The sequence below is a fragment of the Sciurus vulgaris genome (assembly GCF_902686455.1).
Source record: "Sciurus vulgaris genome assembly, chromosome: 3".
Classification (NCBI taxonomy): domain Eukaryota; kingdom Metazoa; phylum Chordata; class Mammalia; order Rodentia; family Sciuridae; genus Sciurus; species Sciurus vulgaris.
The window spans coordinates 22,807,763-22,863,418 of NC_136463.1; the positions used below are offsets into that span (position 1 = coordinate 22,807,763).

The 55,656-nt window shown below is 40.2% G+C and overlaps 1 protein-coding gene across 1 annotated transcript; it reads left to right on the forward strand.

Moving 5' to 3' along the window:
• Positions 1-29,128: 29,128 nt before the first annotated feature.
• Positions 29,129-52,100, forward strand: KRT20 (keratin 20). Its single transcript, XM_079130335.1, has 14 exons — positions 29,129-29,645; positions 31,486-31,568; positions 33,110-33,266; positions 33,622-33,783; positions 33,955-34,080; positions 35,004-35,224; positions 35,936-35,973; positions 36,420-36,509; positions 42,433-42,506; positions 47,479-48,153; positions 48,618-48,700; positions 49,641-49,804; positions 50,521-50,810; positions 50,896-52,100. Exons 1-14 carry the CDS (start codon positions 29,235-29,237, stop codon positions 51,424-51,426), a joined length of 3,105 nt encoding a protein of 1,034 aa, XP_078986461.1. The 5' UTR covers positions 29,129-29,234; the 3' UTR covers positions 51,427-52,100.
• Positions 52,101-55,656: the final 3,556 nt, after the last annotated feature.

Genomic DNA, 55,656 nt, shown 5'->3' on the forward strand with positions numbered 1-55,656 from the left:
ATAAGTAATATAATTGTATCATGTACATTTCATTAGGTATTATAAGTAAACTAGCAATGATTTAAAGTGTGCAGGTTATATGGAAAGACTACGCCATTTTACCATTCACAGATTTTGGCATTCACCCTGGAACTAATCCCCTGCAAATACCATGGATGGCTTCACATACTCTTCTCCAGGTGAAGTGTGAACATGACTAAAAAAATCCCTTGGAGAATATTCAAAAAGAATATGACAAACTAAAGAGAGAGTTGTAATTCCAGACCCAGAATGCAATCAATAAGCTTTCATTTATAATCACATTTTATGTATTACTTGTCAATAGTAAATCATAACATGAATAATTTTCATTCAATGACCAAAATCTCCTTAAGGTCTTACTATTAAGTTTCATTGTATCAATTAAAGTGGACAGTTCATCACAGTTTTCCCAGGAAATTCATCAGTCCCAGCAAGTTGGAGTGGTGGTCACCCTATAGGTAAAGTCTGTCCCCTATTTCACTAAGGAGAGGAAAGCAGAGAGAAATTGAACTACATAAATAAAGAAACAATTGTGTGAGCTTTGGCTCTAGGTAACCTAGAATAAACTCTTTCCCATGTTTACATCAGCCTCTAAAAAATCTTTCAAAATACCCATTACAAATTGATTAAAGCTTGTATGTTCGGGTGAGCTATCAACCAAAGAAATTTCTGTTTATATTTGGTTTTAACAAACATGCACCTAACCCACATACATAAAGGAGATGGTAATAAATTCTATTGTTTTCATTCCAGATATACTTTGAATAAATAGCAATTATCCTTCTATGACCCAAACCCAATTAAACAAAGAGTGGGCTAATCTAAAGAAGTATAAAGTATTATTACTTTGGAATTTAATGTTTATGTCAACATATTCACCTACAATGTCCGGGATCCATCTGATATTGCTCAATCCAATCAAATGTATGTCTTTATGGATTAATTCCTGAAATATTATTTTTATACCTACCCTGTGAATGACATGTGAAACTGGGAACTAAACTTCATAAAAATTGATTATTAAGGGATATAACAATGGTTTGCTGGGGGAGAGCTCATAAAACCAAAAAGGCAGCAAGGCCTCAAAGGTAGATAACTGGAAGGAGCCCAGGGGTGTTTCTTCAACTCAGGCATCCTCACACTTGGCTCACCTAAGGATCACCTGGGGAGATGAAAAACCTAATGCCCAGGTCATAGTCTATGACAATAAAATCAATAATTTTTTTAATGGTTGGGGCCCAGGCATCAATATAGTTCAATATAGATTCCCAGGACCTGGATTTGATCCCCAGTTTTAAAAAAATTTTTTTCACAAGTAATTATAACATATAACCAAGTTTGAAGTTTAGAAACCTACTGCTTTACTAGCTTCAGGTAAGTGCTTTTTCTTTTTTCTTTGTTATACTCCTCACATCCCTAACTTTTTAATGCTTCCCGTAAGAATTAATACAACTAATAGAAAAGTAAGAATCTCTGTCATGTCACTCTCAAGTGCTTGAGTTTCATTTTACAAATTTATAGAGAATTGATTCCAGGAAATACAGCTGAATAAAAATCTAGAAGTAAGACAAATAGAGCTAGGCGTGGTGACACACCCTTGTAATCCCAGCTACCTGAAAGGCTGAGGCAGGAGAATTACAAGTTCAAGGCCAGTTTGGGCAACATAGGGAGACCCTGTCTCAAAATAAAAGGAAAAAAATATTAAAGCTCAAAGAAGCAGGACAAATACTTTACTTTCAAAAACTTAACAAAACTCTGCAAACATATTTCGATCTCATTTTAGCAAGACTCTTCCAGGTGCATAATCAAATATTTGGTCAAGGTGCTGCTTTCCTATAATCAGTTTCTATAATGAAAATTTTCTGTGTTGTTTTAACCTCCTCAATTCCTTTACCTCTTAGATTTTTTTCCATGGGAAAGTAAAATAATAACATTTGCAAATAACAAACTATTAAGGAAAACATTTCTAACCCAGGTGACTAAAAAAAATTAATTTAGGGGATTATATAATAAGCGATTATTTTCTTAAAGAAATATCAGGTTGTTTTATTATTTTCCAAATGTGTATTTTATATTTCTCTAATAGTTAATCTAGGCTTCACATGTAAGTTCAAATTTTTCTATATGTTAACCTTAGAAGAAAATGTAGACATCAACTGACTGAACCTTCTTGTTTGAGAGATGAGAAGCCTAAAGTTTAGAAAGATTAACTAAATCCTACTCCACACCAGCATCTTCAGCATATGAAAACATCAGAATTGGGGGGGGGGAAAGCATCATGTATTTTTTAAAACTCATAGCAAATTAAAAATAACAACTCTAAATGTATGAACTCTAAATGTATGTAAAGCCAAAACAAAGTATGTACTCCAGCTGAAACCAAAAACTGCAAGAATAAAATAAGCCTAGGGTAAGTACTAAAGATTAAATTATTTTTGTTTTCTTTACAGATGGTCTTAAAATACTTAACACAGCCTAAATTTAACATACAGTCTTTAAAAGTTTATGTGAAACAGTATAGCACACCATTTCTTTAAGATAAAAATAACATAAATCTAATACTATCTTATGGACATTAAGCAATATTATACCATAGTTACACATATACCTATTTAATCCTTAACAATAGAAAATGGCACTAAATAATGGCATTATCTTCTGAGTATACTATAGATATTGGTGGCCCCAATGAATTCATACCACCCGTACTTATGCTCTTCTGTGTAGTCCCTCCCAAATTTTCTCTGGGTTTGAACATGTGACCTGATTAAACGAATGAAAATCAGAAAGCATGACACAAGCAGAGTCCTAATAAATGCTTGCATACTGGGATTTCTCCTCATAGAATGCTCCCTCTACAAAGCCGAGTGCCATGCATGAAGTTCAATTACCCTGGGACTACCGTACCGTGAGAAAGTCCAAGCTAGTCTTGTGAAGGGGCGACATAAAAAAAAAAGCTGAGGAACCAGCCAATAGCCATAACTGAGCCTACAGACACAGGACTCAGGTCCTGCCATTCCAACTAGTTCTCAGTCATGCAAACCAAAAAGCTGAGGCCCCAAACATCATGGAGAAAATATAAGCCATCCCCATGATCCTGAATCTGAAATTCTGATCCTCGGAAATGTGAACAAAAGATTGTTTTTAGCCAGTAAGTTTGGGGATAGTTTATTATGTAATAGGGAATAAGTGAAGCAGAGTGAAGAGTCTATTATTTGTCCAGTGACCATAGCTGACTTAAGGCTAAAATGTTGATTGGCGTCGAACTGAGCAGTATTTTCAGTTATTTTAATATTGAGATGGACTAGTCCAATAACCATAAATGAAGCATCAAAAAGTCTACCCTCCTCAAAGATGGCAGAGAGTAAAGTTATCAGGTGTGTTCACCACTCTTTCCTCTGCCTCTTCACAGAGGCTACCAACCAGTGTAGCCCCAACCCAGAGCTCACGGGGATACCCAGGTACATTCGTTTTATCTTTGAGTTTCAATTCCTTTTGGCCCCGTATATAAGTTCCTCATTCCAGAGACATTAACAATTTCCTTTTAAATATTTATGCTTACAGTATCACACAGAGTTTCACTGAAAGATGATCAGGTTTCAACACAGGTAAGCAATGTTCTCCTTCCCCAAGATGATAAGTCCTTTCCAGGTTAAGATGATCATGATTATCAGGTAGCTCCCAGTTGTAATGTTTAGGAAGATGTTAAGACCCTGGACTATAACTTATGCATCGTAGGCATGTTTCTTCACAAAGCTCTACTTCAAATGCTGTACTCTTATATTGTCTTTAATCCACACATGCTTTTAGGATTGGAGGTATCAACACATCCCCTGGAGTGTTTATCACAACAATGTTGGTTTTCCGACTTAACTACATGCCGCAGTTCATCCCCACGTGTGACTCATCCCCATCTCATTTATTCTATTACAACATCCACATGTCACCATCTTTCTGATGAGGTTTAGAGAATTTCTAAAATACATTTGCATTGAGGTCATGCAAAAAGTAAAAGACAGTGCCTCTGATATACTTAACCATCTGATGACCTAACTATACTTGGAAGTTTTACTAAAGAACTCGTGCATGCCTGTGTGTGTGTGTGTGTGTGTGTGTGTACACACTAATCATTGTGGTACCTGAACTGTCCTACTCACCAAAACTTCTCTTTGAAATTTAAATGAGAATCCATTTAATAGAATTATGAGTCATCTCCTAAAAACTACACATCTACTTATGCTAATTTCAAGGTATGCATACACAACATAGCCCTCATGCATGTGACATATGTACACACATACTAGAAGAAATTCGAAAATAACAACTATCCTTGACTGAGCTTTATATCATGATCTCATTTAACATTTGTCACAACCCTGCAGAGCGTTATTATCTTCACTTTATGACTAAGGAAACTGAGGCTCAGGTGGAGTACATTAACCTGCCTCTGATCATTCATCTGTAAAGTGATGGAACCAGGATCCGTAGCCAACATATTTGTGCTTCATGTCACACAAGTCAAAAATAGCTGCTAAAGAGTTGCATCACAGACCAGACATTCTCAGGAATACTTGCTGATGGATTTGTCTAAAGTGTGAATCCAGGGATGAGAAATTTGAGTTCTCTATTTTGAAACCATAACTCATATTTTTCAGAGGCAATTGGTTGTGTGATCTCATTTACATGGTACTAGAGCAAAATACATGAGCCAGAAATAGTCACTCAGGATCACCAAGGCACAAGCTTTTACAACCAAGAACTTCCTCGTCATTAACCAAACCTGGAAGTATTCAATGTTCTGTGCACAGAGGTGATCTCTTAACTTGCAATCATCCTAAAGCTATACCAATCAGCACCAGGGGTGCTGATGGCACATTTCAAACTCAGAGGATCTCACACCTTAAATGTCTGCCCAGCTGGACTTTACACTCCCTCCTAGTTCTACCAAAATTCTCTCTCCCACGCACTCAGAGAACATGAAAGGATGAAATGGATGAAGAGAAGGTAGTAATAATTGACAGGCCACCATTACACCAAATATTTTCAACAGTCATTAGCTAGAAATATTTTTTCCAGAGTCTTATCACAAAAACATATTGTGAAAGTTTCCATTCATCATTTCCAACGACCTGGGATGCAGTAGTTTCGAGTCACCACCCTGACCCAGGTCTTAGCTACAGTCCTTCTCCAATCTTCATATGCACATGTATAACCTGGAGATATTATAAAAATTCAGATTATGATCTTTTAGCTCTGGGTTGGGGTGCACAATCTGCATTTCTAACAAGCTCTGAGATGACACTGAAGATGCCAATCCATGGACCATAGTTAGAGTAACAAAGTGATGATTACAGATGTTCTCCCTCCATCAGTCATGTGGCAGAGCCCCTCAATTGAATGTCGTTTCTATAAGCCAGTCTCAACAGATCCAATACAGAGAGAGCTGGCTGAACAACATAGCAGGACAGGTGGCATCACTGGAATGCCATTAGCACAGTCTTGCTCAAAGCAAGCTAAACCTGCAGGAGCACTGATTGAGACCTAGAAGGAGGGTGTTTCTTCCATTCTCACCAACAGAAAACACAATGTACTTTGAAAATTAAGGAGATTTATCACTCCATTCAAAATTATTCCTAGACTCCGTGCACAGCACAAGCCATCAGAAGCACACCAGAAATTGGTTCCCTTAGAGAGAATGAAAAACAGTCTAAGGTCATCTATTGTGTTAGTAGCACAGCACCAAAAAAAAAAAAAAAAAAAAAGTGTGTTTCTGTTTCCCATCTGAAGGAGGATTCACTTATAACAATCATCCCAAATTATCTTTGAGAACAATTTCTTTATTCAGTGAGCCAAACAAAGGCCGAAGTTTTAAGAAAAAAACAAGCCCAAAAAAATAAGTGGAGAATGATATATAATGGGGATGGGAGGGGTGGGGAGTGAGAGAAGAATGGGGGAACCTTAGATTATATAGAAGGAAATGGTACGAACAATGGTGGAATGAGACAGACCTCATTACCCTATGTACACGTAGGATTACAAGAATGGTGTGAATCTACATTGTGTACAACCATAGAAACAAAACGATGTACCCCATTTGTGTACAATGAATCAAAATGCAGTCTGTAAAAAATTAAAAATAAATAATAAATAAATAAAGCTGTGAAATGGTGTCTTGTTCCACACTAAACTAAATCAGCTCGGACTGGATTGCACTGATGATTGTTATTGATATCATTTTTCTTTGTTTTCCAGAAATCCACATGGGAATGGATGGAGTTGGAGTAAAGAAGCAGTGAAGGGGTAGTTATTAAACACCTACCTGTGCCTACTATGGAGCCAGTCACCACTAGAGAGACAAAAATAGGGAAGGTGGAAGTCAGAGAGCTTCAGAGAAGGAAACTAAGGTATGCAAAATAGTCCCTTTGCCCAGCCACAATTGCTGTCACCTGCGATCATGACATGCCATCTTGATAATTACGACCTTCGCTTGTTATGATAAGGAAACTGATTTGAGTTGGGAGGCAGAAAGAAAACACTTCTCTTCAGCAAAGCTCTTTCCATCCGCTGGAGGCTTTCTCCCACCCTCGACAAAAACTGCACAAAGCTATTCGTGACCCCATGCCCAGTTCCACCTCGTCAGTGCCTGTGACTGGCCTGCTTCTCCAGCATCCAGGCATCGCCACCTGGCCTTCCCCTCACGAGGATCAGCTTGTTTTTCCAGAGAACAGCAGTCATTACCTGAATGGCAGGTTTGCCAAGCAAGATGCCTTAATGTGGGGCTTTGTAGACATCACATCCGGGTTGTCATTAGTGTCCTCTGAAAACAGTAATCAGCTGACAGACCAAAGAAGACATTCCAAGAAAATGCATTATTACAAATGTTAGGGGAGGCCATGGAAAATCTTTTTTTTTTTTTTTTTTTTTTTTTTTTTTTTGGCTAAAGAAAAGGCTAATTTGTACACAGTGCATGAGAATGATAGTCATCAGAACGGTCTTGGACTGCATGGGGCTACAGTGCTGAGAATGGGGGAGGGGCACACTTACAGGTTGGCAGCCCTGCAGCAGGAAGGGGTCTCTCTCCACCCCTGCACCACAGGAGGCTGAGCCAAGGGCAAGAGATGCTTTTGTGGGTACAAAAATTATTACCTTTCTCACTCAGTCTCCCACTCTTCTCCCTACAGTGTTAGGTGGTTAGAAGGTTTCAGAAGAAGCCCTGCTCCAAGAGGCAAAGCATTTTCTGGGTCCCTCCTCTGTCCCCACATCAAGTGTAAATACAACAAAATCAACACAGCCCAAGGGAGAAGATGCTGGCACTCAAGTGCTCCCTCTTTCACCCCACCGCCATGATCTCTCAGTCACCAAGAGGCCAACGTGACCAAGACCCAGTGTGTCTCAGTTCACACTGGGGCTGCCTTAGGATAGCAGACATGCAGAGTCAGTTTCTTTCTCTGTCTCAGCATTGGCCTACTAACTATTTCTTCAATGCAAAGGGTTAAAGCCACACCTTCCAGAAAGGCTCTGTTGAGTCTTCAGGAAACTGGACAAGGGATGCTGGGGACACACAGCTCTGGGCAAGCTAGAGATCCATCCCAGGGTCCAAAGACTAGGCAGACTGGGCAGTCTGAACAGGAGGGACCCAGTCACCTGAAGTGGGGGAGTTGTGCCAATGGAGTCTGGGGCTAGGAGTCCAGGGCTTTGGTCCATTTCCAGTGTCTTCCTGGTAGGGTCTGGAATCTGATCCTCCCTCCTTTGCCCCACCATAAGTGTGTAAAGGGAAGAATTCAGAGCCGACTCAATGATCCTATAGAAATAAACCTTTTTGGAGGCTGGGATTGTGGCTCAATGGTAGAGCATTTGCCTTGCACGTGTGAGGCACTGGGTTTGATTCTCAGCACCACATATAAATAAACAAAAATAAAGGTCCAATTTCATCCATTTACCTGCAAATGCCATAATTTTATATCATGCTGAGATAAGCCAATCCTAGAAAATCAAAGGACAAATGATCTCACTGATAAGCGGATGATGATACATAATGGCAGTGGGAGGGGGGCAAGAATGGAGAAAGGAGGGACTGTATAGAGGGAAAAGAGGGGTGGGAGGGGTGGGGGGGAAGGTAAAAAATAACAGAATGAGTCAAAAACTATTACCCTTTGTAAATGTATGATTACACAAATGGTATGCCTCTACTTCATGTACAGAGAAACAAGATGTATCCCATTTGTTTACAATTTAAAAAAGTAAAAAAAATAAATAAATGAATAAACGTCCATCAACAACTAAAAAAAATTTTATAAAAAAGAAATAAAACTTTTTATGTGGTCTCTGCTACTCTTAAACAATCCAGTGATATCTGGAAGGGGCCTATTGCTCATTTGGGTCCCCCAACAGAAAAGGGAAGACACTCACTTCCTCACCAACCCCCAGCATTTTTCTGGTGCCTCCAGTAACTTCTGACATGTACATAAAACCATATCACCCTAAAAGGGAGAAAGATGTATCTCCTTTACCTCCAGGATTTTCCTTTTCTTGGTCACTTGTCATTTTTTCTCCTCCATGTTCAGCCCCAGAACAATGTCCCTAATAAGGGAGGAAAAGGGCTATCTAAACTGCTACCATCAACGAGGGAAGTTGCAATGAAACTCAGCCATCTGGATCCCCGCCTCCCACTCAAACTCGAAGGAAACAATCCATCTCAAGGTCAAGCGGTGGACAAAATGTCCCAGTTTCTACCCTAACAATCATCCCTTCCCTAACTTCCCTAAGTGCTTTCCAGGACAACTTGTCAGGATTTATTTCCATCTTGGTATTTGTGTCTCCAAGGCATTTGAGAAACACACCTTGTGGATCACCCAACAGAACAAAAGAAAGAAAGAAAATTGTTCTTGGATCAACTCCTAGAAAAATCTTCAACCAGATTCTCCTGGGATATTTCAGGTCAGTCATGCCTGTTACTTTATACTGGCCTCTTTCTTCAAAACTTTGGAGTAAATCATGTGTCGAATGAAAAGATTAAAAGTCTACAATGTCAGCAGCCCTGGTTTCTCAACTGCTGTGCTGCTCGTCCGTGCCTCTGCCTTCTTTACAGAGTTAGACAGAAATATGAGATTTCCAAGCAGAGGGCAAAGGTGCTTGTCAGGGATGTTGTAAGAGAAGCAGGCCATGGTAAAAGGAGTTGAACCAGAAGGATTTTCTGATTGGATTATTTTCTTTTTCATTAGAAAAGAGTTTGCGTTTACAACGAGTCTCTAATACTAGGTAGATGGAAGATATTCACTGTGCTTTCAATCTCCATGGACATCTATGGGTCAAGAGGTAGCCAGATTACACAGAGTGTTTCAATAGGACACAGCCACACCCTCTGGTCTTCACATTCCTATGGCTGGGCTTAGCTAACAGTGTCTCTCTGACACACAGAACCCGTACATATTTATCATCTGGCCTTTACAGAAAAAAAGATTTCCAACCTCTGCTACAGATGACAGAGCAGGAGAAAAATGAAAATTACAGCCAAGCACCAGGGTGCATGCCTGTAATCCTGTAATCCCAACAACTCAGGAGGCTGAGGCAGGAGGATCAAGAGTGCAAGACCAGCCTCAGCAATTTAGCAAGACCCTGTCTTAAAATAAAACAATAAAAAGAGCTGGGGGTGTGGCTCAGTGGTAAAGCACTCCCAGGTTAAATCCCAGTAGTAGAAAGAAAGAAAGAAAATGAAAATTACAGTAGAAACTATCCATCAATATCTGCCTCAAAAAAGTGGACAGACCATTAAATCTTCAGTAGAGGGAGAGGGTCTTGATTCCTTCACTTGCCTCTAAACTTGAACATGGATAATTTGAACTGAATAGTTTAGGATCAGTGTAATCATTTAAATGATTGAAAACTGTTTCCCCTCGGGTAATTCATATTTATGGCAAATATTAAAATTAAGACAAAAGAAATATTTTGCTTTTTACTTTAAACACTGAATTGTTTCTCAAATAGTTTTTCAGATAATGATCAATTGTTGTTCACTAAGAAATATGTCATGCTGTCCTTTGCAAAATCGCCAATTTGAACTGAGTTAAAACAAGCACACACACACACACACACACACACACACACACACACACACACACACACACACACCCTGATGAATCACAAACCTGAATTCCATCAAAAGCCTGGGAGGGTTGCTTGGGCCCTTATTAGATATAAAGAGCAAGAGCACCCCCTGCTGGCTCCAGAGACAACCTAGGCCTGTCTACATTTTCTGATCCAGGAGCATGTTGGACAAAGATCAACATCCACAGTTTCATGAGGAATAGAGGAGTAGCAGACATTCACAATTCATTCACAAAGGATGCTAGCAATTTGAAATTTGTATTACATGAATCATATCAAGAATTACCACCTAAACAGGGGTCACTGGGTTTTCACTTACCTCTGTTAATCTCCCTGCTCAATTAAAAAAAAAAATCTTAACTACAACCTTTAATGCCACCTTATGACACATGAAATCTTCTAACAATGAACAAAGAACTTTATTTCTCATTTGAAATAGAATGCTGGCCAAGGGCTTTTGTTCAAAATAAATTGACTCAAATGAAGTTACCAATATTCCACTTTTGAACCATGAAGATGGAAATTGTCTATGGCTCAACCTGAACATAATTAGTTCATCAACAAGGGACAAAGACACCCAGGAGAATCCAGAGGTATGTAGTTGTGGCAGGCTTCAGTGTTTGGAAGCTGGGGATACAGGACATAAACCCTCCAGCCTCTCGAGTCTCCCCAGTGCCTCCTCTGAGCTCCTCTGTCTGATGAAAGTGGACACTGGGAGTTTATGGTATCTATTTTGTCATTTGGGCCACTCTGCTCCAGGTGACACATAAACTTTGATATGTTCCTTAAAATGTCCATGATGGTTTGCTGCAATGGTCCCTAGGTTAAAAGCTTCAAAGAATCATGGCTTCTTATTTCTCAGATCTGCAAACAGTGTGACCAAATTCCATCCTCCAAGACAGAACCATTGCACAGAGTGAAAGCCATTATAACTTCCACCAATAACATCACACCAGCCAGCAGATCTCAACTGAAGTTGAGTGAGAATGATTGGCTGAAGGATTTCTCCTGAATCTAATTATAATTCAACATAATCTTGTGGATGAAGAGAAAGTGAGACTTCATAGCTGTATGGTATCAGTAACAAGAGCCAAAGCAGAAAGAAAATCATCCAGCAGAGGGAGCCAAAGAGAAATGCATACTTTTTTTTTTTTTAAGCATGACAGTATTTACAACTATAATCCTCCAATAAATAAATAAATAAAAAGAAAAGTAGGAGAAAAAAGCTCGAGAGCCCAAATGACTCATCTTATCTCATTGATACGACTTCCCCAAAGGTCACAGTTACCTTGTGCCTTTTGACCCCAGCCAGATCCTGTGATAAATTTTCCCCAGGACAAAGCTGATATGATTCTTTTATGTTCACTTTTACCTAGAAAAACATGAAAATTTCTTATTTAGATTAAGGAATGTGTCAAGATATATTTTGATTGATCACAGACATCATAAAAACAGAATTTTTAAGGAAAAAGGATTTTCTTCCCCTTGAAAACAGATAAATTGGAATCATTCCTTCCTGCTTTTTGCTTTTACTGACTTATTAACCACCAACTGTGTGCTCACTATGTAGGACTCTGGATTCAGACCTCCCCTAAGATCCTTTGCAGTCCTTTATTGAGGTTGGGGATATTTTAACCCATTCTTTGAGAGCCCATTCCACAGGAGGCACCATTGGATGCTGTGGCACTATGTTCATGCCATGGCTGCTGGTCTCTCACCTGTGCATAGGTAAGATGGACGGACTATTTCCGGATGAGCCTTCTGAGTCACTGCACTTCCTGTGCTTACTCACTCAACACACACTTATTGACAGTCCTTAATGTTATCATTATCCAGTGCACTTTTGTCTCAGGACAAACTGAATTAGATGTCAGAAAATCGGGCATCAAATAAGGCAGAAGGCTTGGAAGCCATTCTCCTAAGGGATATGAAAGCTACTTCCACACAATTTAAGAACAGTCCTATCACCACTGAGAAGTCCAAATTTGAGAGTCTTTATTAACCGGCCGGCTGACTGTCACACAACACCCAAAATGGCTATTGGGAGAACAGCCCCGAGCATGGTGGTGCAGGGGTTCATAAAGGCAAAACCACAAGAACAATTGAGGCACATGTAGGTCAGAAAAGACCTTGTTGAGACAGATATTTTGGTTACATGAAAAAATAGTTTTGATTATATATTTCTGAGTCATTTTTGTCATGCATCAGGGCCCTAGGGAGATGGGAAGGTCCTACTGTACTGTCAACATAGACACAGCTTCAGGAGGCTGAAAGGAAAGCATTACAAGCAAGCATAGTCAGGAGTCAGGTCTGAACAAAATGGCGTTACTTTGGTTCTTTTCCATTTCAAGCACCAAATAACAACCTCCTGTGATAACAATGTTATGTCTGCCAGATGGGATCTGTTCTTGCCTCCTCCTGTCTCTGCCTGGTCCCTCCTTTAGCCACATGTCCCATTTACATCCATGAGAGATTTATCCATTTATGTATCTGGATGATTCTAGGCTCTCATACTTTTTTTTATTGAAGTAAAATTCATATAACAAATAAAAACCATTTTTTTCTTTTAGCCTCCTTTTTACTAATTATTATTTGAATCATGCAAATTTATGGGCTACCATGAGATCTTTTAATACAGGCACACAACGTGTAATGATCAAATCAGGGTAGTTAACATTTCCATCTCCTTAAACTAATTTTTTTAAATTTTTGATTAACACATAATAACTGTGCATCTTTATGAGGCCCTAGGAATTTCTAATGACTGGGGACAGCTTATGGAAGGGGATCTGGGCAGGGTGGCACATGTAGGAAAGGAAATCGCAATCCTGCAGACTGTGTTACCAGAGCCCTAAGCAGACACCCCACTCAGGAGGTGTTAGGGTCGCACCCTGAATCATCACTAGTTTGTTCTTTAACTTTTAATTTTATTGCATTCAAATGTGTGTGTGTGTTGCCACTGATACTTTCTCTCTCAATGATTGAAAGGAAAAATATACATTTGAAAAAGTGTTACATTGCCTATATCATTATTTTAAACTCAGTGTTTATCATGGGTGGTCTATGTGGTTTTTTTGTTTTTGTTTTTGTTTTTTTAAAGATCAGAAAATTGCTCCAGTGGCTTCCCATGTCACACAGAGTACAGAGTCCTTGCAGGACATCAGCCATCTGCCGCCCGTGGCCATTTGCCTCTGCCCTCTTTTACCCCCCTGTCCCTCCCAACCCTGGGCAACAGCACAGGGCCCTGCGGCCCCACCCGCATTCACCGCCCCAGACCTTTGCTCCTGGAAGGTCCCCCACCCGACTTTTATATGACTCTTCCTCTTCAGTTTTTATTCAAATACCATTCCCAGAGAGGACCAGCTCTCACTCTAAATGTGAGGACACCCTCCACCTCCACCCTTTCTAGCTCTGGCCCATGAAGCCAGGTTCTGCCCAGGTGGAAACTTTTGTATTTTTTCACTGTTTTATCCCTGCAATCAGGGCCTGGCACACACTTATATTTATGCATATTTGTGAATGAATGAATGAATGAATGAAACATGAAATGCTTGACAAAGCTTGTCCTGAAAAATACAAGTCCCTGTTCTCCCACTCCTGAACCTTTCTCTCCAGACTATTTTAGCTCTTTCTTCTGGTATAAGTTTGCATATTTCTAAACAATATATGTATTCTGCTACTTCTCAATTCATAATATAAGACACAAAAGGCCTAAATGTGGGAGATGACGATACAGATTCTTACACCACCTCACCTCATATCAGTATGATTATATCACTTTATCCTCTGTGTGTGTGTGTGTATGTGTGTGTGTGTGTGTGTGTGTGTGTGTGTGTTGGGTCTACATCCCTCTGCTAGAATGAAGCCCATGAGCAGGAAGGTTTGTCTGTTTTGCTCATTGAACAACAGTGCCAGGCACACAGCAGACACTGAGTAAATATTTACGGGATGATTGAATGAATTCTCAGGTTTATGACATGACTTATGCACAAGGATGCATTACCCCCATGTTCCTCCTGCTGCCTGGTTAGTCACTCTTCCTTGAGCACTGCACGGACATACCGCCATCTTCTGGAAGACTTCCATGGCTCACTCTTACCCAGCTTTATTTGGGGATCCCATCTCTATATCCCCAAATCTTTTCACTAACACATACTAATTTCTAATCACTGATTTATTAATCAAGAGCTCCCATGAGGCTGCAGCCTTTTGGCATCATTGACTGTGCCTTGGAGATTTCTGGAGCCCCTTTGTCTATCACAGCATCAGACCTGTTATGGGTCAAGCCATATGCGCAATGACCAAACAGACTCCATTTTACCCTGAGACTCCAAATCATGCTTCTCCTGTGGGAACACCCCACCTCTGTACCCACCAACAGTTGCTTAGTATAATATGTCTGGCAATTCTTATATAATGGAAAATGGTTCTCTTTTTGGCTCCTATTTTTCTTGGACAATGTAACCTGTCAGAGAAAGATTGTCTAGATGTTAATAACCGTTCTTTAACTTGTACCCGACTAAGGTTGTTTTGACCCACTTTCCCTTCTGCTTATGATTTTAGATTTCATGATGTTAGTCTGTAGTTTTAAATCATAGCGACAGCCACTAACGATTAATGTACCAACATGCTTTACTTATGGTATAAAAACCCCTGCACCCCCATGCTCAGGACTGTTCTCCCAAGAGCCATTTTTGGCATTGTGTGAGACCGTCAGCAGCCAGCTAATAAAGACTCTCAAATTTGGACTTCTCAGTGGTGATTGGTCTGTTCTTAAGTTGTGCCCCACAACAGACCCATTGCAGTAGATACCCAAGCAGCCCAAATGAAGGACATGGAGTCCTGCATAACACTTTAAAGCAAGAGAGAAAGGATTCTTCCTGTCCTAGGTGAGCCCAAAAGCAAGTCACCACCACCACTTACAAAGTTGCTCCCTTGCTTTTTCTTTAACTCTTCACTTCCTCCAATTAATTAATCCTTGTCATCCCATGTACCTTATTTAATCAACTATTCGGCTTCTTTCTATCCTCTCAAAAATCAAAATAACAAATTTCAGATAAGAGTCATATCAGTCGGAGCATCATAACCTCTTTCAAAGCTTGGATTACAGCATTACCAAACCTGATTTCACAGTGCCTCCAACAAAATAAATGTACAACCTTTTGCAACCCCTTCCCACACCACCACCACTATCTGCTCCTGGCCAGGGTTCTCAAATCTTGCCATGCATCCTGGTCACCTGGGAATCTTGTTAGAACAGAGATGCAGGTCGCTGGGCCCTGCCCACACTCCAGAATTTCCAATTTAGAGGATTTGAGGTAAAGGTCTGCGAATCTGCATTTGTAACAAGCCACCACAGTGTTGGTGCTGTTGAGACCACACCCTGAGGTGGTCCCTTCCTCTCTCATAACCCTCCAAGAGGCTCAGGCACTAAAGCAGATGCACCTGCAAATGGGTTAAACGCCCCTTCCCTCACCAAGACAACCAGTGGTTAAACCACTTCTCAAACTTCATTGCACATGTAAACCACCTGGGGATCCTACTAAAATGCAGATGCTTATTGGCAGGTGGCGGGGAAGCCAGCTTCTAGGTAATGCCAATGCTGCTGGTCCCCGGACCAAACTCTGAATTGAAAGCTTTACAGATTGTACCCAGTAGATTGGCACTACAGCGAAGTGCCTTTCTTAGATCTGAAGCTTTGAGAAGGTTCAAAACATTTGATTTCAAGTCTAAGCACTAAAACTATGAATATACTTTTATACTTTGTTTAAATCGTTGACAAAATAGAAACAAGTTAACATGTTAACTTTCATCCACATAAAACTTTCATTATCAGTGGACCAGCTGACTCACTGGCACTGCCCAGAAGTACTGGAGCTCTATTCAAACAACACAGAATAGGACCCTAGGACGGCTGGGAGGGTGGGGCTGTTGATAGGTGTTGATTGAGGAACTCGCTCTTTGTCCTGTGATAAATGGTGTTTTATTACATAGATTCAGCATTTAGCCTTCCACTTACACTCTGCTTCTAATGCATTATTAAGCCCAGTTCTATCCCAGGCCTGTGTTCTGTTTTCTTTTTCTTTTCTTTTTTCTTTTCTTTTTTTTAACTATTTCTCAGGCTAGAGATTGTAGTGATGGAGAAATCAAAAAGAGCATAAACTCCTCCAAAAACCTACCTAATCCACTCACTCTCTCTTACACTGGTAGGGGAGGGCACCACCTACATAATTTGTGGGGCCCTGATGGAAATGCAGGACCCTTGTCCAAAGAAATTGCTAGGAACTTCAACCCTGTGACAGCAGAGAATCAAATGAAGAACCAGCCCCTCTAAGGTCAGATGTCCATAAGGCCAACCCTAGGTGAGGAGCTCAGACAGAGAAAACCCATGAATTTGCAAACTCTCCTCCTCCTCTCTTCTCTCTCCTTCTCCCTTTCCTATTTCCTTTGTGTCAGGAAAGAAGAGCTAGGATGAGAAGAGTCGTGTCATTCTTTTTACATGGTTGGAAAAAAAAAAAAAAAACTTGCTCCTGTCTCCTCTTGCTCTTGCCTTTCTTCATTTTTTGCTAAGTAGCTCAACCTTGTGATTAAGAAAAACCTCAGGAGAGGTCACTGATTCCAACGAGGGCTAAACTGAGGTCTACCTTTGGCCTGACTGTGATAAGATGGTTTATCTAACCTATGATAAGGAAACGGACCACACAAATATGATTAGAGGGGAGGGTGTGCAATCTCCTCCAACGACAAGCTTTTAAAGTTATCAGATGGCACGGAGGATGAGTCACCATGGATCCTGTTCAATCCTCTGGGTTTGGAAGGCACAGATGGGAGCCGGGCATATCCATTTTGAGAGGCCAAGGACCACACTTAGAAGTTGGAGACATGCTGTGAGTACAGAAGTCACATCCCATTTCGAAGATTTGGTCCAAAATTAAAAAAAAAAAAAAAAAAAATCTCATTAAGAATTTTATATTGACTATATGTTTGGGGTTAAAAAATAAATATATATATATATAAATAGTTAAAATATACACATTATTAAAATGAGATCCATCTGATTTTTTTTTTAACTTTTTTACATGTCATAGTAGGAGATTTAAATTTCCTATGGGGCTCACTGCTGTTGTTCTGGAAGGTGATCGAGCTCTGCTTTTCCATCTTCATTGGATTGTAAACTCCATGGGGTGGGAACACAGGACCACCCCTGGATGTCACCAAGGGAGGACAATTTGATAGCTGAGATCATCTTTCAAGGTCTCACTACACCAAGTTTCCTTCTCAGACTTTCTCCACCTGGCCACACTCACACACACTTTCATGCACACTCTCACACATTCACACACTCACACTCACACAGGAGCCAGTAAACTTTGGGACAGGAGCTTGTCTATGCATCTCTCTGTCCTCGATGCTCAGCACAGTCCATTGTCCAAGTGCTCCATAAATACCTGATGTTGCAGCTCTTATGTCAATCATTCATAGCTCCTCCCACTGGCAGTACTTCTGGGTCACTACATATATGTACTTCAAAGTAATCACATTTGCTCAATTACATTTGTCCCCAACAGGCTGTCCTCCAGCTTATCTAATACTAGCCACAAGAGTTCCACCAGCACAAATGACAGAGCTACCAGCCTGGTACAAAATGAATAGTGAATGTTAGTGGCCCTTTTCTTATGCCACCACCCTTACACAGCCATACTTCCCCTATGATCACAGCTGCCATGAGTGGCTGCAGCTCACTAGGTGCTTCCTACATATCAGGTGTCATGACATGCACTTCGAAGACGGCATTTCATTTCATCCTTACAACACTACTATGCTGGGTATTATCACCATCCTCCACCTTATATGTGGGAAAAGTGAGGCTCATAGAGGTGAAGATCCTTGCCCAAGTTCACACAGCAAAAATTGGCAGAGGTAGATTCAAATGCAGATCTCCAAGATCTGTGTTTCCACCTTCAATATCTACAATGTAGCACAGTGCTGAGGATCATCAGTGCCGCAGAGAGGCAAAAGGGAAGTGGAACCATTTTGAATAGTGAGTGAATATCCACACAAGACAGAGCTGTTCTTTCTTCTTCTTCTTCTATTTTTAAAAATGCATATATTTCTCAATAAATTAGAAAATCAAAGAGCACATAATCTGGCATATCCTTTCTGCCAGAACACTGAGGACACATGTATACACGTAGATGTGCACACTGCACACACTGTGCATGCACACTGCATTTTAATAAAATACGGGGCATGTCTGAGCAACACACTGGGAGAACACACTTATAAAGAAAGTGGAAGAGTCATTCAGAAGCAATTGCCAATGAATTTTTTTTTATGCTAAAGCTATTAAGTGTGAAATAATCTTTGAAAGACAGATTTAAAATTTTTTAATCAGGCTTAGGTTTGAAGCATTGTATTTCTAAATGACATTCCTCATCAAAAAAGCAGATTCATCCCAAACGGAAGATTTCATGGCAGCAGTTTTACTTTGGGAATTATCGCCTCTGTGTATAAATATTGAAGTGTGATTTTAAAACACCACGCTTTAAAATAATACCCAAACTACTTACTAATTCCATTTTGATAGAATTGCTGAAAGCAAATTCTTTGAAGGATTTATTGTAGTTCCACCAAAGAGGTTGCACGCACTATTCTGCATTAAAAATGTTGGATAAAATTTCTGGATGACTCAGATGCAACATGACAGACACATAATGGTCATAATCTTTACAACAAAATAGATGAAGAATTATCATTTTAATATAAGAGCCTGACAGACCAAAATAACTGGTTTCCATTTTTATTCTTAGATTAATTGACACTTGTATCTTAGGTCAAATTTGTCATATAGTTTTTCAGTTTTGACATTGCTAAAGAACTATGTCACTGTAATTAGGGAGAGGAAAAAAGGATCTGAATCCGACATTTAAAACCTCTGGTTGAGATTTAAAAAGCTCTGGTCCAATGTCAGACTAATGTTCAATAAACACAAATGGTGAGCGAACACATATGACAGTAAGTGCTGTGCTTTTAAAAGGCCACCCGGTAAATCTTTAATAAAGCTTCAGATGACTAAGGAACAAAATGAATCCTGCAGCAGGAAACAAACTAAGTTATTGGCATGGATCAAATTGCCCAGAAACATCATGTGTCAACATTAACTTCAGCTCCTCAGGACCCATATGTTATTCCTTATTTACTCCAGGCTTCCAAAGCCCGTGGTTCTCCTGACAGTTCATTTCACAGACCCCATTTGTTTGGAAAAAGGGTTCATGGCTACCAGCCTGTTCACTCTATCAACGGAAGACTTGGCCAAAAAATCCTGCTCCATTTTGCTCTGGGCTGTAATTATTTAATATCCCTCAACAACACACATCTAACACAGAAGAAACTGCCCTGGGCTTTCCCACCTTTTGGTTGCTTAGAAAGACTGGAAAACACCAAGCAATGAGGCATCAAAAATGTAAGTTACATCGAGAGAGATGAATAGAAGCAAGTCATTCTGGAAAACTGAAGTCATAAATCAAGCCCCCTCTGACACCTAGTGAGTCCCCGGGAAGGTGTAAAGTCCTTGGTTTAGAAAACTGGGAAGCACATCATGGAACAAAACCCCCAATCACAAAAATGTGTGTAATCTGCAAGGGCAGCTGTCTCGAGGGAACCCTGGGGTTTTGGTTCTCAGATTTCACTTTTCTAAATTTAATTCAGAGGCTCCTGACAACGGAGCTCTTCCTCCTTCCCCTCTGATGCAGGAGCTGGATCATCAAAGGATGCTGCATTCTAGGCTAGCTTTCACTGTGTGCAGTGAGTGCATAACTGGGCCGCAGAGCCGGTAGACTGTGGGACTCATCAATTCTTTATCTTCAGGGTGACTTGGTCTCAAAGTTCCATTCCCACATCCCACACTTCTTCATTGTTCTCAGCCACTCACACTAAAATGAGGTTGCTAGGCCAGGCACGATTGTGCACACCTGTAATCCCAGCGGCCTAGGAGGTTGAGGCAGGGGATCCCAAGTCCAAAGCCAGTCTCAGCAACTTAGCATGGCCCTGTCTCAAAATAAAAGTGAAAAAAAAAAAAAAAGGGGCTGGGGATGTGGATCAGTGGTTAAGCGCCCCTGGGTTCAATCCCTGTTACCTAATAATGATGATGATGATGATGATAATGTTAGGATATTAAGAGATTCATCAAGGTGACTTCTTAGCCTCATTTCATCCCTTTTCTACTCATCATTTCCTTTCCAGTCCACCTCGGCTTGTTTTCCTTTCCCCAGGCCCCTGCCCATGCTGGTCCTTCCCTTCTTGACAGTCGGTCATGGTCTGGGGTGGATAAGTGCCCTGCTCTTCCCCACACTCTCTGGGATTTCAAATCCTATTCATATTTCATGTCTTGCCCCCGATCCTAGCCCTCCACAAAGCCTTCTCTGATTCCTTCAGCTGAAAGTCCCTGCTTCCTCCTCTGAGTTTCTGCAGCACTTTCTCAGGACTCCTGCCTCCTCCTTTTGTATATGCCCACATCAGTATTTCCTCTGCTGGACCACAATCTCCTCCAGACATGGGCCACCCAGGAAGCACTCAGCAAATGCTTGTTGAAGGATAAATTCTTCTTCTATTTTTCTGTCTTTAAAAACCACTTGTCAGAAAGTCCTTTCATATTTTACCAACTGCATGGTCCAGAAGGTATTGATTGTCCTAGTCTGTTTTCTGTTACTTGTAATATAGCACCACAACCTGGATAGGTTATAAAGAAAGGAGATTTATATTGGTTCATGGATCTGGTCTAAGGTTGAGGGGCCACATCTGATGATGTCTTTCCTGCTGGCAGAGTCCCGAGGTGGACAGGATATCACAGAGTGAGAGACAGGGAGTGAGAGAGACCTAGCCAAACTAGCTTTTATAGCAGATCCCTCTGCAGATAGCTCATTAACCCATGAGTCCATAAATTGAATGAATGGATTAACCTACCATAAGGCAGAGTTCTAATTACCTCTTAAAGGTCTGCCTTGGCCCTGTCTCTTAAAATTTCATGATGGAGATTAAGTTTAACATGAGTGTCACAGAAGACAAATCACATTCAAACCATAGTATTGATTTTTGTGAGCAGTTTTCCTAAAACCTGTTTACAACTTCTAGGGATAGCTTATTTTTCTCTCTCCCTCCCTCCCTCTCGCCTTCCCTCTACCTCTCTCTCCTCCCTCTCCCTCTCCCTATCCCTATCTCTCTCTCCCTTCCTTTCTTTCTCATTTCAACCTCCATGCCATTCTTTGTAACAAATTTTACAATTTTGTAATAAACTTCTTCTACTCACTGTGGTGCTTTGTATAGCTTTTTTTTTTTTTACTTCCACATGTGCACATTAAAAAGTAATGACATGGCATCCCACCAAGCTGAAATATGAACACATCTGCCATTTGTGTTCTGAAAAACTAATTAATAATACATGTCTTCATCTCCTTTGATGTATTTGAATACATTGTACCTTGCCCTGGGAGGATTCTGGGACAATGATCACTGTGCACCTTAGAGCTTCCGTTTCAATTTTGTGCTATTAGGAACAAATCAAGGAAGATGTCCAAAGGGTAGGCCTCTAGAGGCAGGTGGAAATAGAATGCATAGAGCACATACCTTATATTAGCCTATTAAGCAGTAATTTAATTGATGAGAGTTTTGCTTCTATATCAGGGTGGTGTTTGCAAGAGAGTTTTCCTGAGTCAAGTAAACAGTGAAAATCAATTTAGAGAGCAAATATGTTGTTTAATCTCAACTTTCTATATTTGTTTTGTTGCCAAAGGCAAGTCATTAACCCATGAATGCCCTCAGCCTTCTCATTTACAAAATGAGAAGAATGACCTGTGAGATTTTCAAGGTCTTTTCCAGATATGAGAGCCAATAAAGTTCTTTGTATTTTAAAATGGGCACAATGAAAAATAAAAATACACAGTAATTGCTGCTTGCTTACTCTTTTTCAAAAAATAATCAGTTTGGGTTGTTCAAATAATATAGAAGTACATTATAAAACTGAATAGCTAATCATTTGCTCCCTTCACATACCATTCAAAAAAAGTTCAACCTTAATTGGTGGTTGTCACTTAACAGTAATATTCAGCAAGCAATCTTAAAACCCATAGGGAGGCAATGTCTTCTAGAGATTTCACAAACTGCATCCAAGCACCAAATGGACTACCTTTTCAGGTTATCGCAATGAATGAAATGATCAAGTATTTGATGATGGAGAAAAAGAGAAAAACTCCAGGCAGCGGTGAGGTTTATACCAGATGGCACCTGCTCCCAAGAAATTGTGGTCTGCCTGTGCAGAGATTCCACTGGACTTTTGGAAGACAAAAGTGAACTAAAATTATGGTGGCAATTAATATAGAAGGGAGAAATGTGAGAATCAATGAAGTTTGAGGAAACCTTCCCTATATAGCTTATCAGGTACCATCAGCCCCTCCAGAGCAGAATATCCAACAGTCTTCTTCACTTAGATCCAACTCAGGTGCTGCATTCTGGCCATGCCCACAAACCAAGTCATCATGTCCCCAGTTGCTGTGGCCCCTCCCAAACCCTCTCCCAGACCTGTAGCAATGATGCCCTTGGGGAGAGGCACCACCCTCCCCACTCATTCACCCAAGTCAGGACGCAAAGGGTCTTCCTGTCTCATCCTAGTCCTCAGGCCCCAAGCCCATTAGTTCAATAGAGGAACTGGGGCCAAAGTGTGTGCACATGTTGGATGGACCCCGAGAGAGGTGCATGGGAGAGATGGGCATGGTGACCAACTTGACCCTGTTTTGACACTGAACATCTTGCATCCTTGGAAAACCTCTCTGCCCTGATGAGGAAGCTGGGAGCACAGGAATGGCTTCCTGGAAGAGATGACAGCCAGAGAAGAAGGGAAGAGCGCATGCTCCAGCATGGAACGGAGAGTCACTAGTGGTTTGTTACTGGAGGGGTGAGCAGGCGAATGCAAAGGTAGGCGGGGGCAATCTTGGAGCACTGAGCATTGGACTTGACTGTGTAAATGTCAATGTTTCACAGAAGTGAAATAGATTTGCCCTCTTAGGCAGATACTTGAGACTAGACCTCGACATGTCAATTATTCATGGTTAGAAGCAGAAGCTAAGCTGTTGCTTTAAATTGTCGATCATTTCTTCACTGTCATTCTAAAGGTAGAAGTTAGAATTTGCCTTGGCAACAAATCATTCCTGCTTTGGGAAGAATCCCCTCATGCTCTGTCTTCATCCAGGTAACATAAAGTAAGTACTCACCGTCCTTGGCACATGTAGACTAGGTCATTCCTTGTCAATTATGTTTTGTAAATATCTGCTCCCTGTTTGGGGTTTTTTGTGTAATTATTATAGTATCTTTTCATGAATAAAATTGTTAAATCAGTATCGATTTTGTACATCAGAGTTTGTGCTTTTTGTATCTTGCTTATGAAACACTCCTTTGCTCTATTCCCACAGACATTATTCCATGTATTTCCTTCTGAACATCATAGTTTTTACCTTTCGCATTTACATCTTTTGTTTTTGTATATCAGATAAATAGGTGCCTAAGATAGAAATATAATTTCCATTTTTAAATATGGAAATATTCCACTGCTTTCCTATCTCATTGGTAACATCCAACCCGCTGGAAATTGAGTTTCTATATATTACCATATATAGTTTCTGAGCTCTTTGTGCTAACCCATTGCTTTATTTGCAGATCAATGCAGGAGCCATTGTTCTTTGTGTGAAGAGAAGAATTATACATTGAAGATGTAATATTCATTCTTAACTTGTCAATGTATAAAGCTAAATTGTATATTTTTACCCTTTTCCTGTACAGTCCAGGACCTTCAAACAACCTTACTTCATTCATCCCTTTCTGGTTCTCATCTATTTTAATTCTAGCTTGTTTTTTCTTCACAATATGTATAAAGTAGTAGCCCATTATCCACGGAGGAGACACATTCTAAGACCCTAGTGAATGACTGAACACCTTAGGTAGGATGGAGCCCTATACTGTAGAAACTTTTTTTCCCTGCATGCCCTGCAGCATAGCTACATAGTTCTAGAGTTATCTGTCCTTCCAAGTTTTATGCTCTGGCGCCTCCTTTGCATCACTATTCTTGCACTCTGGGGCTGTGATTAAGTAAAATAAGGATTCAATGAACACAAGTGCAGTGATACTGCACAGTAGATCTGATAAATGAGATGGTGCTAATAACTGTAGGGCAAGTAGCATATACAACAGGGATACTCTGGATAAAGGGATGATTCACATCCTGGGCAGGATGGAGAGGGACAGCAGGAACTTTCATCATGCTCCTCATTGTCAATTAAAACTTATGTGTCGTTAATGTCTAGGGTTCTCCATTTAACATTTCTGGCTGCAGGTAACAGAAACTACAGAAAGGAAGCTGGGGAAAGGGTGAAGGTCCATCTTATATTACTTTATATCCAGTGTTCACTTAGGCTTGATCACATACTTAGCACTCTGTTTGCTCACCACCCTTTTTTTTTGCATCTCCAAAGTTTCACCTGAAATCACCTTCCTTCTGCTTAAAATGTATACTTTCAGATTGTAGTTAGCGAAAATCTAGAAACTGATGGTAAAGTCAGTTTTTGTTATCCTGAAAGTGTCTGTTTTACCCTCCTTCAAAGACAATGTCACTGAGTGGGAAAATTTCAGAATGGCTGCTATTTTCTTCCCGCACATTGAAGATGTCGTTCACTTCCAGTGTCTGTGTTGCTCTTGAGGGGTCAGCCACCAGTCTAACCACCACACCTTTGTCAGTGATCTTTCTTCTTCCTTCCACCTATTTGTAAGTTTCCCTTAATGAATTGGTTTTCTTTTCTGAGTCATGATTTTTATTCATTTTCCTTGAAATTCATTAGGTCTCCTTAATCTAAGTGTCCATAGGCAACACTTTATGGCCTCTTTGTGCTTCTTCAAACAGCTCTGGAAAGTTCTTTTTATTTTGTCAAGTGCGCTCTGTCTTCTTCTGGAACTCTCTCTAAACACATTTGGACCATTTAGCTCTAGCCTACACACCTCATGACCCCCTTCATCACTTGGCTACATCCCATGGATTTCCCTCACAGCTATCTAGTTCAGTGATTCTGTTTAGCCTTGCTTAATATGTTCTTGGAGCCAGCCACTGAACTCTTAATTATATTACTCGCTTCTTCTGACTTATTTTTCATATCTGCTTGGCAGGTCTTATAATCTCTTAGGAATTGCTCCAACTTTTCAAGTTTATCTTTAGTTTTCTTAAACACTTTTTTATGGGCATAGTCATCTACCACATATTAACCAACAGTCTGGTCAACAAAGTGATGGTGAGCACATAAGATTATAATGTAGATTAAAAAAAAAAAACTCATAGTGCCTGGTGACATTATCGCTATCACAGCCACAGTGACATCATAACATATACATTGCTCATGTGTCTCTGGTGATGCTGGTGTAAACAAATATCCTGCACCAACAATTGTAAGAAAGTCTCCAGAAAGGTTAATTGTATAAGAAAGCACATATAATTGTAAGCACAGCACATACAATTACATACTACTTCACGATGATAATGAATGACTATGCTACCAGTTTATGTATGTGTGTACACACATGCACACACACACACACACACACACACACACACACACACATTTACCATGTAGCCTAGATGTGTGGTAGGCTATACCATCCAGGATTGTGTAACTATACTCTCTGATGTTTGAACAAAAAGAGGAAATCACCTAATACCATATTTCTCAGAACACATCCCTGCCATTAAGTGATGCATAACTGTGTGTTTATATTCTTCCTTAGATAATTCCATAGCAACTAAGATAACAAATCCATGAACTCACTGAAGTGCACCTGGGAAAAATTACCAAATAAGTATAAATCAAACCTGAACATGCCAGATTAACTGTGTAAACTACTACAATTTAAGTACCCTTGTACCCACCTCCCAGCTTCAACAAAACAACTCCTGGCCCAACTTCCTTCATCTGTACCCCCACTTTCCCTCTCCCTATCTGGGAAAGACAACCTCTCCAGAGACTGCAGATTCTATGTCTATCATATCTGAGTTGCAATTGCTTATCCATGATGAAGAAAAAAAACAGAAAGTGGAAAGTCCTCTGGACTATAGTGCTCAACATAGCACTCCAAACCACTATCCAAACAGAATATCAATCATTAGCACCCTCAGCAGAGTCATCTCAGAGGTCAAAAATGTATCTCTTATTAGCTACAAGAAAGTTGGATCTAATAAGTTTTCATTTACAGATGTAGTCATCCAACAGCCTGGAATATCAAGAGTTATTGAAATATCCATTATTTGGTGTAGGAAAAAGGGTCAACCTAGACCTTTAATCAATCCTCAGGCATAACTAAAAAAAAAAAAAAATGAATTACTATGAAATACTAGCTTGATTTCCTGTGGTCACTCTAGAAGAGAAAATAATTTACCAAAGCAAAAAGCTCAATGACAGTTCTCTTGCCCTTGCATAAAGAGACAGAAGCCTTTCCCATAGGAATTTTTCTTTGCAAACGATTTAGGAGATTGAATGACTTCATACTAATGGCCTTATTGTATCAAATTTTAGTTCAAATTTGAAACCTCAAAAACCAATAAATGCCAGCCAAAAACTAGTGGGATAACACAGAAAGTTATTTCTTTAAAAAATTAACAATGGAATTTGAACTCTTTGACTTAAATGTAAGTGGGTCCAGTCATAAGGAAGACTTGTGCTAACAGAGAGAACAGAAAGTATCATATTTAACAACTGCCTTTACAGTCAGAGAGCTGTGTGTGTTAGTCAGCTTTCTGTCACTGTGACCAATAAAGAGATAAACAGCTTATAAGAGGAAAGGTTTATTTTGGCTCAGTTTCAGAGGTCATGGTGCAAAGTTAGTTGGCACCATTACTTGGGGCCTATGGCAGCCCAGCACATCATGGCAGGAGCACACCCAGGGGAGCCGCTCACCATGGCCGTCAGAAAGCAAGGCTGCCAGTTTTACCTAACTTCTTTCCTTCCACGAGGCCCCACCTCCAAAAAGTCCCACAATTTCCCAATGGTACCACAGGTTAGGGACCAAACCTTCCACACATGGGCCGCTGAGGGACGCTCTAGACCCAAACTATAACATTAACAATTGATTTAAATTTTGCTTCTACACATCATTATCTTATGTGTTGGCATAAGAGACTCTCAGCCAAGACTAACTCCCTGCAAAACTTACAAAATTTAAATAAACAATTTCCCCATGATTCTGATCAAGCAGCCTTGTCCCGCCCCATTAATAAACACCAACACCACTTTCATTTTTTGAATATAATGTAAAAGAAGAACATGGTTCATGTGTTTATACAAAGTTTCTTACTGCAGATTTTAGTTGTGGCATCTATTAACAAAGTGATAAGAGCTGTCCACACACACCAGGAAATACCTGAAGTAGGTTTAACAGTATTACTTACCTTTTACTTTTATATAACTTTTAGATTTATAAAACTTATAACTGAGATCAAGTCAAATGCAACACAGTATTTGAAAGTATGTTATTTATAAAAGACAGAAGTAAAATGATCTTACCTGATTCTGGAAGAAAGGCAATACCCAAAGAAATAAGTAAAAAGGCAATTGGTTTCTAAAAATACATTTTTTTTAAGTGACTGGCTTTTAGAACAGCATCATCAATGGGCCACTGAAACAAAATGAGTAGATTTTCATTTTTTTTTCTTTTTTGTTTGCGTTTGTTTATTTACTTTAATCATACACAAGTCTCAAGTCAAATAAGCATTAAGATGAGAATTAATGACGTTTGTTTTTTGTTTTGTTTTGTTTTGTTTTTTACTTTCCTAATCTCTTCTAATTAACTTGATTAAGGAGGTCATGCAAATGCTTCAGAGCATTTCAACCAGGGACCACAAATGAAAGGGAGCAAATGAGCAAACTGTTCAACTCGTGGTTAGTGAGTGCTGCCAATCACAGCCCCACTGGCCAACTCCTGCCAAGTGGCTGGAGGTGGACGCACAGCTTTAGCCTCTGGGAAATCGGGTGTCACCCCTAGGCACTGCCCACACCTCTTCCTACACATGGAACACTCATGCTGTGGATTTGGGGACCTGTGAGGAAGAGCAGGCTTCTATGGAAGACTCTGCAATTGGAAATCATCAGGGATTCTGGGAAGCAGCACCCGCAGCCTCAGATGGTTGAGGCAGTGTGTAATGGGGGCATTGAGCTAAACGTATACAAGGAAAAAAGACTCCTACAAGCACCATGCCTGCTGCACACACATACACACACACACACACACGCACACACACACACACACACAAAACTTGCTATTTATTTTAACTTTCTCAGTAACTGGACCTAAAACCAGGCAGTGACTGAAAATTTTAAATGCATTATCTATTCATTGAATATTAAATTTTTTTTAACAAAACCTCCAAAAATACCTAGTTTGCCACTCATTTAATTTGCTTCCCCAAACTGCATCTCTAGATGTACAAATGTCTCTTTCCTATCTTAAATGTTCAAGGTTTTGTGTTTGTAAAAAGAAAATCATAATAATCACAAACTACACTGCCTAATCAGGGGTAAACCTTAAAGCCAAAAACATAAAACAGAAGTTCTGAAAAGCAATTCATCAATTAAAATAAGTCATTTTCCTTCATCACCAGCGTGACTTACAATTATATACCCACATCTGTTTTTTCAGTACTTAAATTATTCATGAGAATTGTAAATATTCTTTATGTGTCTGCCAGGATGAAAACCCTGCCAAGGCAGGTGCAGGGACTAAAAGAATACCCCTTCCTGGTTACTTTTGTTACCTCTATTTAAAAAAGAAATCACCCCTGAGAAAAAGCCTCCAAGATATGCCTCTAGTGGTAATTTCTGGAATGGAATAAAAGATATGACTGTACAAAAGGAGAAAGGAAAAAAAAAAAAAAAAGTCAAGCAAGGTGCACTGTGTCAGTCCTAAGGTGTGTGACATGGCAGTAGGGAGGAGCTTCTTCCCTGTGAACTCCATAAAATGTCAGCCCAGCACCACCAAGACAGACTGCTCCAAACTTCCTGAGGCTGCAGGTGCTGCTCCCAGAATCCCTGATGGATTTCAGCCGCAGAAGCTTCCATCGAAGCCTGAGTTCCTCCTCGCAGGGCCCAGCACTCAGTGTGAGCGGTTCCCTATACAGAAAGGGGAGCGTGCAACGTCTTGGGGCTGCACCCAGTGTTTATGGAGGGGCTGGAGGCCACGGCACCCGCATCTCCACCTCGCGACACGTTGTGAACTATGGGAGCGATCTCCTCAGCGGTGGGGACCTGTTTGCTGGCAATGAGAAAATGGCCATGCAGAACCTCAATGACCGCCTGGCAAGCTACCTAGAAAAAGTGCGGTCCCTGGAGCAGTCCAATTCCAGACTTGAGGTGCAGATCAAGCAGTGGTACGAAGCCAACGCGCCCAGCACAGGCCGAGACTACAGTGCATACTACAAACAAATCCAAGAGCTGCAAAATCAGGTGAGGCACCATGCCAGTGTTTTCCGTCTCACACCTGAGCTTCCTGATAGCTCAAGAGAGCAACGTATTGAGCGGGTCTAAATGCATGTCATAAAGCTAATTAGGTTGCAATGCTCTAACTGTAAAAATGCTACACCTATCATCCACCCTTAATGTTGGAGCATTTGACTATGTAACAGGATGACTTTAAATCAAACTTTTTAAAATTTTTAAATCTAATTACAAATTATGATCATTTTTAATCCGATCTTACAGTCTATCTTTTTCACAGCTTTCCATGTCGGGATACATGAACAGTTAACAATTTTTTCCAAAAAGCCCTAACTTTTTGCATGCATGTTAATAAATCTTTCTTAGTTCGTCACCTAATCCCCACCAACTTTTGAAGGTCAGTTCAGGGATTTTTCTACTTTCATTCATGTAAATGTTACAAGTATTAGAATACTATAGATTTAAATAATAAAGTAATCTAGGGTAGAAATAGGGAAGCAAGGGTATAGATCTTCATGATACCAGGATTTTTAAATGCCCTGTTTAATAATCTGATTTTCATCACCAAAGAGACCACCTTTACAGTAATAAAATATTCTGTGGCTTCCAATTCATGTTTATTGCAATCATATCATGACCTTCACCCATGTAATCCAAGACAGGTGTAGTTCTCTATTTTATCTCATATGGAATAAGAGTAGAAGACTTTGCTCCTAATTGAAGATGTCAGATATGACACTGGGCTTTTTTTTTTTTTTTTTTTTTTTCTTTACTGTTCTTATCTAATGAAGAAAAGTGTCCCTTTCATTTTCATTTCTGTTTTATGACTCATATTCCTTTAGAGCAAAGTCCACTTAGCAGCAGGTCTCTTTTTCTCCAGCCATATCATAAATGTAAGTGCAATTTGAATTCAGATTCTATAGGAGATTACTTTAGGATTTTGAAAACTATGGGCACGTGAAGCAATGGTCTTTAAATTACTCTTCCTGTCAACAGATCATCCTTTCAGACTATCACATTAACCAACATTAAACCAACCATTCTGCCGTACTGTCTCATAATTTCTGAATCAACTTGGAATCATCCCAAATACAGAGGCACAGTCATCCATCTCGTCTGGCTGGGCAGAGCCAACATATGAAGGCAGCCCTCTCTCCAAGACTAGATCCACTGAAAGAGACATGTCACAGTTACATCTACAAGTAGATTTCTGGCCTACATGCATCTTAGAGACCTCCCCCACTAGTTAACCACTTCTGAGGGTCCAGGGCTATCCCTCCTGATACCCCAGATCCTAACAACTCCTATCATATGGCAAGTCAACACTAGTGGACACTAACGAGGCCACAGAGTACCATGCTGGGCACAGGAGACTACCATGGGGAACATATGTGATTTAGTAGGAAACAAGGATGGACAAAGGCATCTACCACACAGAGGGGTCAGTGCTGACAAGGAGAGATGGATGTCACTGAAGGCTTCCTGGAAGCAACATTGCCTAACCTGAGATGTGAAGGAGTGGGAGTTCACCAGGTGAGAGGCGCTAACAGGAATGTTCCAGACAGGAACGACATTAAAGACAAGGCACTCAGTAAAGCTCGATGGCTCAAAGTTGGCTGAAACTCTTCCTTTTGTTAAATAAGGAGAAAGTAGGCCAAATCCTGGGGGCCAGAGTTGCACTTCATGCATTTTTTATATTAAATACCCATGCTATTATTCCTCATATTCTTATGTGGAAATTCTTTGACATGAACAAAACCTTTGATGTAATTGTGGATACACCCAATCATTTTAAACTCTTATCATTTGAAAGTGTCTGTCTTTCTTATGTGTGTTTTTCCCCCCACAGATTACAGACGCTCAATTGCAAAATGCTCGATGTGTCCTGCAAATTGATAATGCTAAACTGGCTGCTGAAGACTTCAGACTGAAGTAGGTTCTCTAAAACCATGGTAAAACTTTCAGGAAAAGATTTCCTTTTAGTAGTCTTTCAGATATCCATATTATTGTTATTGAAGAAACCACCATTAAATGTTTTCAGAATCTTAAGACTTACAGGATGTGAGAAGCTACCTAATCCAGCCCAACATTCAGGGATAGACTTCTCTTCCACAGTCTTAAGATTCAGCTACCTAGCACAGAGCAGAATACTCCAATAATTGCTACTGTTCTTGTTGGTTAGCTCTGGGTGCCAAAACCTTTTTTTTTAGTGACCTGAAATCTGCCTTTTCACCCAATGAATCTAATTCTGTTCTTTGGAGTAATAACAAAACAGCTTGGAATTCCTTTTCTGTACAAATACCCTTATGTTATCTTAAAAGAGTCAGATCCCTACATTTCGTGAATCTCCAAGCAGAAACCCATATTTCTTCAAGCACCTCCATGTATGATCAAATTCCAGAGTGAATTTGATTCCCCCCAATACTTACTAATTTTCCAGTGTTTTGCAATACTGTCTGACCAACCAAAGAACTAGGACAAATCTGTGATGAATACATTTCCAACTGTGTTCGCTTGCTTTGAGTCAAGGAATGCATGTGATCCAACTGCTCTTCATGAACTCCTCCCACACTGGGGGCTTCGACATCCTGAACGTGCACAATGCATCACCAATAAAAGTCCTTTGTGGTTTAGAAGGGTAGCATTTTAATGCTGAAACAGTTTTAAAAGAAGGAAATAGGAACGCATATCTGAAGATTAAAGCAGTAAAATTTCATTAATTCCAATTTTATAGGTCAGCATTGGAGTGACCCATTGCATTATCATTGCTTTAAAGTTTGCTATTTTTTTTTTTTAAATGAGGGTATCCAAGATTGCAGAGGAGAATATCTGACCATTTGAGAAAATTCACTCTGGGTGCATCTGTTTACAAAATAATTTTTTAAAAATGGATCATGTGCTTTCATTAAGTAAAGTCAGCCATGATTAATATCAATAATAAGAATCCTTTGCTAACCCAGTAATTTAAAAAATTCTTTGAAATTTTTCTTTTAAATTATCTTATAGCACATGCCTGTTATCCCAGTGGCTTCTGAAGGTTGAGACAGAAGGATCACAAATTCAAGGCCAGCTTCCACAACCTAGCAAGACCCTAATGCAATTTAGTGAGACCCTGTCTCAAAATGCAAATACAAAAAGGGCTGGAGATGTAGCTCAGTGGTTAAGCACCCCTGGGTTAAATCTCCAGTACCCAAAAATAAATAAATAAATAAATAAATGGAAAAGAAAAGTCTTATAGGATGTAGAAACTTTTTAAGTTATTGCAAATCCCAGAGATTACATTATGGAGCAAATTATCTGATTCCTAGGTTCTCATGCATATTTCATGAATGTGTAAAGGGAGACATTATAAAGTATAGCAACTGATCTCATATGCCACATAAAAAATCTCTCTCACTATATTAGATTCTGTCTCCTATAATGGCTTCGGGCAGCCTCAGCCTCAGCTGTCTCTGCACACTAATCATTCACAGGTTTGAGACTGAGCGGGGGATGCGCATAACAGTGGAAGCTGACCTCCAAGGCCTGAGTAAGGTCTTCGATGATCTAACCCTAAGCAAGACAGACTTGGAGATCCAGATTGAAGAGCTGAAAAAAGACCTGATTCTCCTCAAAAAAGAACATCAGGAGGTGAGAAAATAATCAGAAGTGGTCCTGGGATTGAGGGAACAGCTCCAATAAGAAGAAGAAAGAGGAGGAACCACAGGGGGAGGGAGAGGGCTGGTGGTGGTGGTGGTGGTGGTGGTGGTGGTGACTGGGATGAAGATGTCAATAATGATGGCAGCCCTCACTCCTTTCCAGAAGGCTGCTTGTGGTTAGATAATGGAAAGCAATACCTGGACCACAGATGCCCTGCATAAGTTATTATTCTCTTTTTTTTTTACTCATCCCCAGTGAAAGCAGCCATAAGACGCCATATGTCTTTTCTATCCAGTCTTATCTAAGAACGTGCTCCAGACTAAAGTCAGGATCTTCACTCTCTTAGGAAGTGGATGCCCTGCGCCGGCAGCTGGGCAACACCGTCAACGTGGAAGTGGACGCTGCTCCAGGCCTGAACCTTGGTGACGTCATGAATGAGATGAGGCAGAAATACGAAGTCATGGCCCAGAAGAACCTTCAAGAGGCCAAAGAGCAGTTTGAGAGACAGGTAACAATAATTCTCAAGGGAGAGCGAAAGTATAGAAGCTGCCCTCCAAAAGGAGATAGCTCACTTCCTGCTCCTTTGTTTCTTTCTTTTTTCCTTCCCTTCCTTCCTTCTTTCTTTTCTACCTTGCTTTTCTTACTCATAATTTTTTTTTTTTTATTCTTGGAATTTCAGACAGAAGCTCTGCAGCAAGAAGTCATAGTGAACAGGGAAGAGTTAAAAGGAACAGAGACTCAAGTTACAGAGCTGAGACGCACCTATCAGAGCCTGGAGATAGAACTCCAGACCCACCTGAGCATGGTAAAGCACCTCCCACTGCCCTTTCTCAATCCAGCCTGTGTTTACTAAGTGCCTGTCTTAGGAACTCTGGAAATGCAGAGACCTCTAAGAAATAACCTCTCCCCTTGCACAACCAACAAGGAAACAGGTCAAACAACTAATAGGAATTAAAAGATAGAAAGAAATGGAGGAAAGGGCCACTCACTGCTCAAATGCAGAAGAAAGAGTAGATCTGGGAGATTTCATCAGGAAGGGGGCACGTAAACTAGACCTTAAAAGAGTGATTTTTTAAAGCTGAGAATAGGAGTCAAGACATTGCAAGCTAAGCAAATGGGTCAGCCCACAGTAAATTATGCTGTGGCAACCAGCAACGACAATACCATGTCCAACATGGGGTCGCTACAACTCAGCTCCGTGACCCTGGGACAAGGTCAAAGGAGTGGACTGTATGTGGGACATGCCAGTGCTGTGGCAGAAAGAAGAGTAACGGCAGGGCCACATAGCTCTTCAAGCTCCTTCTCAGAAAAGGCATTTGTCAGTTTCACCTGCATTTCGTTAGCTGAAGAAAGTCACATGACCAGGCCTGGCATCGATAGGTTAAGTTAGTGTAATTCTCCATTTCCACCACAAATCATGTGGCCAAGCCTGATGCAGGGACAGGAGGTATAACTTCCCCCACAGGGTGGGGAAGCAAATACTGAGAACAATAACACACTGTACTGTACCGCACAGAGGGGACAGTGGTGCAAAGAGGAAAACAAAAAGGGTCTAAACCCCAGGGACAGGATCCTAGCTGCCAGATTGAGTCTGCCTAGATGGATGGCTAGAAATGGATACCCCCAGGGACTAGCTGCAGAAATTCTTCCCAAAAGAAATTAAAATTGAGTCACTTCTTACATCAAGGCCTCCGGTTAAGAAACACCCTGTCTGTCTTGTGCTCCTAGAAAGAGTCTTTGGAACACACACTGGAGGACACCAAGGCTCGCTATGGCAGCCAGCTGGCCAGCATCCAGGGGCTGCTGAGCTCTCTAGAGGCCCAGCTGATGCAGATTCGGAGTGACACCGAACGCCAGAGCAACGAATACAGTATTCTTCTTGACATAAAGACCAGGCTCGAGCAGGAAATTGCTACTTACCGCCGCCTTCTGGAAGGAGAAGATGTAAAGTAAGGCTCTTAGAATCAAGTAATGTGTGTCCACATCTATGAGCTATCCTAGTGTGCTCTCCACCACTCACTACCCAGCACCAATGCAATCTGTATCACAAAAGCAATCACACACACACACACACACACACATCAAGACAAAAGTATACCAAAAAGTAATATACACACCCCAAAATACCAAATATGGCCTTTGAACTTGAGGTCATATGTAGGACTGAGTTAGAATATGGCTATCTAAATGATATAGATTATCATTAATTTTTATGATTAATATATAACTGAAAGCACAGTAACTTTTAAAAATTCTCCTTGAGGGCTCACAAAGTAAAGCATAGGCCCCAGAGATCTATGGGAACCAATTTGGGAACCATCGATGTTGGAGCAGCAAAGTAATTTGCAAAGACTACATCCAAGGACATCAACAGGAGGACACAAGACTTGAGTTTCTATTCTGTTATTTTAAGACAAAAAATTCTAGTGTATGTTTAGTGGGTCAGTTTTGAAGCTACATATATTTTTCAAGTCAAAAAGCAGAACATTCGAGTTTGAAATAACAAGTCTTGTCAAAGGGAAAAAATAAAAACAAGATTCAAACACATATCACTCAGACTTGGTTTTGAAATATAAAAGATAGGAGAGCACTTCAGTTTCAAAATGGCAATAATGCTTTCTTCTGTTTTTCTTTTTTTTCTTTTCCGAAAAAAATAAAAGCACTACGCAATTTCAGCTATGCAACCTGGAGGAGAGAGGTAAGTATTCTAAGATTTTGAGCATTTCTCTAATACTGAAATCTTGGCAGCTTTCTGGTAACTCCATGTGGGAATTTATCCCTACAATAGAGCAATTTTCTTGGCCCTTGTTATTACTGTCCTGAGAGCCTGAGAAGAAAAAATAAAACTCAAATGTGAATTTTACTTATTTTAAGATCACGTATTTCTGTTTGGGGTGGAAAGAGTAAGAAATTTATAAATTGGGGGAGAATTGGCACATTTTCTGCATGTACGTATAAAATGAATAAGATTATTTTAAGGAAAAAGAGTGGGTTCAACTTTTTTATTCTGAAAGAAGGAAAAACATACAAAACAACAATAATAATAATTTAAAGTTGAATTTTGATAACATTCATTTAAAGTTGAACTTCCTGGATCAGTGGACATGTGCCTGAATTAACATCGAACTTCTAATGTGCTCTCAGATATAAAGAAAACCAGGAAGATTAAGACGGTCGTCCAAGAGGTTGTGGATGGCAAGGTTGTGTCATCTGAAATCAAAGAGGTGGAAGAAAGTATATAACAGCCGCCAGAAGGTGATGCTGCTGAGGTTTTGAAAGTAACATGGCTGTAATTTTTATTCCCAACAAGAAAGTGGCCATCTGAGCACCGTTAATACTTTGTAGTGATTAGAAGGGGGGAGGGGAAGCCTATTTATCAGTCCATGTAATTAAATATAAACGTTTTCCTCAGAGGAGCTGCAAATTGCCTGCAAAAATGAAATCCAATGAGCACTAAAATATTTAAAACACCATTACTGCCAGCTGTATCATGAAGCACATCTATTATAAGCTATAGACCCTAATATCAATTATACACATTTCCATTATACTAAACCTCACCGAGCAGAGGAGTCTATGCAAATTGCAAATAAACCGCTCTCTGATTTGTTTTTTCCTATTTCTGAATTGCTCGATCTCCTTTTGGGAGCCCCTGGATTCTTAATTGAACCAATTTCCTGGCTAATCTCATTGGGCTTTTCAGGATCTGTACAATTCTGCCACCTTTAAGCTACGTCTGCTTTACCCCATCGTCTCTACTACTTTTTAAAACTCAACCCAGCTCCTTGAATAATTTGAGAGTCAAATTCCAATCACGTGCTGAGCAGCAGAAGAATGAGGTGTGCCAGGCTTGTCATGAGCGAGACCCTTCTTCTGCAAGATGCAGATTGCATCTCCTTTTGATAATAAACTGCTTAAATCATTGAGTGCCCTCTTTCTTTATTTGCTGAATGTATATTCTGAAATGCTTCTTGCCATTTTTATGTAGCAGCTTTATTGAGATGTAATTCATACACAGCAGTGTAATGTGTATAATTTAGGGGTCTTTGGTGATGTTCACACAATTGTGCAGCTGTTACCACTATCTAATTTTAGAATACTCTCATCGCCCCCAAAAGTCATTCCCATACCCCTTCCCTCTAGCCCTTGAAAACCACGAACCTATTTCTTCTCTCTCAACGGATTTGCCTATTCTGGATATTTCATATAAATGGAATCATACAGTGTGATCTTTTGTACACAAATGTTCACAGCATTGTTATTCAAAATAGCTCAAAAGTGAAAATAACCCAAATGTCCATCAACTAGTGAATCAATAAAATGCGATGTCGTGAGACAATGGGCTATAATTCAGCAATAAAAAGCAGTGATGCCCCGATACTGCAATGCCGTCGGAAAACCTCAAAAGCATTATGTTAACTAAAATCTGAAGACTGAGCACACATACTGTATTCTCACCTTTTTTGCATCTTAGTGAATGAGAACTGCCTGTGAATGCTTATAGGAAAAGTTAATTTGCCCAATGTAGTTTTATACTAATGAATAGGTCCATGAGGCAAACTTAAAATTTGATGTAGAAATTTGCAAATTAGTAGGATATTGAATATTATATGGGAATATTATTGAATATTATATGGGAAATAATGATGTGGCTCACTTAAAAGTAATAATATCTGCCAGCTTTTTTATTTGTCCATTTTAGTTATACATGACAATAGAATGTATTTTGACATATCATACATACATTGAGTATAACTTCCCATTTTTGTGGTTGTACATGATGTGGAGTTACACTGGTGATGCATTCATATATGAACACAGGAAAGCTATGTCCAATTCATTCTACTGTCTTTCCTGTTCCCATCCCTCTACTCCCCCATGTTCAATCCTACAAACTTCCACTCCTCCCTCCCTGAGTCCCTTATTGTGGGTCAGCATCTGCATATCAGAGAGAACATTAGGTCTTTGGCTTTCTGGGATTGGCTTATTTCACTTAGCATGAAAGTCCCCAGTTCCATCCATTTACCAGCAAATGCCATAATTTCATTCTTCTTTATGACTGAGTAATATTCCATTGTGCATATATATCAGTTTCTTCATCCACTCATCTGTTGAAGGGCACCTAGGTTAGTTCCCATACCTTAGCTATTGTGAATGGAGCTGCAATAAATATTGATGTGGTCACATCACTATAGTATGCTCATTTTAAGTCCTCTGGGTATAGACCAAGGAGTGGGACAGCTGGGTCAAATGGTGGTTCTATTCCAAGTTTTCTGAGGAATCTCCATACTGCTTTCCAGAGTGGTTGCACCAATTTTCAGTCCAGCAGCAATGTATGAATTTACCTTTTTCCCACCTCCTTACCAACATTGATTGTTATTTGTATTCTTGATAACTGCCATTCTGACTGAAGTGAGATGAATCTCAGTGTGGTTTTAATTGCATTTCTCTGCTAACGATGTTGACATTTTTTCATGTATTTCTCTATGGGTTGTATTTTTCCTTCTGGGAAGTGTCTGTTCAGTTCCTTTGCCTATTTATTGATTGGTTTACTTGGTCTTTTTGGTATTAAGTTTTTTGAGTCCTTTCTATAACCTGGAGATTAATGCTCCATCTGAGGTGCAGGTGTAAAAGATTTGCTCCCATTCTGTAAGCTCTCTCTTTATGTTCTTGATTGCTTCCTTTGCTGAGAAGCTTTTCAGTTTGAATCCATCCCATTTATTGATTCCTAATTTTACTGCTTGCACTTTAGGAGTCTTGTTAAGGAATCAGTTCCTAAGCCAACACGATGTAGATTTGGGCCTACTTTTTCTTCTAGTATCTTCCAATTATTGAACACTATGAGCCAAACAGTGTGGTAAACATTTCACCCATTTCTCATTTAATTCCCACACAATCTTATGCCAACATACAATCAATAGCAATTTCTTGTGGTTGAACCTTAATATATTATCTCTATTTTACTTACGAGTATTTCATATGAAAACATAAGAGAAGTACTTTCCCAAAGTCACAGTTACCAAGTAGTAAATCAAGATAGAACCTCGGGCTGCTTTCTAAAGCATGACACCCTCTTAAGCAACTAATTACACAACAAGCAATATGCGATCCTCTTTTGAAGTAGGCATTTGCCTCCCCTTGGTTGTTTTGTTATTTTCTAATTGCCATTTTCAAGAGCCAAGCACAATAGCCAGCGTGGCAAATGTCCAGCTTGGTTAGCTAACATCACACACAAGACGCGATTCAGCATGACCTCCATCAGGAAAGAGATTTTCATTCCCTTGCTTTTTCGAGGAAGTAAAAAGGATTCTGCCTTGGGTATTCCTTACTTTCCTTCCAAGGCATGCCAGTCTAGTAAATTACTCTGGGGATAATGAGACATAATGGGTTAATGCTTTCTTCTGAGTTTTTGCAATACTCAATTCAATTCATTCCTTTTTCTCACCATTTCCTCGCGCATTCCCATGATGTGTGCTTTGAGTTAATGTGAAGTTACTTTTTAGAGAAAAATAAATTTAAAAACTCATATCAAGAAAAAGATGTTAAGAATTCTTAGAAGTGAGTTCTCTCCTACCTACGAAGACATACTTCAGAATGATCTGAAACTTTGATATGCAAATACCAGAGACTACAAATCTGGTTAATAAAAGACCTACACAGACGCGTTTGAAATTGATTGGGCATGACCATTGACAGGTGGCAATAATGACACTTTGTTAAAAGAGGTAGGATGATTATTCTTAACTCAGTTTCTCCCTTGCTTTGTGACCTATTTCTAGTTTTGTTCAAGTGATCTTTCAAAGAAAATAGCTGGGACAACACATATGTGCAGAACAAGATGACAGGTTTCTCCTTCCAGTTCTGCCAGTAGTCTCTTCATGAAAGTGATGCATTAACCTTTCTGTCTAAATATTCATCTTACACAGGCTAAGAACTGGGACAACACAAACCTATTTCTGACAGGTGTCCCAATGCAGAGATTTGTAGTCCTCAGATTCAGGACTACATGTTATCACACATTAGAATTATCGCCAATGTATTTTATCACCTTATGAGAAATCACCAATGCAGAAGTGAAGCTTAAAAACTCATAGGAAACATCTCCAAATGAGGTTGGGATGGAGACAACTACTTTTTCTGAGCTCCGGGGATTGTTTCTATACAGAGCCCTGCCACACTGGAAAAGCATACTGATATGAAGTGACATAAAATCAAAGCCTAGCCAGTGACACTCCTAGACACCCTCTTCTCTCACTCTTGATCACTCAGGGTCAGTCTCCGCTACCTGATTACACCCCTAAGTAACGACTGCAGCTTAAAGCATTAATGGACAATGTCCATTTTCAAATTCCCTTTCAAGCATCTCTTTTCTCTCTCCTAAGTTCACTTCCAAAATTCCCCTTCCTGGGATACTATTTTATCTTGCTCCTTTCTGCCACCACAAACTGCCTCTACAGTCCTCCCTTGTTTTAAGAACCATTGAGCCCTTAAGTTCAGAACTCAGCCCTACTCATCAGTTGTTCCTTGGGATCTTGTTCATCTCTCAGCTCAAAAGCACAACATAAACATAAGGCAACCCAACATTCTTTATTCACTCCCCGGATTTTAAAGTGTTACTCAAAGCAAAAGATGTTACAGCCAAAGCATCCGTGAATGGCAGAAAGTGGCAGGTCTATCTTCCAGGGAAAGAACTTGAGAAATACTGACATCAAAGACCAGGAAACTGGGCTAGGGTTGTGGCTCAGTGGCAGAGTGGTCAGTTAGCATGTGTGAAGCCCTCATAAAATAGGGCTTCGATCCTCAGCACCACATAAAAATAAATAAATAAAATATTGTGTCCATCTACAACTTAAAAAAAAATTTTTTTAATGACCAGGAAACTAATTCAGCTGCCATGAAAAGAGTGTGCACTTTATCTAATAAAAATCTAAAGATTTAAGAATGGCACATAAATAATTTTCTCCATGTTGTATATTTCCTAAACTTTACAAAAATGAAAGATACAATTCTTTTTTCTTTTTTTTGCAGTGCTCAGGATAGAACCCAGGGCCTCACACATGCCAGGCAGGTACTTTGCCACTGAGCTACCCCAACACCCCATCCCCTACCCCAGCCCAAGAAGACATGCTCCTTAGTAACAGTTCACCCTGGATCTAGTCCCTCTCTGCCTCAACTTATGCAATCACTTTGCCAACAAGCCCAGGATGATTTTGGCTTTAAACATTCCCACTTGCCTGTGCATTCACGCAGCTGTCAAAGAAAATCACGGTCACTTCTGAAAGTTCTCAAACGGACACTTGACTATTAGCACCATGATAAAGCCAGCTGAGCTAACCAGCCACCCCAGGAAGGCTGACTCACCTTCTAAAAACAAGTCATTGAAGAATTATTTCTCTTTTTAACTTTTGAAGCTGCTTCCCACTCCTACCTGGATTCAGAATAAATCTTGGTCAAAGCATACCTGTACGTTAGGGCATAATCATTTTTAAATGAAATTCATCTTAAGTGACATGTTTAAACACATTATAAACTAAATTCTTGCCAGCAACTCGGAAAGGTAAGGCAGAAAGATCACAAGTTCAAGGCCAGTCTCAGCAATTCAGCAAGGCCCTAAGCACCTTAGCTAGACCCTGTCTCAAAATAAATATATATATATATAAAGGGCTGGTTTCAACCCACAGTACCAAAAAAAGAAATAATAACAATAATAAGATTTAAGTTCTTCCAAGTGAAATAACTCCAAGAAAGAAATGATAAAGTTTAGCCAAACATTAGGCTTGAATTCAGGATAAAAATAAATTAGACATTGTCCTTACCAAAGAGGCTCATAGCCTAGGATAACATTATGTATAGAAACATAAATGTATAATATGTAACCCTAATGTATAATTATGGAGTATTTTAAAATGTATATGTAAGTGTTAAAGTTGGAAAATATACTGTTTCAGCACAAAATTGTTTCCAATTTCAAAAACACAAGTTAACCATATTCCCCTTTTATGTGATCATATCACTGTTACAATTTTGAATTTGGCACATTTCTTTGGCTCTGTGAGCAAGAAATAGCCTCCGTTTTGATTTCTATGGCAGTGAAGTGGAATGGCTGGGTGTTGGGAGAATGCTGCTTGTGAGTGAGGGTTAATGGCCATAATGTCAGGTCCTGGGGGGCAGGTGGGTGGGTCGGTGGGGATACAAGCTGATCCGGTGCTTTACAAGATCTCTGGAGATGCGGTAAAAGGCACCAAACTAGCTAAGGACAAATTTGCTTGTGTGTTTGTACAATTTTGTGCATGGGATCATTTCTAACAAACCCTGAGGAGTCATTCCCTGGGTGTTGGCCCATGGAGAAGTCCAAGGAGAAAGCTGTATTTAAAATGCAAGAGCCAGAGCTCCCGCTTGATGTGCAGAGCAGAAATCTGACTTTACAATTAGGGAGATCAGAATCACCATGCGTCCTTTTTATTTTCACTGTCAGCAGCACAGTAATCCTGTTTTGTTTTGTTTTGGTGCCAGGGATTGAACCCAGGGGTACTCAACTACTGAGCCATATCCCCACATCGCCAGCTCTTTTTTTTTTTTTTTTTTTTAGAAGTAATGTACTTTTATTGAAAATGAAAAAATATAAAGGTACCATCTTCAAAGAGCATCTCACAAACACTGTTCAAGGGCAGGAGCATTATAGTAACATTATAGTAACATACAGTGGGAACATATGGAGTCGAGTTACACAGGGCTGGCCATCTAACAGGTCATCTGGCCTCCGACTGTTGTTTCAACTACAGCTCTTTTTGTTTTTTTATTTTGAGACAGGGTCTCGCTAAGGTGCTGAGACTGACTTGGAACTTGTGATTCCTCCTGCCTCAGCCTTCCAAGCCACTGGAATTACAAGCAGGCACCACCGCACCCAGCTCAGACCCAAATCCTATCTCTGCCACTTCTGGCTCTGTGGTCTTAAATAAGCCCTTACTGTCCTGACCCTCAATGCATTCATCATGTGGGATGAAAACAATACCCTAAGAATTTACCATGAAGGTTAAAAAATAATGTCTGTGATCTACTTGTCCTAGTATCAGGGAAGCATAAACTGATTAACAGTTGAAACAAGGACAATCTCAGGCAAAATGCTTATAATACAGATTTAAGGAATTCTTGGGAAAAATCTCTATGTGGCATTCCCACTTAACAAGTTTCTGTTCTCTCAAGAAATGACACAAATGGATCATGGACTCTCTCATCAAGTTGTCTACCTTTGGTTGCTGTCTCCTTCCCACATCCTGATTGAATGTGCAACTTCTGGAGATCTCTTGCTTAAAACCCCTTTACTTAGAAATCCCACTTATTTGCTCTTTGTGATTGGTATAGGTTGAGGGGAAACATGTGCCTTCTCATACATCCCTTAAGTAATAAAATAGAAGGAAGTTGGAATTGGATTTCACCACGAGTTCAGCATTTCTGCCTTGGGAAAATGGTTAAAAAAAAAAAAAAAAGATTGGGGGGACAGATGTCAGAACAGTCCTTGCATTGCCAGAATTGATCCTGGACATTCATTATGAAGATTTGACATGGGTTTCAGGTGTGACCCCTCCACATCTGCCTCCAAATCCTCAGTGGGCATTGCTAACTCTGGCTTGGGATCACACATGATTAAAGAAAAACCTCACCGTCAGGGAGACTGAAATCAGGGCAGATAATATCTGGACACTTGGATGCATGGGGTCAGGTGCTGAACTAGGAGGATTCCAGACTACAGTGCACACTCTAACATGCAACACAAGCACTGGCCATCGTGAAGCTCACCCCAATGAGATAAAGCCCAGAAAAGAAGTATTCTCTGGGAGCCCCTGGGGCTGCAGAACCTCCCTCTGCATGAGGCACACTGCCACCCAGCAAAGACCTCAGGATGCTTGTTTCTGAGAGTGTGTGTGAATGTATATGTGTTAACATCCGGATGAGGGTAATAGCCAAACTTATCTACCGAGTGTTAGAATCTGTTAATACTCAATTAATATACCAGGTAACTTGCCTTTATGCCAGTACCTCTTCTCTAATTTTGGAAAAATTTCCTCATATGTAACATACATTCATGACCCAGCTTGATTATCAAGAGAAAAATCAATTCAACGAGTATTTACTGAATGCTGATTTGTGAAAGACATTGGGCAAATGGACTAGACATTGACAATGGAGCTAACCACAGACCTAATGCCTGAATACTTTCATGTTGGTTTGATTGAAATACTTGATTTAATTCTCCAAAAGGCCAAACCATGTTGACATTCAAGTTGAGCAATAGGTGTAGGCTCACTCCTCCTATTAGCTCTGTGATTGAAGAAAAATGTCCCAAAAACATCAGACTATTGTTACAGTCAAGAGAAATCAAAAGTGCTGCATATACCTATAGCAAAATAATAAACAAGGACCAAGTATTTTCTATGATGAAACTAATTGTTTTGACTAAGTAGAATCTTAATGATCACAATGGTGCTCAATAATATTGCTGAGAAGTTGTGTTTTGCCAGTAGCCCAAACTCCACTTTAAAATGTATAGAAAGCCTTCTGAAAATCTTCTTTGTTATGAGCAGTATGTATTAGAAATCAAATAAGAATTCCATTTTTATTTTTAAAATCTGTAATACCAGTGATACTATTTTATATTTATATATATAATGAAAGATTCAATCCATATACACCAAAATGAAGAGGTTTTCAGTAGCCATCTGTGAGAATACCAAGGCCCCTTAGGGAGAACTGAAAGTTGCTGTTTCCCAAGAGGCAGAAACCACATCTTTACAATAATTTTAATGTATTTTATCTCACTAAATTCCCTCTAGTTAAAATGCTTATGAATCCCTAATACACTCAGTCAATGTAAACCTTACTATGGAATTCAGTATATGTGTCTTTGCAAAACTCCGTCATTTAGACAGAAAATTTTATTTCATCAAATACAGAGAAAATTGAATTTAGAAATCTGAATCTGGCAAAGAATTTTCAAGAATCTACAATCATGCTCTATACCCACCTTTCTTAAAATTCAAATGGTAGTTAATCATATAATCTTATGAAAGAAAATCAATTATAAAATTTTATATTGTACTAATTATGCTAAAATATATACACAATCACTGATAAATCTAATCTATATTTTCTGCATCTTCCAAATTGCCTATTATTATATGTAGAGAGGGTGTGGTGGGGAGAGAGAGCTATATTTTTAAAAACCAACACTGGAATTGTTTTACAATGAAAAATATAGAGACTTGGACCATTTTCCATGTTTAAAAAAACAAATCCTTACTTTTCTTAACCAATTAAGTTCTCACAATTTACATTCCTAAGGACCTCCCACCATCCTAGAATTTCACTAATAGGTTTCCAGTTATCTACAATTTCTGTCAGAAAACAGATTTCTTTCAGGACACTTCCCATCAGAACGTTACTGTTTTCATGCTTAAATCTAAGCCATATCGACTTCTTTTCTTTTCCTAAATTATACTCCATATTTTATAATATGTAAAAATACACTCCACTGTTATGTATATCTAAACAGAACAAATTTTAAAAAGAATCAAAGAAAACCTACAGCAAAAAAAAATCTATTTCAACAGCAAATAATATATCAAAAAAAGTATAATAACTTTCATTACGGCATTTGCAGATAAATGGATGGAATTAGGGAATATCATGCTAAGTGAAATAAGCCAATCCCAAAAAACCAAAGGCCAAATGTTTTCCCTGACAAGTGGATGATGATATATATAATGGGGGTGGGGTGGGGGTGAGAGAAGAATGGAGGCACTTTAGATTATGTAGAGGGAAATGAGAGGGGCAGGGGTATGAAAACTAGTGGAATGAGACAGGCATCATTACCCTATGTACAAATATGATCACACAAATGGTATGAATCTACATCATGCACAACCACAGACATGAGAAGATGTACCCCATTTGTGTACAAGGAATCAAAATGCAGTCTGTGAAAATAAAAATATAATTTAAAAAATAAATAAATAAACTGGACACTGGATACAATTCTTTGGAGCTTTCAACAAACACAAATGTAAAGATGACATTTGTTTGTTCTATGAACATTTATCCCTTTTCATCATACTGTCAATTGAAATGGTTTGGCTTCTTAAACTTGGAGTTTTAGTCAATTCTTAATGTGGACAGTGTGCTTCTTCTTTCTCCTTATCGACAAAGGCAATAAAATCCGAAGCTTTTACACCATCCATTCAACACCTTTCTTGAGCAACTATGATGGGGAATAAGCTGCTAAAGGAATAAACATAAAAGCTGCCCAGTGCAGAGCAGTGAGCAATGAGAGAAGGCCCCTGATTTCACAGGAAATGTATGTTGACAGGAAGGTCAATTCTATGTAGAGGAAAAACCACTGGAAGGACTACAATATTCTACCAAAAAAAAAAAAAAAAAAAAAAAAAAACACTTTTTCTGTGTGAGTTGTGGGGGCAACTCCCTATTTCAAATGGGGAGAGTAAACTTTTCAACCGCAACACCCACCTCACAGCCTATAAAGTCCTAGCATATTAGGACTTCATTTTCCATGTCTCCTTTTATTTTGCCAGATCATTTCTGCCAACATTGGAAATGCCCAGCTCATCTTACAGATTGACAGTGCAAGACTGGCTGCTGAGGGTCTTTTTTTTTTTTCTTTTCAGGAAATAGAAATCATGTAACACCTTAATGACAAGTTTTTTACATCTTGAAAATTCAAATTCCAAGATCAGCCTGGGAAATGCGCTCATTCCCCACCTTCCGCCAGCACATTTCCCGATTCCTTCTGAAGCTGTTTTCCACTGAAAGATATTCTAGATCATGGTTGGGTGGTTTATCGTGGGTTTCCAAAGAAATCAGACAGGAAAGAGAAGTGAAAAACTTGGAAGCTTAAGGTTTAGGAGGAAGTATTCACTAATTTGTCCATTCAACAATCACCTTTTGCCTTCCTATTGTGAATAAGACGCTGGACAGTGCTGAGAAGACAGGGAATAGAATAATTTGGAGAAGAAAAATTCCTTTTGACAGTCAACCTCTACTCCGCCCAGCTTTCTTTTCTGTATAACAGATATTTAATGGAAATGGTTATTCAATTATTTCTACATCAATGAATTTTCACTATTCATAAATCATTCACTTGCTGAGCTGAACAAAAAGTTGGGGGCAACTCCCTGTTTCAAATGGGGAGAGGGAACTTTTCAACCGTGACATCCACCTCACAGCCTATAAAAAGTCGACCCTTTTGGCTTGCTGGCACTGCTTCCTCTCCAGCTGTCGCCACCTTCCCCAGGCCCCGGCTCTCTCCAGCAACACCATGTCACTCTCAGTGCGCACCTCTGGGCTGTCCCGGCGGCTGTCCTCTCAGAGTGGGCTGTCGGGCAGACCCAGGGGCATGTCTGCTTCCAGTGTTGCAAGTGGATATGGGGGTAGCGGCTTTGGCTTCGGAGTGGGCAGTGGCGGAGGCTTCTCTGCTGCTACCATGTTTGGTTCTAGTTCTGGCTTTGGTGGTAGCTCGGGAAGCTCCTTGGCAGGAGGACTGGGCACTGGCTATGGAGGATCCCTGGGAGGTGGCTTTGGAGGGCTGGGAATGGGTTTGGGGGGAAACCTAGGAGGTGGCTCTCTAGTTGTCCTCTCTGGCAACGACGGAGGTCTTCTTTCTGGATCAGAAAAAGAAACCATGAAAAATCTGAATGACAGATTAGCTTCCTACCTGGATAAGGTTCGGGCTCTAGAAGAGGCTAACACTGAGCTAGAAAACAAAATTCGAGAATGGTATGAAACACGAGGGACTAGGACTGTAGACTCTGGGTCACAGAGTGATTATAGTAAATACTACCCACTGATTGAAGACCTCAGGAATAAGGTAAGAGCATGTTTTCTGGAGTGGCTTTGGGAATTATTTTTCTTTCATTTTTACAATATTTTGCAGGGATAATTACCTACAACTTAGATATTTTTCAGATTGACTGTACTTGGAGGATTTTTTTCAACCTAAGAAGTTTAGAGGTCTGGGAAAGTAGCTCAGTGGCAGAGTGCTTGCCTAAAATGTGCAAGGCTCTGGGTTTGATCCCCTGCACTAGAAAGAAAGTTTAGTTCCAACTATCACTTACCATATAGTGACAATATTTCTACTATCTTCCTAGGAAATATATGTTTAATTTTCCAATATTATTTTAAAAGTGAGTTTCTTTAGAAAAAATGATACTGCCTTAAACTCTTAGCGAAACAATATTTTAATATTACCGCTTGAACTTTGTGTCAAAAATATATTTGGAAACTACTAGCACATTAGGACTTCATTTTCCATGTTTCCCTTTAATTTGCCAGATCATTTCTGCCAACATTGGAAATGCCCAGCTCATCTTGCAGATTGACAATGCAAGACTGGCTGCTGAGGACTTCAGAATGAAGTGAGTAGAACAGACAGGTGACAACTGACCTCTCTACCATGTCCTCTTATTCCCTATTTTCCTACCTCCATTGATAGCAAATATTTCACATTCTCCATACATTTGGTGTTTTGGCAAATGCACCTAACACATTCTAAAAAGTAATTAGAATCAAACACACTTCACATTACACATTCTTAAAATAAGTTGCTTACTCTTAAGGCTATGGACCATCATAGTTGTAATGACTCGTAATTCAACATAATTCTACTAATGTCCTACACTTGAATTTTCAATGTATCAAAATGAACTAACAATGTTTTTGACAAGGGGTTAATTGAAACAATTATTTTCCTGATGGTGCGTACCATTGAAAGACTAACCATCCACTTATTTTTATAGTTCTCTCCTTTTCCATATCCCATCCTTCCAGACATAGGAATAAAAGCTTGTGCATTACAAAATTTCCACACAGGAAGTTGCAAGGGTGATGGTCCTCAACCTGTAAAATCTTGGCAAAAGCTAATGAAGAAGTATAGATGTTTAAAATTAAATAAATCATGAAGAAAATTAAGCAAAAAGAATAACGATTATTTAATTTTCAATTGCTCATAGGCTGCCATTAAAAACTGCACCTACAGATAGGAGCTGCTATTGTTCATGGCTGCAGCAGCCAGCCAGCCAGAGAGGAATCTGTTCCCTGAGATGCACGGTGCTATTGGGGTTCATTGCTGGTGGATAAGCGGTCACCTCATAATTTTTCCCTTTCCTTATCTCCAATTGAACAATTAATTATGGTGCTAGGAGAGAGGAAGGAAGGGAGTCACAAAAGCAAAATCTGTATCACACACTACAACACTGCTATTTTTAAACAGTTGCAGAGATTCATGCACCAAATAGCCCTGAAGATGGCAGTGGCCTTGTCCAAATCATTGTGTTGAATCCCTAAACTGATTTTCAGGTATGAGAATGAGCTGGCTCTACGCCAGACTGTGGAGGCTGACATCAATGGCCTGCGCAGGGTGCTGGATGAGCTGACCCTGGCCAGAGCTGACCTGGAGATGCAGATCGAGAACCTGACTGAAGAGCTGGCCTACCTGAAGAAGAACCATGAGGAGGTCAGAAGTTGTTTCTTTTTCTCCCAGACCCCAAAATTACAATTTCAGATTTGCAAATCTGGAGTTAAGACGAGGCCTGTTAAAGTGGTCATTTGTTTTGGATGTGTTTGTGTGTGTGTATGTTGCTGCTGCTGCTGCTGTTAATGGTTCCTACTAAGGTTTAACAAATTAGAGGCACTTTCTGATTTTGTCATTTTCATTATTAGGTAATGACAATAAGAATTTTAATTATCTTGATTTAGTGGTTTTGAAAATATATTCAAAAGGTTTCATTGTGAAACCTTTCAAAGGTTAGCAAATAAAAACAAATCTACCAATAATATGTAAGGCTATATATGCCACACGTGGAACTCTGATGTCCCACTATGTATACCAGAAGCTGGTGTAGAGAATGGACACTGGCAGTAAGTTTCTAAAGGAGTCTCTACTTGATTTTCAATGACTGGCACAAACTCTTCAAGCCTAGGTACTGCTTGCAGCCCTCATCTGGCAGTTGTAGTTGAAAACCCTCCAACAACATGCATACCAGGCCTCCCCTTCCTACAAACAGTGGACCCTGTAGAAGGAGGGCCAACTAATCCTTTTGGCCACCAGGCACAGCATATAGGGCCTATGGTCACTTAAAGGGCCTGCAAAAATATCTTAAGTTGTTTTGTTTTTATCAGAAGAAAACAATGAATGTTTAATGAGTTTAAATATATTAATATATGTCTTTATGCCAAGTCAATCAAAAAAAAAATAAAATTTTTAATATTGTTGCAATGAAAGAGGCCCAGAAAAGCAATAGCATCCAGGGTCCTCTAAAATCACAATGGTCCACTGCGCCTCACTTCCTCACTCGTGGTCTCCAGGAGCTCCAAAGTTTCCGGGCAGGTGGCCCAGGTGAGGTCAGTGTAGAAATGGACGCTGCGCCCGGAGTGGACCTCACCAGGCTGCTCAACGACATGAGGACGCAGTATGAAACCATGGCTGAGCAGAATCGGAAGGATGCGGAAGCCTGGTTCCTCGAAAAGGTAACACAAAAGCAAAAGGCTTCGATAACAGTCGCGGAAAGACAGCTCAACCCTCAAGCTCCCCGCGCCCTTTTTGCTGTTGCAGAGCGGGGAGCTCAGGAAGGAGATCAGCACCAACACGGAGCAGCTTCAGTCCAGCAAGAGCGAGGTCACCGACCTGCGGCGCGCAATGCAAAACCTGGAGATCGAGCTCCAGTCCCAGCTCGCCATGGTAGGCCCGCTGCGTCATTTCAACTTCCAAACAAAACGCTGCACCCTAAGTGTGTTAGACCATTGGCTGCCCTGCTGTCTTCAAGACCCTTCATTGTCGTGTCTGCCATTTCCCTTCCACGTGCAGAAAAAATCCCTGGAAGACTCGTTGGCTGAAACCGAGGGTGGCTTCTGCGGTCAGCTGTCCCAGGTGCAGCAGCTCATCGGCAACCTGGAGGCGCAGCTGCAACAGGTGCGCACGGACGCCGAGCGCCAGAGCGCGGACCACCAGCGTCTGCTGGACGCCAAGGCCCGCCTAGAGCTGGAGATCGAGACCTACCGCCGCCTGCTGGACGGGGAGGACCAAGGGTGCGTAGACGTGGAGGTTGGAAGTACATTCTGGGGCTGCCAAACAGTGGACACCTAATGCAGTTTTCTTCCTGCTATAGGAGAAAGGGTTCTTTAGCTGATAGAAAATAACGAATCTAGGAAATACAACGCCTGGGATTTATTAAGTGCTGTGCAAGGTGTTTTCACACCTTATCTTACCCGATAATTCATATAACGCTCTTATGAACAAAGACACCACGGACAGAAGCATATCCTAAAGGAGTGCCTGCATATACTAGAAAAACTGCCCAATTTCTGGTATCAGTGACCCCCATTCTAAGATGGCAATCAGATCGTAGCCCTCTGAACCCCCGCAGACCCATAGGTCTAGCAAACCTTCCAGAAGAAATAACAGTTTGGACTAGAGAGGGAGAACTCAGAGCTGTAAATTGGGAACTCTAATTTCTGAAACCAAACCTTCCATTAATTTCTAGATCTCTTCACTCTGAGAGCCTGTGTTAGGCAGGGTTTAGAAACAAAAGTACATTGAACCACTAGATCACTCTCAAGGTGCATCATTCAGTCAAGAAATTTGGAATATGCTCTCTATTTGACCATAATATCATATACCTTTGTGATTTTTAGCTCAAATAGCAAATTCTTACTTCTTCTCATTCCAGCAGGAATCACGTGACGTCTTTTCACAGTGATGGTTTGATGAAAGTTTATCTGTGACAGGCTCCAAATCTCAGACACATTCGATTGACTCATCTAAAGGTATGCAGATAAGAATCACTGAGAGTAAATTGGAATCGCATTATTAATGACTAGAACATTACAGAATTATTAATAGTTTAAATCTAAAGTATACCTGTATTCTCAGCCAAGGAAAAACATTTGTGTATTCTTGCAGTAAAAAGAGTAGTCAAGGACTAGGGGTATATGTAGCTCAGTGATAGACCACTCACCTAGCAAGTGCAAGTATCCCCAATACTGCAAAGAGGTAGAGACAGTCCATAGCATATTAAAACTTTTGGGAAGCCCAGGAGGGCAAGCCCAGTACCTCTCCAAAGAGATACTATGTATACTTTTTAAATTTTTAAAAAGAGAAAATATATTCATTTTTGCATACTGAATACATTTCATTTTCACTGGGGGGGAAAAAACACATTTCATTTTAGAATGTAAAAGTTGCTTTTTTTTTTTTTTTTTTTTTTTCCGGTATCAGGAATTGAACCCAGGGGCACGTAACCACTGAGCCACATCTCCAGCCCTTTTTATTTTTTATTTTGAGACAGGGTCTCACTAAGTTGCTTAGGGCCTCGCTAAGTTACTGAGGCTGGCTTTGAACTTATGATCCTCCTGCCTCAGCCTCCTAAACCACTGGGATTACAGGTGTGTGCCATCACGCCCAGCTAAAAATCATTTTTCAAAGTTTAAATTTGATGGATTTTTTTCAGCTAATACAAAATTTAGCTGCTTAGGTCAACAACAGTCAATTTTGGATTGATATTTGAAACACTAACATTTGCTCCCTTTATTCTACTGTACTCTTTAGACCCAAGCAAAACCCGAAAAATCAAGACCATTGTACAGGAGGTGGTGAATGGTGAGGTGGTCTCATCCCAAGTTCAAGAACTTGAAGAAATAATGTAAAACTTCACAAAATCTACCTTGTGATTGGTTCCTTAGGGATAAGCAATTTACAACTAGAAATGATGCTTTCTGAGTGAGATGCTATATGAGTTCAGTCTCTGTTTTGGTCTGTTTGATTCTCTTTGTATTTCCTACTCACTTTAAGTCCTTTTTGCTCTCCTGATACAATATTCAATTACAACCATGAAACCATGTAGTTCTTCGTAACAAACCAATATTACCTTACATTCTGGACCTGCAGTAGACTTTTAAAGAACTTTCTTCTGGTGACTTGGACTGTTGTTAATTAATCACAGTACTTCGACAAAGTAGCATTGCTTTAATGGAGCTAATCTTAATAAAAGTCTAATGGCAATAATATGAGATGTGTACATTCTTGATTACAATAATAATGTTGAGGGCTTAGAGAGAAGTTTTTGAAATAATAATAAAGGAAATAAACACTGGGACAAAGATGTTGGGGATGAAGATTAAGTTAAGAAGTTTCTTTTAGAAGTCCTGTCCTATTTACATCAGCCCATTTAGGTGGCCAAAAAATTATATTGCCCACTACAAGGGATCACGCTTGTCCTGTTAATTTTCTAGCACATTCTTTCATGCAGTCAAGAGACAATTATTGACTGAATATGGTAGCCCACTACTGGAATTCTAGCTACTTGGGAGGTTCAGGGAGGAGGACTGCAAGTTCAAGGCCAGCCTAGCAACTTATTGAAAGTCTATCTCAGAATAAAAAGGGCTGGGGATGTAACTCCATGGTTGAGTGCCCCTGGGTTTAATCCCTAGTACCAGGGGAGTGGGGGGGGATAATCATTGAGACCCTATAGCATGCCAGATTGAAGACTCAGTGATGAGTAAAATATGTCCTTGCCTTGAGTGGCTCAGAGCTGAGGGCAGAGGTGGACATCCATCAGGAATGATGTCACCGCGAGAGAGGCTGAAGAGGAATTTAAAGGACACATGGAGGAAGAAGTGGCCGATACATCGGGCAACGATTAAAAACTTCGTACAAAAATCAACCAGGCAAAGGAGAAAGAAAGGAAACAGAGTAAATACGTGTGGCAAAACCGAAGAGTGGGAACAGACGTTGCTTTGCTCTCCTTTCTCTGAGCTGGCAGCAAGGGGCCCAGGGTGGGGTTTCTACTGGGATGAGTCAGAGCCAGAAGCCAGTAACAGAAGTCATGTTCTGAGCTGGGGCAGGAGGCAGCCAAAGTCTAAGTCTGACTTAGATGGTGGTTTGATCTGGGTTGCCAAATTCAAAACCCTAAAAAGAAAACAAGAGCAGGAATTAATGATTAAGAATCTGAGCTCTTAAACCAGATTGGGTTCAAATCCTGACCCTGCTACTTAACAGGAAGTAACTTTACCTCCAATCATTAAGGTGGAAATGACAGCGATGCTAGTACCTGCTTCACCAGGTGGTTGCCGTCAAGATTAAAACCCCAAGAACCCAGAAAGTACTTAAAAAGTACTCCATGTTTGTGTCTCATTACTGTTTACTACATGGAATCAAAATGGGATAGGGAAACCAGGGGAGGGATGGGCAAGGAGTGTCCAAGGGAGTGGAGGGAAGGGAAGGAGCCAAGCCTGGAGTAATTCCAGAGCTGAGTGAAGCCACAGACGGTATTTTAAGCCGACTTGCTTTGGTATGCAGCTTTCTGAAATCAGTCTTTGACTCTATCAGGTCCTGCATTCATTTCTCCAGCACACATCCTAGGAGAACCTCACTTTTCACACCCAAAGAGATTATCAAGGTCTTTTCCTGAACAAGGTTCCTAGCCCCTGGTAAGACATGGGGCCATTTTCACGGTACTCAAAAGTGCCTGCAAACAGCTACTGTTTTAAATAACATCTGTTTTCCTTATAACCACAACAGGATGGTCCAAGACTCAAAGGACAGAGGGGTTTGCACAAGTGTAAACCCAGCTGCCATTTCTTAGCCATTCTTAGTTTCTCAGCATTTCCTTCTTTGGGGAACATATCCCCGCGCCCCACAGGACTCCCTGAGACACTATTTTCACTGGAAGCTTTTTCTCAGACTTCCTTCTGTGACCTCTGAATGTTTATTCCATCCTTCTCTTTATACTTGCTCCCAGGAAGTTTCCTCTAATCCCGTGGCTTCAAATACCATCTAGACAGTGATCACTTCTTGTAGCTTCTTGTGATCACTTCTTGGACCCTCCACAATGGCCCCAGGGAGCCTCACCTGCTAATACTCTTGTCTCTTGTGGGGTGCCTCCCACAGTGGAGAGAGGGCAGACCTGTTGAGGAAGTGACAGTACATGATTCCGAGCACAGGTATGAAAGCCTTTCAGCTCTGCTCTGGTCTCCTGGATTGCACGCTGTGGAGGAAGTCAGTTGCCTGCAAGGTTATGGGGTTAGGGGGAATGATTTCACAAAACTTCCCACGGAGTCTCTGATGGCCAGAATTTCATGGACTAGCATCAAGTCCCGAGTAATAGTCCTTTCCTAATAATCTCTGTCAGATCATTCTACAGTCTTCACTCAACTAAGGAAACATTAAATTTCTTATTGCCTACATCCGACTGCCCTATTATGCATTATTATTATGCATACTGCCAAAAAAATGCAATTAACAGCATTCATCTTAGTCTGTTCAGGAATGCCGTAACAATATACCTTATGCCAGGAAGGATATAAATGACAGAAATGT

Coding starts and splice junctions, on each gene's coding strand:
- KRT20 (XM_079130335.1), top strand. CDS start 29,235: ATGGATTTCAGCCGCAGAAGCTTCCATCGAAGCCTGAGTTCCTCCTCG. Junction 31,569..33,109: donor GCTGAAGACTTCAGACTGAA/GTAGGTTCTCTA, acceptor AATCATTCACAG/GTTTGAGACTGAGCGGGGGA. Junction 50,811..50,895: donor AAGCCTGGTTCCTCGAAAAG/GTAACACAAAAG, acceptor TTGCTGTTGCAG/AGCGGGGAGCTCAGGAAGGA.